General features: G+C 39.4%; 1 long non-coding RNA gene across 1 annotated transcript; it reads right to left on the minus strand.

Annotated features, from left to right (window-relative positions):
* Positions 1-8,060: 8,060 nt before the first annotated feature.
* LOC128643455 (uncharacterized) lies at positions 8,061-45,008 on the minus strand. Its single transcript, XR_008399821.1, has 2 exons — positions 44,973-45,008; positions 8,061-8,802 (listed from the first exon to the last, which is right to left on the minus strand). It is a non-coding gene; the product is annotated as an uncharacterized LOC128643455 (long non-coding RNA).
* Between the last annotated feature and the right edge of the window lie 27,081 nt (positions 45,009-72,089).

The following is a 72,089-nucleotide window of genomic DNA, read 5'->3' on the forward strand; positions in this document are numbered from 1 at the left end:
ACCCAATATTAAGCTTAAAATAGAGGACATTTTTTTTCTAGTGTCTGATAAAGATAGGACTAATAAACATTTAATAAACACTGCTATATTAGTTGCCAGACAGTTGATTTTATCTAATTGGAAAGGGAAAAGTGCGCCAAGCTTCACAATGTTCTCAGGTAACATGGTTACGCAACTTATAATAGACAGCAAAGATCGCACGATCCTGAAGGATAACCAAATTAAATTTTTTCTTGCAAAATGGAATCTGGTAATTGCCCATTTAGCTGAGAACATTAAAAAACAAGTGTTATTACACCTACAGGACTCAACTCTATTCCAGCAGCTACTTTTAACAGATAGTTACAGGCATTTGGGAAGTTTGACTAATAGTGGAAATTTCGGTTAGAACCCGGAAGGGAGATTAGACTGGAGGGGAGAGAGAGCCCTTTTTTTTTTTTTTTTTTTTTTTTTCTTTCTTTATCTTTCTTTTGTGTAGTTTTGTTTGAGTGTTTGCGTTGTTCTGTCTCGGTATAGCTTATATGTATAAAATACCTTCATTGAGCACATATTGTATCAATATGTTAACAAAGGACATGTACTATTGTTTTTCATATTATTCTAAGATTTGTTCTTTGTCCTATTTGTCATTTTCTTTAAATGTACCATGTGAATCAAGACATTATGCCCTGCGTGGCTCTCTCAATTATATTTTGAACTCAATGTTGGTTTACAAATAAATATTTAAAAAAAAAACAAAAAACAAAGTGACGGATGAGTTAATGAGCAGTGGTCTTACGCTGCTTCTTAACGCCTGATTCTTAACGCCTGATTCCGGCGAACCAAAAGGCTTGCATGGGATGAGCAGCATATGCTGCTTAATAAATCAGCCCCATTGTGTCTGTTGTCAGATAACAATTTCTATAGAATTCTAAGAACTGATCAAAACTCTGTTTAGTTGATAAGTAAACTTTTAAACTTTGTGGGGTTAGCATATTAGATGTTAAAAGTAAAATGTTTGTGCACGAGCGAAAGCCAATGCACGCTAACTTCAGGACCTCGTTAGACCTACAGTGCTCAACCCGAAGGTAGTTATGAATATTAGACTTATGCATTTGTTTCATCTCAAATATCTGAATGAATGCTCAAAGAAAATGAAAGAAAATCATCAGTATTAATTTGTTACCTTAACATTAGCACAGGTCCTGGGAACCCAGAGCGTTAAGCCCGCTGTTAGCGCGGCTGGGGCTCTGGCAAGACGAGGCTGGGGTTAGCATGCTCTCCAGAGTGCGTTAATGTAAGTTTTGTAGCTACAGGTAAACTTTTCACCTGTAGCTTTGAAACATTTATATTAATTTTAATGAATGTAAATGTTTAACAAATACAGGGAGTGCAGAATTATTAGGCAAGTTGTATTTTTGAGGATTAATTTTATTATTGAACAACAACCATGTTCTCAATGAACCCAAAAACTCATTAATATCAAAGCTGAATAGTTTTGGAAGTAGTTTTTAGTTTGTTTTTAGTTATAGCTATTTTAGGGGGATATCTGTGTGTGCAGGTGACTATTACTGTGCATAATTATTAGGCAACTTAACAAAAAACAAATATATACCCATTTCAATTATTTATTTTTACCAGTGAAACCAATATAACATCTCAACATTCACAAATATACATTTCTGACATTCAAAAACAAAACAAAAACAAATCAGTGACCAATATAGCCACCTTTCTTTGCAAGGACACTCAAAAGCCTGCCATCCATGGATTCTGTCAGTGTTTTGATCTGTTCACCATCAACATTGCGTGCAGCAGCAACCACAGCCTCCCAGACACTGTTCAGAGAGGTGTACTGTTTTCCCTTCTTGTAAATCTCACATTTGATGATGGACCACAGGTTCTCAATGGGGTTCAGATCAGGTGAACAAGGAGGCCATGTCATTAGATTTTTTTCTTTTATACCCTTTCTTGCCAGCCACGCTGTGGAGTACTTGGATGCGTGTGATGGAGCATTGTCCTGCATGAAAATCATGTTTTTCTTGAAGGATGCAGACTTCTTCCTGTACCACTGCTTGAAGAAGGTGTCTTCCAGAAACTGGCAGTCGGACTGGGAGTTGAGCTTGACTCCATCCTCAACCCGAAAAGGCCCCACAAGCTCATCTTTGATGATACCAGCCCAAACCAGTACTCCACCTCCACCTTGCTGGCGTCTGAGTCGGACTGGAGCTCTCTGCCCTTTACCAATCCAGCCACGGGCCCATCCATCTGGCCCATCAAGACTCACTCTCATTTCATCAGTCCATAAAACCTTAGAAAAATCAGTCTTGAGATATTTCTTGGCCCAGTCTTGACGTTTCAGCTTGTGTGTCTTGTTCAGTGGTGGTCGTCTTTCAGCCTTTCTTACCTTGGCCATGTCTCTGAGTATTGCACACCTTGTGCTTTTGGGCACTCCAGTGATGTTGCAGCTCTGAAATATGGCCAAACTGGTGGCAAGTGGCATCTTGGCAGCTGCACGCTTGACTTTTCTCAGTTCATGGGCAGTTATTTTGCGCCTTGGTTTTTCCACGCGCTTCTTGCGACCCTGTTGACTATTTTGAATAAAACGCTTGATTGTTCGATGATCACGCTTCAGAAGCTTGGCAATTTTAAGAGTGCTGCATCCCTCTGCAAGATATCTCACTATTTTTGACTTTTCTGAGCCTGTCAAGTCCTTCTTTTGACCAATTTTGCCAAAGGAAAGGAAGTTGCCTAATAATTATGCACACCTGATATAGGGTGTTGATGTCATTAGACCACACCCCTTCTCATTACAGACATGCACATCACCTAATATGCTTAATTGGTAGTAGGCTTTCGAGCCTATACAGCTTGGAGTAAGACAACATGCATAAAGAGGATGATGTGGTCAAAATACTCATTTGCCTAATAATTCTGCACTCCCTGGGGGGTAGTTATCAAGCCGTCAACCTCAAATACGCTGGAATTCCGCAGCGTATTTGTGGCGAGGCTGATTCGCCTTAGTTATCAAAGGCTCGAGACCGGCAAAAGTAGAATTTTGTGACGTAAGCTTCGATCCGCCGGACTCAGTCCGACACAGATCGATTCTTACGTCACTCCAGATGTTCCGCACACAAGTGCGGCACATTCTCACTACTTTTGCTATCTAACAAAAAACTAGCAGGTACGCTCGGCACTTTTCCGGCCCAGCGTACCTGGTTTTCAATCCGCCACCCCTGGAGGCGGCGGATCCCATAGGAATCAATGGGAGTCTGACCATAGCGAAAGTACAAGTTCGCTGCTGACAGACATCCCATTGATTCCTATGGGAGCTGTCTACACCTAACACCCTAACATGTACCCCGAGTCTAAACACCGCTAATCTGACCCCCCCTACACCGCCGCAACTAAATAAAGTTATTACCCCCTAAACCGCCGCTCCCGGAGCCCACCGCAAGCTACTCTATACATATTAACCCCTAAACCGCCGCTCCCGGAGCCCACCGCAACTATAATAAATGTATTAACCCCTAAACCGCCGCTCCCTGAACCCGCCGCAACCTATATTAAATGTATTAACCCCTAATCTGCCCCCCTACACCGTCGCCACCTATAATAAATTTATTAACCCCTATCCTGCCCCCCACTACGCCGCCGCCACTGTAATAAAATTATTAACCCCTAAACCTAAGTCTAACCCTAACCCTAACGCCCCCTAACTTAAATATTAATTAAATAAATCTAAATAAATTAACTCTTATTAACTAAATGAATCCTATTTAAAACTAAATACTTACCTTTAAAATAAACCCTAATATAGCTACAATATAAATAATAATTATATTATAGCTATCTTAGGATTTATATTTATTTTACAGGTACCTTTCAATTTATTTTAACCATGTACAATAACTATTAAATAGTTATTAACTATTTAATAGCTTACCTAGCTAAAATAAAGAGAAATGTACCTGTGAAATAAATCCTAACCTAAGTTACAATTACACCTAACACTACACTATACTTTAATAAATTATTCCTATTTAAAAATAAATACTTACCTGTAAAATAAACCCTAAGATAGCTACAATGTAATTAATACTTATATTATAGCTATCTTAGGATTTATATTTAGTTTACAGGTATCTTTGTATTTATTTTAGCTAGTTAGAATAGTTATTAAATTGTTATTAACTATTTAATAACTACCTAGCTAAAAGAAATTCAAAATTACCTGTAAAATAAATCCTAACTTAAGTTACAATTAAACCTAATACTACACTATCATTACATTAACTAAATAAACTACCTACAAATAACTACAATGAAATACAATTACATAAACTAACTAAAGTACAAAAAATAAAAAAAGCTAAGTTACAAAAAATAAAAAAATAAGTTACAAACATGTTAAAAATATTACAACAATTTTAAGCTACTTACACCTAATCTAAGCCCCCTAATAAAATAACAAACCCCCCCAAAATAAAAAAAATCCCTACCCTATTCTAAATTACATAAATTTCAAAGATCTTTTACCTTACCAGCCCTTAAAAGGGCCATTTGTGGGGGCATGCCCCAAAAAGTTCAGCTCTTTTGCCTGTAAAAGAAAAATACAACCCCCCCCCCAACATTAAAACCCACCACCCACATACCCCTAATCTAACCCAAACCCCCCTTACAAAAACCTAACACTAATCCCCTGAAGATCATCCTACCTTGAGTCGTCTTCACTCAGCCGAGCCACCGATGGAACTGAAGAGGACATCCGGAGCGGAAGAAGTTAATCCTCCAAGCGGCGCTGAAGAAATCTTCCATCCGATGAAGTCATCATCCAGGCGGCGCTGAAGAAGTCTTCGATCCGGCCGATGTCATCTTCAAAGAGGCGCTGAAGAGTTCTTCTATCCGGGCGAAGTCATCTTCCAAGCCGGGTCTTGAATCTTCCTTCCGCCGACGCGGAACCACCTTCTTCACCGACGGACTACGACGAATGACGGCTCCTTTAAGGGACGTCATCCAAGATGGCGTCCCCTCAATTCCGATTGGCTGATAGGATTCTATCAGCCAATCGGAATTAAGGTAGGAAAAATCTGATTGGCTGATGGAATCAGCCAATCAGATTGAGCTCGCATTCTATTGGCTGTTCCGATCAGCCAATAGAATGCGAGCTCAATCTGATTGGCTGATTGGATCAGCCAATCGGATTGAACTTGAATCTGATTGGCTGATTCCATCAGCCAATCAGATTTTCCTACCTTAATTCCGATTGGCTGATAGAATCCTATCAGCCAATCGGAATTGAGGGGACGCCATCTTGGATGACGTCCCTTAAAGGAGCCGTCATTCGTCGTAGTCCGTCGGTGAAGAAGGTGGTTCCGCGTCGGCGGAAGGAAGATTCAAGACCCGGCTTGGAAGATGACTTCGCCCGGATAGAAGACCTCTTCAGCGCCTCTTTGAAGATGACATCGGCCGGATCGAAGACTTCTTCAGCGCCGCCTGGATGATGACTTCATCGGATGGAAGATTTCTTCAGCGCCGCTTGGAGGATTAACTTCTTCCGCTCCGGATGTCCTCTTCAGTTCCATCGGTGGCTCGGCTGAGTGAAGACGACTCAAGGTAGGATGATCTTCAGGGGATTAGTGTTAGGTTTTTGTAAGGGGGGTTTGGGTTAGATTAGGGGTATGTGGGTGGTGGGTTTTAATGTTGGGGGGGGGGTTGTATTTTTCTTTTACAGGCAAAAGAGCTGAACTTTTTGGGGCATGCCCCCACAAATGGCCCTTTTAAGGGCTGGTAAGGTAAAAGAGCTTTGAAATTTATGTAATTTAGAATAGGGTAGGGATTTTTTTTATTTTGGGGGGGTTTGTTATTTTATTAGGGGGCTTAGATTAGGTGTAAGTAGCTTAAAATTGTTGTAATATTTTTAACATGTTTGTAACTTATTTTTTTATTTTTTGTAACTTAGCTTTTTTTATTTTTTGTACTTTAGTTAGTTTATGTAATTGTATTTCATTGTAGTTATTTGTAGTTAATTTATTTAGTTAATGTAATGATAGTGTAGTATTAGGTTTAATTGTAACTTAAGTTAGGATTTATTTTACAGGTAATTTTGTATTTCTTTTAGCTAGGTAGTTATTAAATAGTTAATAACTATTTAATAACTATTCTAACTAGCTAAAATAAATACAAAGTTACCTGTAAAATAAATATAAATCCTAAGATAGCTATAATATAATTATTAATTACATTGTAGCTATCTTAGGGTTTATTTTACAGGTAAGTATTTATTTTTAAATAGGAATAATTTATTAAAGTATAGTGTAGTGTTAGGTGTAATTGTAACTTAGGTTAGGATTTATTTCACAGGTACATTTCTCTTTATTTTAGCTAGGTAAGCTATTAAATAGTTAATAACTATTTAATAGCTATTGTACCTGGTTAAAATAAATTGAAAGGTACCTGTAAAATAAATATAAATCCTAAGATAGCTAGAATATAATTATTAGTTATATTGTAGCTATATTAGGGTTTATTTTATAAGTAAGTATTTAGTTTTAAATAGGATTCATTTAGTTAATAAGAGTTAATTTATTTAGATGTATTTAATTAATATTTAAGTTAGGGGGCGTTAGGGTTAGGGTTAGACTTAGGTTTAGGGGTTAATAATTTTATTACAGTGGCGGCGGCGTAGTGGGGGGCAGGATAGGGGTTAATAAATTTATTATAGGTTGCGGCGGGTTCATGGAGCGGCGGTTTAGGGGTTAAACTATTTATTTAGTTGCGGAGAGGTGCGGGATCAGCAGGATAGGGGTTAATAATTTTATAATAGAGGGCGACGGTATAGGGGGGGCAGGATAGGGGTTACTAGGTATACTGTAGGTGGCAGCGGTGTCCGGGAGCGGCGGTTTAGGGGTTAATACATTTATAAGACTTGCGGCGGGGTCTAGGAGCGGCGGTTTAGGGGTTAATACATTTATAAGACTTGCGGCGGGGTCTAGGAGCGGCGGTTTAGGGGTTAGTAACTTTATTTAGTTGCGGGGGGCTCCGGGGGCGCCGGTATAGGGGGTAGAACAGTGTAGTTTAGTGTGAGTGCTTAGTGACAGGCTAGCAATAAAGCTGGGAAAAAGCCGAAGGGCAGCGAGATCGGATGAGTGATAACTGTCACAGTCCGCTGCTCATCGCCCCGCGGCTTTTTGACAGCTTTATTTGATAACTTAGGCGAACGTATTCAAGGTCCGCGGCGGCGAAGGTAGGCGAGCTTAGGCGGACGTATTGGGCCGGCGAAGCCAGAAAAGTAGACGGCTTGATAACTACCCCCCCCTGTATTCAGTATTAATTTTGTTTTAAACTAACTGAATACCGGATAGTGCAGCCACCGAATATTCTGAACAACATTTAATCTGAAACGAAAATTTCTCGGCTTGACATCCCAAATTAATATTTTACCTTCCATTGTTCTTCACACATTAAAGAAAATGTTCTATATGAATATATACAGGTATAGATAAATACAGATATATTTAGGAATATATGTTTAAAAATTCTAAGGACATTTTCTACTATGTGAAGAACAATGGCATTTAAAATATTAGTAAATACACAGTAGAACAAATTATGAAATATTAAAATGAAATAAAAAAGATTTTTCATGTTTTCAGGTATTGATTAGAAGGGCTATTTGATTAGAAGTGTGTATAAATATATATATATATATATATATATATGTGTGTGTGTAAATATGTATATACATTTGTATATATGTGTTTATATGTATATTTGTGTACATACATTCACCTGCTGCAATTTCTAAGTTGTCCGGGACCACTGGAAATTTCAAGCCGTGTATTAATGTGTATATATATATATATATATATATATATATATACTGCAAAATTATCAGTTTCTCAGGTTTTATTATTTATAAGGTATGTGTTTAAGTAAAATTAACAGTTTTCTTTTATTCTATAAACTCTAAACAACATTTTTCCTAAATTCCAAATACAAATGTCATTTAGAGAATTTAATTGCATAAAATGACAACTGGTTAAAGTAACAAAAAAGATCCAGTTTTTTCAGACATCTAATAATGCAAAGAAAACAAGTTCATATTTATTTTTAAACAATACAATACTGTTTTAACTTAACAAATCAATATTTGGTGGAATAACAGCTTTCATGCATCTAAGCATGCTCTCCGCCAGTCTTTCACATTGTTGTTGGGTGACTTTATGCCAATCCTGGCTCAAATAATTAAGCAGCTTGGCTTTGCTTGATGGTTTGTGACCATCCATCTTTCTCTTGATCACATTACAGAGGTTACAGAGTTTGGGAACATTGTCAGAGCAGAAGGAAGCAACTTTTCTTCCAGGATAACCTTGTTCATGGCTTGATTCATGCATCCTTCACAAAGATAAATCTGCCCAATTCCAGGTGATCTTCTGTGATGAGTCCAATTTTCAGCTTTGGCCAACATCTGGTTGTTTAATGGTTAGACAAAGACATGCAGGCCCATTTATCAAGCTCCGTACGGAGCTTGAAGGGCCGTGTTTCTGGCGAGTCTTCAGACAGGGGGCGGCATTGCACCAGCAGCTCTTGTGAGCTGCTGGTGCAATGTTAAATGCGGAGAGCGTATTGCTCTCCGCATTTAGCGAGGTCTTGCGGACCTGATCCGCAGTGTCGGATCAGGTCCGCAAGCCCTTTGATAAATGGGCCCCATGGAGTGGCCTAAATGCCACAATGTCTCACACCCACTGTGAAATTTGGTTTGATTGGCGATGATCTGGGGGTGCTTCAGCAAGGCTGGAATCAGGCAGATTCAAACAGCACCTAGTTTAAAAAAAAAAAAAAAAAAGCCTAAATGTGTGATTAACAAAAATAGATCAATGAAATGCAATAAACACTTTAAACAGTGATTAATAGTTGTCAGAAAAGACATATGTGTGTTCATATTGGGTGACATGAGTTCTTAATGGATATTATTTAGAACCAGGCTTTAGAAAAAGGTCACCTGGAGATAATTTACATTCAGATTACCCCATTAGATCAGAGTATTGGAAGTCCAAAATAATTTCATGTGCGTTGTCCCTTAAATTCCATTTTCTCATACTACATTGTGTAAAAAAACTGTTGATTACAATCATGAAGAATTGAAAAAGTGTAATTGAAAAAAAAAGAGAGAAGTTCTTCATTGTAGCAGTCTGATTCTGTTTATCATTGGGTTATAGGGGGGATTAATTTATGCCAATTAAAAAAATGATCCAAAGTTTCAATAAAATACCAATTTCCTAGTAGGAACCTTGCGTTTCTTCACATGAATACTGTTTCACATAACACAGATCCCGATTAGCTCTTCAGTCTATGACAGCCAGATGTGATTGCTAAATTATCCACTGAGTTTAGCCACAACATTTCCAGGAAGGGGATAGAGCAGCCTGTGAATTTGACAAGAGCATCTGCTGGGGGCAGTAGAGCACAATATGAGCTCAATTGCCACTGGCTCTGCAATGAGTACAGGTGTATCCTCAAAGCACAGGACACTGGACTCGCCACTTGATCTTTTCAGATGATGTGTGTTTTAGATAGCAGAAGATTTCCAGTTATTTTTGCAAAATGCCCTGCTTCCCCTGGTTAACTGCAGGTTTTTTCTTCTTAAACGGGAAGAGTCCACAGCTACATTCATTACTTTTGGGAATTCAGAACCTGGCCAGCAGGAGGAGGCAAAGACACCCCAGCCAAAGGCTTCAAATACCTCCCCCACTACCATCATCCCCCAGTCATTCTGCCAAGGGAACAAGGAACAGTAGGAGAAATATGAGGGTTAAAAAGGTGCCAGAAAATCAAAAATGTACTGCCGCCTCATAGACAAAACGTGGGCGGGAGCTGTCTACTCTTCCAGTCAGAATAAAAGAAAATGATCAGGTAAGCATAATTTATGTTTTTCTTCTTGGGAAATAAGAACCTGGCCACCAGGAGGAGGCAAAGACACCCCAGCCAAAGGCTTAAATACTCCTTCCACTCCCCTCATCCCCCAGTCATTCTTTGCCTTTCGTCACAGGAGGTTGGCAGAGAAGTGTCAGAAGTTCGAGATAGTCTCTTATGGAGGGTAGTACTCTTTCCGGAGTTTAAAGTAATCCTGTCAGCCTCTCAATGAGAGCATGGATGAAGGTTAGAGTCCGGAGATGCAGGGAGAGTCTTTCTGCGAAACCACCCCGACTCAGATTAACAGCTCCTTGGCAATCAGCGTTGACGAGTTTCGCTGCCTGCCTTTATTCACTCAAGTCCATATCAGAAGCGAGGCTACTATCTGTCACACTTGAAGGGCCATGTTCCTGTTGCACGGCGTTGATTCCAGTAAGATCGTTTCATTTTATTTCATTATGTGATGTTAACGAAAGAAGGTAGGGTCCCAGTGGGACTCCTTTTATCTTAAAATAGGAATCATGGGTTAATATCTTCTGATAGGGGTTATTGAACAGGGGGGGCTTAAATCATATTTGTTATATGGTTCTATCTGCTGAGGTGTAGTAATACTTAGGCTGATAGCTGTCGGAGCATAACGGCCTTATCATCAATTGGCGCAATCTCTTGAGATGGTGTGCCCTTTTGTGACTGGCACGGTGCACTTCATGACTGGGTGCGGTTACGTTGTTTTCCACTTCCGTATGCTGGCTGTGTAGCGACAGAGAGAGTTTGCTCGTGGGTTGTCTGGTTCACAGGAGGTGGTGAATGCCCAGCCATTGGGGGGTGTAAAAAGGGTGCCAGTTAGTGTTTGTCATTTTTGTAATCCCAAGATTATGGAGGATTCTGATTTCTTAGACACGGATGTCTCCGATATGGAGAATGTGTCTTGTGATGAATCTGAAATGGCACGGGTTATCCATGCCCATCAGTTATGTTCTGATTGCCATTCTAGAGTATTCTCTTCTCCCAAATCAGGGACCTTAGAGTGCGTTGAACCATCCGCCTCCGAGGATTCCATGTCCCATGAGGCGCGTGTCCCAGAACCTTCCTTTGCTATGCAAGCAGGTGTCCCTATGGCCTTTACTCCTTCTCCGGAAGGTGGCTTGTTTCCTCCAGAGGTTACGGCACAGTTCTGCATGGCCATTTCTATGGCGCTGGCTCATTTATATCTCCCAAGTGAAATATTTTTAAGATACTGTCCGTGTTCTGTTAACCAGGGCCTGTCGGGCATGGGATCGCCTGATTCAGTTCGGCCTCCTGGGGAAGCGTTGCACGGCGTGTTCCTGTGGCACGGCGATGATTCTGGTAAGATTGTTTAATTTTATTTCATTATGTGAATGTGATGTTAACAAAAGAAGGTAGGGTCCCAGTGGGACTCCTTTTATCTTAAAATACGAATCATGGGTTAATATCTCCTGAGGGGTTTATTGAACAGGGGTGACTTAAATCATGTTTGTTATATGATTTTATCTGCTGAGGTATAGTAATACTTAGGCTCATGGATGTCTGAACATAACGGCCTTATCATCAATTGGCGCAATCTCTTGAGATTGCATGCCGTTTTGTGACTGGCACGGTGCACCTCGTGACTGGGTGCGGTTACGTTGTTTTCCACTTCCGTATGCTGACTGTGTGGCGGCAGAGAGAGTTTGCTCGTGGGTTGTCTGGTTCACAGGAGGTGGTAAATGCCCAGCCATTGGGGGGTGTAAAAAGGGTGCCGGTTAGTGTTTGTCATTTTTGTAATCCCAAGATTATGGAGGTTTAGACACGGATGTCTCCGATACGGAGAATGCATCTTGTGATGAATTTGAAATGGCCCGGGATATCCATGCCCATCAGTTATGTTCTGATTATTTTCTTGGACCTTAGACAATTCTGGCGTGTCCTTATACCAGGCAGGATACTGGTCAGGCGCTTTCTGCTGTTACTTGGGTTCATGTCACCCTCGTGGTGCTGATTGAATCATACAGATTCTGAATGTAAATTTGTCCTATTGATATGGACTCCGGGCTCGTATCCTACTTTGAAGTATGGGGCCTAGTGTGTAGATACAACGCTTCTGGAGTGGGTTGTAAGTTCCGATCTCAGCCTTTTTCTGGCTATTCACTTGGGATACGGGTATGACTTTTTTCAGACGTCATCATGGTTCTTAAAGGTCCCTGGGGACCTGGAACTGTGGTTTCCATTCCTTTGGAGTTGGAAGATGTGAATGACCTCCGTGGTCTGGATTGGATTGGCTTCCTCACTTGCGGCTCTTCCGGATGTTGACTCCTTAGCCTAATAGCATTACTTTTCGGTGGTGGAATCGTTTTCCTTCCGGTCTTGGGTTGGGTCATCTGTTTGGAAGTGCGGGCATGTCCTTCTTCCTTTACTCAGCGTTGCGTTTGCTCTAGTAAGTGGAGTACAGGGTTTATCCTACCTTCTCCGAGGAGCTGTGAGGCTCCCAGCCTTTGCCCTGTTAAAAGGGTTTTCGGGAGACCGATTCTACAAGGATCTCTATAGACTATCCTCTTTCCCATATAGGTTCTTCTCTTGATAATACCTTGGTCTTTCGACGCTAGGGTGTTGTCCTTCGACCTTGTTGCAAATCTAGCCTTCGGGCTTGAGAGTGGAGATCCGAAGTCGGTTACAGTCTTTCTGGGGTCAGGAAGATGACCATTTATCCTTACCAGCGTGTGGATTAGGTAGTTAAGCCTGTCTACAAGGATTACCTTGCGATCCAGGGGTACTGGGTGCCCAATTCTTAAATTGGTCAGCCTCTCAGTGAGAGCATGGATGAAGGTTAGAGTCCGGAGATGCAGGGAGAGTCTTTCTGCGAAACATCCCAACTCAGATTAACAGTTCCTTAGCAATCAGTGTTTACGAGTTTTGCTGCCTGCCTTTATTCACTCAAGTCCATGTCAGAAGCAAGGCTACTATCTGTCAAACTTTAAGGGCCATGCTCCTGTTGCACGTTGATTCTGGTAAGATCATTTCATTTTATTTCATTATGTTAATGTGGTGTTAACGAAAGAAGGTAGGGTCCCAGTGGGACTCCTTTTATCTTAAAATAGGAATCATTGGTTAATATCTCCTGACGGGGGGTTATTAAACAGGGGGGCCTTTAATCATGTTTGTTATATGGTTCTATCTGCTGATGTGTAGTAATACTTAGGCTCATGGCTTTCGGAACATAACGGCCTTATTATCAATTGGCGCAATCTCTTGAGATTGCGTGCCCTTTTGTGACTGGCATGGTGCACCTTGTGACTGGGTGCGGTTATGTTGTTTTCCACTTCCATATGCTGACTGTGTGGCGACAGAGAGAGTTTGCTTGCGGGTTGTCTAGTTCACAGGAGGTGGTGAATGCCCAGCCATTGTGGGGTGTAAAAAGGGTGCCAGTTAGTGTTTGTCATTTTTGTAATCCCAAGATTATGGAGGATTCTGATTTCTTAGACACGGATGTCTCCGATACGGAGAATGCTTCTTGTGATGAATCTGAAATGGCCCGGGATATCCATGCCCATCAGTTATGTTCCGATTGCCGTTCTAGAGTACTCTCTTCTCACGAATCAGGGACCTTAGAATGCATTGAGCCATCCGCCTCCGAGGATCCCATGTCCCATGAGACGCATGCCCCAGAACCTAGCTACGCAAGCAGGTGTCCCTATGGCCTTTACTCCTTCTCCGAAAGGTGGCTTGTTTCCTCCAGAGGTTACGGCACGGTTCCGCATGGCCATTTCTATAAAAGGGTTTTCGGGAGACTGATCCTACAAGGATCTCTGTAGACTATCCTCTTCCCCATATAAGATCTACTCTTGATCACACCTTGGTCTTTCAACGCTAGGGTGTTGTCCTTCGACCTTGTTGCAGATCTAGCCGTCGGGCTTGAGAGTGGAGTTCCCAGGTCGGTTACAGTCTTTATGGGGTCAGGAAGATGACCATTTATCCTCACCAGCGTGTGGATCAGGTAGTTAAGCCTGTCTACAAGGGTTACCTTGCGATCCAGGGGTACTGGGTGCCCAATTCTTAAACTGGTCAGGAGTTCTTTCAGACTCTTGGGTTTGAGGCTGTTGCTAGGTTCTTTAAGTCTACAGACTTTAGATGGTGCGCCCCTACTCATAGGAGGCAGCTTAGGGTTCCTCAGGAGGTTAGATCTTTCGATTGATTCCGTTTTTCGAGGACTCTGGCTTAGGGCCATGCTTCTTGCTTGGATCGGGCATGGGCAGGTTCTGCTTATCCTTAGGGTTTGGATCCCGTGTGTCCCTTTGAAGGGGGCGAGGTTTCTGTCTCTCATGGGAGATTCATATCTGCTTGAGGCTTAAGTTTAAGGTCTCTCTGATGGGTCCCTACTGGTCTTCTAGGGCATCTGATGCTTCCTTGTAGACTCCAGGTGTTGTTTCAACTGGGATGGCCATATTGGCTGAAGGGTCTTGCCTCTATTGGTAGGGTGATTTCCGTTGCTTAGTTCCCTCTTTCTCACCTAGAGTGGGGGATGGGTTCTTGTGTGTTCTCCTTGATTTGGAGATACCTCAGTATCTGTGACGACCTGTGGGTCCTTGTTTTTCTTGTCTTGTAGTTTTTTTTTCCCCTTACTTGCGTACTCAGAATCTTGGAATAGAGTAGTGGTTGGCTCCACCGTTCCTGCAGCAGGAGGTTGTGGGTTTGAATCCAGGTAAGGCTCCTGTTATCTGCTGGATTCTGGTATTTGGATACTGGGAGTCTGAGTACTCTCTTCCATTGGGAAGTGTTCCCCTTTATAGAAGACAGCAGTGTAGGGGTTCTCGGACCCGAGCACGAAGTTCCTGTCCTGACTCACGGTAGCATGCCGGGTTTAGTAGCAGTCAGAGTTCTACTTGGGGGTTTTGCTTCCTCGTAGATCCATCCTTTTTTCTTCCAGAGGTCTGGGACTCTTGTCCTCGATCTTTAAATAGCCTTTGGGCTGGGACCATTACCCTGGAGGGAAGGTCGGGGATTGGTTTGCTCTATGCAGTGTTTGGCCATTTTCTTCTTGAGTCTGTCCTCCCCTTCGGTGGAAGGACTTTTGATGTCCATCTCTCTTGGTGGCGTTTGCTGCTGGGAGGGGACACTCCTGGGAGCCCGGTATTTTTCTGATCGAGTGTTGTCGAGATTTTTTGGCGTTACTCGGTGGGTTAAGTCACACGATGGCTTAGGGTCAACTTTGCTGTCTGGAGGCTGGTCATCGCGAGTTCTTGTTTCAGGTGGCTTGATGCTCTCTTGGAGAGCTCTTTGTTAGCTGCTGGGATAGTTATCCTGTCTCTGCTGTCTCTGCTTGTCTAGCCTGTGGGTTTCGACTTGACTATTATACAACAGGGAACTCACAGTTTTCTGGAGCACCTTATGTGCTATGATGCTGTGTCAGGGATATGAGGGTGGCCCTCGGGTCATCTTAGTGACGTTTTTATCCTGAGTATGGACTTCCTTTCTGGTCCTTGCACTTCTAGGCAATTTATCTCCCTGGACGATGGTACTGTGGCAACCTTGGGTTGCTCTAAGTTTGTTTTGAGCCTGTGTTGGATGGTCCTTTAGATCTCGTAGGGGGCCACATGGTTATCTATCTATCTCTTAGGGGTAGATAGATGTTCTTGACCTTTATGTCGGGGGTACTTTTTGTGGGAGTCGAGAGCCGCTGGGCTGGCTCCTTGGAGGCTTTTGTGCACAGCAGAATCTGGGTCTGAGTGGTCTCTAGCACGGCTTTGCAGGTTATGTAACTGATGTGCAGTTACCTGGGCTTCCGTTTTTTTTATCTGTGCCAATTATAATTTTTTATAAGGTGTCGGGTAATTTCAGGCTGTGGTGCCTTTCAAAAGTGTCTTTTGTACCCACCCTTTGTTTGCATTCAGTGTCCTCTAGCTTAGGTATTATTTTCCCAAAAGTAATGAATGCAGCTGATAATTTTCTTTTCTTCTGACGAGAAGAGTCCACAGCTCCCGCCTGCGTTTTGTCTATGAGGCGGCAGTAAATTTTTGTTCTTCTGGCACCTTTTTCACCCTGATATTTCTCTTACTGTACCTTGTTCCCTTGGCAGAATGACTGGGGGATGAGGGAAGTGGGGGAAGTATTTGAAGCCTTTGGCTGGGGTGTCTTTGCCTCCTCCTGGTGGCCAGGTTATGAATTCCCAAAAGTAATAGATGCAGCTGTGGACTCTTCCCGTCAGAAGAAAAGAAAATTATCAGGTAAGCATAATTTATGTTTTTATAAATTTTTGCGTAAAATTTCAATAACATGCCTTAAGAATACTAAGGGGTCGATTTATCATAGTGCTAGCGGACATGATCCGCTGTTGCGGATCATGCCCACCGTACATCGATAAATGCTGACGGCATACGCAGTTGGCATTTATCATTGCACAAGCATTTCTAGTGAAATGCTTGTGCAATCCCAGGTGTTGTTTCAACTGGGATGGCCATATTGGCCGAAGGGTCTTGCCTCTATTGGTAGGGTGGTTTCCGTTGCTTAGTTCCCTCTTTCTGATCCCACCAAGTAACGCCGAAAAATCTCGACAACTCCCGTAAATGGCTGAAAATATTAACTAACACCTAACGCATGCGCAATATCTATCTACTTGTCAACCGCAAACCCCCACCACAATAACTAATAAAGTATATTAACCCCTAATCCGCCATTAACCCATATCGCAATAAACCTAATAAATGTATTAACCTCTAATCCGCCATTCACCCACATCACAATAAACCTAACAAACGCATCAACCCCTAATCCGCCATTCACCCACATCGCAATCTACTTAATAAAACTATTAACCCCTAATCCGCCATTAACCCATATCGGAATAAACCTAATAAAACTATTAACCCCTAATCCGCATTCACCCACATCACAATAAACCTAATTAATCTATTAACCCCTAAACCATCAAACCCCCACATTTCAATAAACCTAATTTAATTACAAAGCCCCCTAACCTAATACCCCTAAATGAATCCCAAATTACATAAAATAATAAAATACTAAATAACAATTAAAATAAAAAATCCTAACAGTATTTAAGATTAAATTAAAATAATCTAAATTTACAAAAAATAAAAAAGTCTAACCTTACAAAAATAAAAAAATTAAACCTAATCCTTATAAAAAATTAAACCTAATCCTTATAAAAATAAAAAAAGCCCCCCAAAATAAAAACACCCCCTAATCTAATACTAAACTACCAATAGCCTTTAAAAGATAAACAGCTCTTTTGCATTAAAAAAAATACTAAGTCCCCCCTCTAACAGTAAACCCCCCAGCCACGAAACCCCCAAAATAAAAAAAAACTAACACTAAAAAATCCTAAACTACCCATTGCCCCTAAAGAGGTATTTGTATGGGCATTGCCCTTAAAAGGGCATTCAGCTCTTTTACAAGTGTCCATTAAATTCCTAATTAAAAAAATAAAAAATATCCTAACTCTAAGTCCCAAATAGGTATTCACCTTCCTGAAGTCCGGCGGAGAAGAACATCTTCCATTTTCATCCAGGACCAAGCCGGCTCAGAGATTACCACGGAACTGAAGACTGGCGACCGCATAGCCATGGAGCATGGAGGATCCTCTTTGTACGATCACCGCCGTACACTGAATATTGAATGCAAGTTACGCATTTAAATATGGTTTCACTTGCATTCACTTGCATTTTCAAATTCAAATCAGCCAATAGGATGAGAGCTATTGGCTGTTCAAATGGTGTAAGTGTTGGAAAGAGAAGGAATATTTATCAATGCTAAGAGACTCTGCCAATCGTGTGCAAAATATGATTCATAAGTTGTATGTTTGTTTCTTTATATTATGTTTATTGGCTGGAGATTTTAACAATCTTTTAACAATTATATTCTTGTTAGACATCATAAGTAGTTTTCCCTTTGGGGAGGGGCTTTTACATTGAATGGTTACTATATAAAGAAGCTTGATACCACACATTATACGTTACCTGATGAAGATTATCCTTAAAATGTGTAGTGGAAAGGTGATCCTTGAAATGTGCAGTGGAACCTGTGGAACTGTCAACCTGTTGTTCTCTGTATCAGGGGTGGACTGAGACTAATCAGGGCCCTGTGCAAAAATTAGGGAATGTCTCACACTGACCCAAATTTATTAAAATGTATGTAAATGAACAAGGTAGCTTACCTGCCCTGCCCCCACTGAGCCCCAACCTCCAGGGCCCCCAACATCAAGGACCAGAGACAGGGCTCCCAACCTCCAGGGCCAGACCCCACACTCCATGGTCCTCAGAGCAACAGACCCCTGACAGTAAACCCCCACACTCTAGAGCCTCTCGAGCTACAAACCCCACATACAGGCACAAGGCTCCCACTCTGGGGCCAGGACCCCCCTAAACCCACACTTAAAGGGATATTCCAGTCAAAATGTAAATGCACATAGATGAATTACATATTTGAATAGAAACATATTTGCAATATACACATATTGGCAAAAAAATGCTTCTAGTAAAAGTTATCACTGTTTTAGTGTTAACCTTTTTCTCTGCACGTGCATGTGAAGCATTCTTAAATATTGCCAGTGCATCAGCATTTTAAATACTGCAGCTGCCTAGAGCACCAGTGGGGCTTGTATCATGTCAGCAATTAACAAACTGACGGCTAGATTACGAGTTTTTGTCGATAATGGTGTGCGTGACTAACGCACAGTTTTCCCTCACCGCTCACCTAAAGTAACGCTGGTATTACGGGGTTTTTTTAACCCGGCGTTAGCCGCAAAAAGGTGAGCGTAGAGCATAATTTAGCTCCACATCTCACCAGCGCTGCTTACGGTAGTGGTAAGCTGGCTAAGCATGCTCGTGCATGATTTCCCCATAGGAATCAATGGGGTAGAGCCGGATGGAAAAAACCTAACACCTGCAAAAAAGCAGCCTTTAGCTCCTAACGCAGTCCCATTGATTCCTATGGGGAAACACATTTTATGTCCACACCTAACACCCTAACATGAACCCCGAGTCTAAACACCCCTAATCTTACACTTATTAACCCCTAATCTTCCGCCCCCAACATCTCCGACTCCTGCATTTTATTATTAACCCCAAATCTGCCGCTCCGGACACCGCCGCCACCTACATTATCCCTATGAACCCCTAATCTGCTGCCCCCAACATCGCCGACACCTACTTTTTATTTATTAACCCCTACTCTGCCGCCCCCAATGTCGCCACCACCTAACTACACTTATTAACCCCTAATCTGCCGCCGCCAACGTCGCCGCCACTATAATAAAGTTATTAACCCCTAAATCTAAGTATAACCCTAACCCTAACACCCCCCTAACTTAAATATAATTTAAATACATCTAAATAAAATTACTATTATTAACTAAATTATTCCTATTTAAAACTAAATACTTACCTATAAAATAAACCCTAAAATAGCTACAATATAACTAATAGTTACATTGTAGCCATCTTAGGGTTTATTTTTATTTTACAGGCAAGTTCGTATTTATTTTAACTAGGTACAATAGTTATTAAATAGTTATTAACTATTTAATAACTTCCTAGTTAAAATAATTACAAATTTACCTGTAAAATAAACCCTAACCTAAGTTACAATTATACCTAACACTACACTATAATTAAATTAATTACCTAAACTAACTACAATTAATTACAATTAAATTAAATAAACTAAAGTACGGAAAAAAAAAACTAAATTACAGAAAATAATAAAATAATTACAATTTTTTTAAATTAATTACACCTACTCTAATCCCCCTAATAAAATAAAAAAAGACCCCCAAAATAATAAAAATCCCTACCCTATACTAAATTACAAATAGCCCTTTAAAGGGCCTTTTGGGGGGCATTGCCCCAAAGTAATCAGCTCTATTACCTGTAAAAAAAAAAGACAATACCCCCCAACATTACAACCCACCACCCACACACCCAACCCTACTCTAAAACCCACCCAATCCCCCCTTAATAAAACCTAACACTACCCCCTTGAAGATCACCCTACCTTGATTCGTCTTTACCCAACCGGGCAGAAGTGGTCCTCCAGACGGCCAGAAGTCTTCATCCGATCCGGGCAGAAGAGGACTTCCAGACGGGCAGAAGTCTTCATCCAGGCGGCATCTTCTATCTTCATCCATCTGGAGCGGGTCCATCTTCAAGCCATCCGACGCAGAGCATCCTCTTCCATCCGACGACTAACACTAAATGACGGTACCTTTAAGTGACGTCATCCAAGATGGCGTCCCTTCAATTCCGATTGGCTGATAGAATTCTATCAGCCAATCGGAATTAAGGTAGAAAAAATCCTATTGGCTGATCCAATTAGCCAATAGGATTGAGCTTGCATTCTATTGGCTGTTCCAATCAGCCAATAGAATGCAAGCTCAATCCTATTGGCTGATTGGATCAGCCAACAGGACTGAACTTCCATCCAATTGGCTGATTGCATCAGCCAATTGGATTTTTTTCTACCTTAATTCCGATTGGCTAATAGAATTCTAGAATTCAGCCAATCGGAATTGAAGGGACGCCATCTTGGATGACGTCACTTAAAGGTACCGTCATTTAGTGTTAGTCGTCGGATGGAAGAGGATGCTCCGCGTCAGGTGGCTTGAAGATGGACCCGCTCCGCTCCGGATGGATGAAGATGGAAGATGCCGTCTGGATGTAGACTTCTGCCCGTCTGGAGGTCCTCTTCTGCCCGGATCGGATGAAGACTTCTGGCCGTCTGGAGGACCACTTCTGCCCGGTTGGGTGAAGACGACTCAAGGTAGGGTGATCTTCAAGGGGGTAGTGTTAGGTTTTATTAAGGGGGGATTGGGTGGGTTTTAGAGTAGGGTTGGGTGTGTGGGTGGTGGGTTGTAATGTTGGGGGGTATTGTCTTTTTTTTTACAGGTAATAGAGCTGATTACTTTGGGGCAATGCCCCCCAAAAGGCCCTTTAAAGGGCTATTTGTAATTTAGTATAGGGTAGGGATTTTTATTATTTTGGGGGGCTTTTTTATTTTATTAGGGGGATTAGAGTAGGTGTAATTAGTTTAAAAAAATTGTAATTATTTTATTATTTTCTGTAATTTAGTGGGGGTTTTTCCGTACTTTAGTTTATTTAATTTAATTGTAATTAATTGTAGTTAGTTTAGGTAATTAATTTAATTATAGTGTAGTGTTAGGTGTAATTGTAACTTAGGTTAGGGTTTATTTTACAGGTAAATTTGTAATTATTTTAACTAGGAAGTTATTAAATAGTTAATAACTATTTAATAACTATTGTACCTAGTTAAAATAAATACGAACTTGCCTGTAAAATAAAAATAAACCCTAAGATAGCTACAATGTAACTATTAGTTATATTGTAGCTAGCTTAGGGTTTATTTTATTGGTAAGTATTTCGTTTTAAATAGGAATAATTTAGTTAATAATAGTAATTTTATTTAGATTTATTTAAATTATATTTAAGTTAGGGAGGTGTTAGGGTTAGGGTTAGCCTTAGATTTAGGGGTTAATAACTTTATTATAGTGGCGGCGACGTTGGGGGCGGCAGATTAGGGGTTAATAAATGTAGGTAGGTGTTGGCGATGTTAGGGACGGCAGATTAGGGGTTAATAAAATTTAACTAATGTTTGCGAGGCGGGAGTGCGGCGGTTTAGAGGTTAATATATTTATTGAAGTGGCGGCGATGTCCGGTCGGCAGATTAGGGGTTAAAACATTTATTTAAGTGTTTGCGATGTGGGGGGAGGCTCGGTTTAGGGGTTAATAGGTAGTTTATGGGTGTTAGTGTACTTTTTAGCACTTTAGTTAAGAGTTTTATGCTACGGCGTTAACCCATAAAACTCTTAACTACTGAGTTTTAAATGCGGTATCAGTCTTGACAGTAGAGGCTGTACCGCTCACTTTTTCCAAGACTCGGCGTTAGGCAAATCCCATTAAAAAGATAGGATACGCAATTGACGTAAGTGGATTTGCGGTATGCTTGAGTTGCGGAAAAAAGTGAGTGGTACACCTGTACCTGCAAGACTCGTAATACCAGCGGGCGTTAAAAAGCAGCATTCGGACCTCTCAACGCTGCTTTTTAAGGCTAACGCAAGACTCGTAATCTACGTGTGAGTCATTACCAGATGGTACAAGCACCTTGCAAGTGCTGTGTTTAATAAAATGCTGGTGCACGGTGCATACTTAAATACACATTTGAAATAGTTTTAGCTTTTATTAGAAACATTTTTGCTAATACATGTACTGTATATTACAAATTATATTTAAAGGGATATTTGTATCAATTAATAGAGCAAAAAGAGAGCACCCTACAAATAGATAGCTCTACTAAAATCTCTCTACTGGAGACACTCTTTAAAACAAAGATCAAATTTGATGCACAATCAAAAAGAACAGATACGGCAAATGTTCAATTGACTCCCAAATGCCTTTATATAAATAAAAATGCAATACACTAATGCAAATAAAACAGGTACAATAATAATTAATTTAAAAAGCACAAAAGGGACGATTTAGCAATGTCTGGCGGATATGATACACTGTAGCGTATCATGTCCACCAGACATCGCTGAATGCCGACAGCATATGCTGTCGGCATTTAACATAGCTGCGCAGTTCTGGTAAACTGCTTGTGCAATGCCGCCCCCTGCAGATTCGTGGCCAATCAGCCGCTAGCAGGGGGTGTCAATCAGTGATGTGCAGTCACTAGAGGCAGGTGAGGCAGTGCTTCACCTCTCATATGGGCAAAAATATATATATTTTTATTGGCTTTAAAAAAAAAATTGTAATTTTTTTTTTCCCAGCATTTTTTTTCTCACAGCTATATGTTGTGCAATGAAGAGGCACAAGCAGGTCTGCCCACCATTACACAACATGCTGCGCCATCTACTGGATGCAAGTGCCACTGTCACTTCCTGAATCCTTCCAGAGCAGGAGAGAGGCACAGAGAGCAGTGTTTCACCCACATCTTATTAAAGTAAGATTTTACTGATAGGGATTCTGTTAGTGAAAATGATAATTTAATGAATGTGGTTTAGTGTTTTTTTTACTCTTTTACAGCAAAGGATCGTTTTTGTATTTTGTTTACTCAAACTTTATACCCACTAACTTAGCAGCTTGCCTCTGTACTTCACACTAAATTATAGACAAATTTTCTGAACTCTCTGTAGCTGTGCTGTTTTATTACTTTAAAATGCTGTGGTCCCCCTCCCCCCCCACACACATTTTGTGCGTGTGTGTGTGTGTCTCTCTCTCTATCTATCCATCTCTCTCCTTATGTGTTGTTCTCCCCCATGGTCTCTTTCTCTCTCTGTCTCTCTTCCTCCCCCTCTGACTCTCATCCCTTATGTAATGAAAGAATCTATAAGCATAATTTGCAGCATTAAAGTAAAAAGTATGTTTTAAACATATTTTAATGGGCATGGATTTCTAGATCTCATAATCAGAGCAAGCATTGTGTTATCTGGCAAGAGTTTCTGTTACAATCCTTTTAGACTAAAATCAGATGTTTACTACTAAGTTGACCAGTTTTCCAAGACACCATTTAAAAGGGACATGAAACCCATATGAAACCCATATGCAAATTTAAATAACTTTCCAATTTACATCTAATATCTAATTTTCTTCATTATTTTGATGTCCTTTGTTGAAAATCATATCTAAATATGCTCAGTAGCTGCTGATTGGTGGCTGCACATAGATACCTCATGTGATTGGTTCACCCATGTGCATTGCTATTTCTTCAACAAAGGATATCTAAAGAATGAAGGCGTATCCTGCCACTGCCTCACCAGCCTCTGATGTCACTGCACGTCACTGGTGTCAATCAACCATATTGTATAGAATCGTGGGGATTGATGTCCGCAGCCTCAGAGGTGGCGGACCAGTTAAGGAGTAGTCTTAAAACTGTGATTGCAGTTTGTTTTTAAAGTGATAGTAAATCCTAGCGTTTGTGAAACCAGTGGAATAAATAAAGGGGACTTTCAGTCATGAAGTATAAAATACTTCATGCTGAAAGTTCCTTTATTTCTCTAAAGCATTCGCTGTGCTGAGCGCCTCAGGTTGCTCGCAGCAGAATGCTATTTTTCAGTGAGGTGATGTTTCCACCTCTTAGCCAATAACCATGCGGGCCAGCTGTCATCATGCCATATAGCTAGCACGCTATTGGCTAAAATCACCTCAGTAATAAATAAGCATTCCTCCGTGGGCTGTCTGTGACGCTCAGCACAGCAAAAGCTTTGGACAAATAAAGGAACTTTCAGCATGAAGTATTTTACACTTCATGACTGAAAGTCCCCTTTATTTGTTCCACTGGTAAATCCTAGCGTTTCACAAACGCTAGGATTTACTATCAATTTAAAGTATTATTTCCTGACATATACAAGTATATACATGTCTATCTGAGTAACACTACATTTATTTTTAACACATCCAAGCAATCATAAATTTAAATTCTGCAAGTCAGCTTTAAAGGGACATTGTACACTAGATTTTACTTTGCATAAATGTTTTGTAGATGATCCATTTATATAGCCCTTCTGGGAGTGTTTTTGTAACAATGTATAGTTTTGCTTATTTTTTAATAACATTGTGCTGATTTTCAGACTCCTAACCAAACCCCAAAGTATCAGTACTGAAGTCTACAGATTCCTGCTTGCTTCTGTTTGTGTAATGGATCTTCTCATATGCAGGGAAGGGGGGAGGGTCTGATTTTCCTGCTTTCCCAGCCCCTTTCAATGGGTGTCCCATCCTAACCTCATCAATAGTGCTAAACTGGGAGCTTTTAAGTAAGTTGAAGGTTTTATAGTGGATTTTTAGATCAGTATCTGTGCATATTCTTCTTTATAGTAGTGTCTATTACATGCAGTTATATAAAAATGTGTGTACACTGTCCCTTTAATTTAAGTTTCCTATATTAAAATGGTGATTTTAACAATATTTATTTTTATTTTTTTTATTTTATATTTTTATTGAGGAACAATGGCATACATAATAAGCATTACAGCATCATACAGTTGCATTCCAAGAATGCGTAGAATAAGGTATATGTTATAATTGGAACACAAATGCTAACCTTAAGTTGCATATTATAGGTACATACACAGTAACCAATATATTCTGGCTATATGGAATAAGGTTAGTACATTATGGGTTTGCTGTAGAAAATCAAACAATTTAAAAAGGACATGCCAATAAAAAGAACAAAGCCCTCTACTTCATTAAGGAGGCCTCTCCAGGACCCCACATCACGTAGTGAGATTTACAGAGGGCTATCTGAGTTAGAGGAGACCGCTTATGGATCTCAATGATGAAACCTCAAAATTTTTGTTATTTTGTCTGGCAGTTGGAATTGGGAAGGGGGAAATAAAGTCACTGGACTATTCTGCTATAAGGTATTCTCATAAAGAGGGTAGTTAGGGTGCGGTATAGGTAAGAGAAACAGCGTAGTTAACTCTCCCAAGTAGGGAGGTGTATTAAGAGGGGGGGGAGGAGGTGGTTAATTAAGTAGGATAAGCCAAATATGCCTAGAGGCCATATCTTCCAGGAGAGACAAGGGTAGCAGTAATATCAAAATGCAAGGAAAGCTTGCTTAAATGAAACAAGGCACCATATCTATGTAAGGAGTCATCTAAACACATGGGTCGCTATTGTATGGGTAAAGAGGACTAAGTGCCCATTGGATCAATATAGACCCCAACATATCAGAGCCCAGTAACTCTTAATGAGTGAGTTTGGTGAGAATTATGTAGTGTAGCTCTGAGACCAAGAGGAGGGCAACTATGCAGCATGCAGGACCAGCCTGCTTTAATGCACATATTAAATACTTAGATACGAGGTTACACATAGCGATGTATAGATTTTGAAGGTGAGCAAAAATCTGGGGCTAATTGTAAGGACTTTTGCATATAGCTGATGGTGAATAATAATATTTCCCCTCTAACTATTTGGTCTCTTATCTATATATGTGTGGTCAATCCCGGCTGTGAGGCTAAGAATGAGAAGGTTCAGGTGTCTCGGCCGCGGACACCCAAACCTTAGGAGCATTTAAGATGGTTGGGATCAACATATTTGACTATATATCAATTCAAACACCATGACACATATGTAGAATGTTCAAAAGAGAGGCAAGTGAGACAATCCCTGAGAGTCTAATCCGTGATGGTATGAGTGGACAAATAGAGAATGAGTCTACCTCAGGGCATGGGCCCTATGCCCTGCAGTATTAGTCATAGAAATCTAACATACAATTGAGCCCACACTGAATGACATAACTTTTTAAAGCCAGTATAGCACAGGGAGTGGTTCTGCGCTATGCTAATGCTAAATTATGATGTTTTGAGTACTGGAAACCTGAAGACCCTGCTAGTGTCTATATTTGTAGATTTATGCCCAGATACTGTAGGGGTATGCTAAAAGGACAAGTAGAGAACATCATGTATTTATGCTGCCGCGCCAGGCTTAATATACTAGAACAAAAGCAATGAACCATATGCAGTAATTAGTGATGCCAAGCTGAGAACATTTTTAAAAACAAATAGCAGACTCAACCAACATGCAAAATATGTAAGGTATAACAGGAAGGCCTAACATCTAGTGCCCAAAACAGGCTAACCACACAAACCGGAGAAAAACAGGTGTAGAGTTCTCTGCAAGTGAGAAGCCATAGTGAAAGACTATTAAGTCAGTTTTGTGTAGCTAAGGTACAGTGTCAGTTTTCACGTATGATCTCGCTAAGTAATTTGCAGTCCGGATGAGGGATACCGCCGTGGCGCAGCATACCAAGAAGCAGAATCTTTTACCCCACTCCGGACCGCAAGGCTGAGGGCTTTTCTTGTGCCAGCTGCAGGTTTATTACCAGCTTTGCAGGGTAGACGTCCCGACTGACCAGATGATGCGGAGCGCCCCTATTTTGTAAGTTACGTAGAGGCATCAATATAGGAATCAGCCGGGCTTGCTTGTGATCATCGGAGTTCAGTAAGGGTTCCCGCCATGCGCTGCTTAAGGGAGCGTCTCGTATCTCCTGTGACAGAACTACAGCCGTGACCTTCTCTGCAGCAATTTGTTCCTCCTCCAAGAAATCCTCCACCGGTAACAGTCGCTGCTCAAGGGAGGATAATAACAAGGTGAGGCTTCGATAAGCTGTTGAGCGCGGAGTTCCCACACCTCGACTGCCTCCATGTCGAAATTACTCCTCAGGAACTAACCGGCAGTATATAAGTATCTACTCCTTGCCGATATGGAAGTTAGGGCAGTCTGAGGGTCCATGAAAAAAGATATTACAGTTAGGCAGTTCCTCTATGCGAAAAGGTTACCAAACTAATAGGCCCAGTATACGGAGCAGCTGCTCATGTCGTGTGGCAACTTCACAGGGTTAAAGTTCTGTATGCGTCTTTTGAGTAGCGTTTTTACTCGCTTGGAAGGTTCAGCTTGACATATGAAAGGGATTAGGCAGATAACCATTCTCATAAATTTGCATTATATTCCATTATTGTGCTCGTAAGTCAGGAGCCCTGGTTGCACATGTCTGCCTTCCTCGGCTGTTGGCTCCGCCCCCCCCATTTTAACAATATTTTTAACATTTTTTAAACCAAAAAATATAGCTGTCACTACAAGTGTCACAGCTGTCACTACATGTTTTGTGCCTTGATATTGATTGCTCACAAGTCACACATTGTAGCAGGATTGTAACTGGAAGAAGCCTGATGCTACCACTACAATGCGCATCTGAATTGTAATTGCTCCTAATGTTTTATGAACAATGTAAAATGATACAGAGGATCAACTGAAAGAAATAGACTAAGAACACAAAACTTTAAAGACTTAAAGGAACACTGAACCCAATTTTTTTTTCTTTCATGATTCAGAAAGAGCATGCAATTTTAAGCAACTTTCTAATTTACTCCTATTATCAATTTTTCTTCATTCTCTTGCTATCTTTATTTGAAAAAGAAGGCATCTAAGCTATTTTTTGGGTTCAGAACCCTGGACAGAGCTTGTTTATTGGTGGGTGAATTTATCCACCAATTAGCAAGAACAACTCACGTTGTTCACCAAAAATGGGCCGGCATCTAAACTTAAATGCTTGCATTTCAAATAAAGATACCAAGAGAATGAAGAAAATTTGATAATAGGAGTAAATTAGAAAGTTGCTTAAAATTGCATGCTCTATCTGAATCACAAAAGAAAAAATTTGGGTTCAGTGTCCCTTTAAAGGAATATGTTTAAAGTAGCAAAATTATTTGAATAATCTTAATTATATTTATAAGATTTTTAAAAAAAAATTAATTTCCATTACAAATAATTTACTGAGTCAAACTGTTTTTCTCCAGGGTCAAGAGAATAATTTGTGGTATTATACTACTATGGGCTAGATTTCAAGTGGAACGCTAATGTAATGTGTGCCCGTACATTGGTAAATTCGCCTGTTTACGGACGCACGTGAAATAACCAGCCATTACAAGTGGCTGGTTATTGCTACTGCGAGCTTGTGGTAGCAATTAGCGCTACAAAAATTAACCAGAGGTCAGACCTCTGGTTCATTTTTAAAAATGTCCCCCAAGTGCTCCAAAATAAAGTGTTGTGCTGGTGTTTAAAATAAAAAATGGTAGTATTTTTTTTTAAAATAAGAACTGCACAAAGAAGATTTATGGGGTTAAAGTGTAGGGATGTGGGGTGTTAGAAAAAAAAAACAGCACTAAAAAGTGCCTTTACATTGCAGTCTATAGGGACAGTATTATTCCTATAAATATATATGTATATGCTTATATATTTATGTGTTTATATGTGTATATACACATATATACACATATTAACACATAAATATATATGTATGTATGTATTCATTTACATATACACATATATACACATATTAACACATAAATATATATGTATGTATGTATTCATTTACATATACACACATATACACATATTAACACATAAATATATATGTATGTATGTATTCATTTACATATACACACATATACACATATTAACACATAAATATATATGTATGTATGTATTCATTTACATATATACACATATTAACACATAAATATATATGTATGTATGTATTCATTTACACATATACACATATTAACACATAAATATATATGTATGTATGTATTCATTTACACATATACACATATTAACACATAAATATATATGTATGTATGTATGTATTCATTTACACATATACACATATTAACACATAAATATATATGTATGTATGTATGTATTCATTTACACATATACACATATTAACACATAAATATATATGTATGTATGTATTCATTTACACATATACACATATTAACACATAAATATATATGTATGTATGTATTCATTTACACATATACACATATTAACACATAAATATATATGTATGTATGTATGTATTCATTTACACATATACACATATTAACACATAAATATATATGTATGTATGTATGTATTCATTTACACATATACACATATTAACACATAAATATATATGTATGTATTCATTTACACATATACACATATTAACACATAAATATATATGTATGTATGTATTCATTTACACATATACACATATTAACACATAAATATATATGTATGTATGTATTCATTTACACATATACACATATTAACACATAAATATATATGTATGTATGTATGTATTCATTTACACATATACACATATTAACACATAAATATATATGTATGTATGTATGTATTCATTTACACATATACACATATTAACACATAAATATATATGTATGTATTCATTTACACATATACACATATTAACACATAAATATATATGTATGTATTCATTTACACATATACACATATTAACACATAAATATATATGTATGTATTCATTTACACATATACACATATTAACACATAAATATATATGTATGTATGTATTCATTTACACATATACACATATTAACACATAAATATATATGTATGTATGTATTCATTTACACATATACACATATTAACACATAAATATATATGTATGTATGTATGTATTCATTTACACATATACACATATTAACACATAAATATATATGTATGTATGTATTCATTTACACATATACACATATTAACACATAAATATATATGTATGTATGTATTCATTTACACATATACACATATTAACACATAAATATATATGTATGTATGTATTCATTTACACATATACACATATTAACACATAAATATATATGTATGTATGTATGTATTCATTTACACATATACACATATTAACACATAAATATATATGTATGTATGTATGTATTCATTTACACATATACACATATTAACACATAAATATATATGTATGTATTCATTTACACATATACACATATTAACACATAAATATATATGTATGTATTCATTTACACATATACACATATTAACACATAAATATATATGTATGTATGTATTCATTTACACATATACACATATTAACACATAAATATATATGTATGTATGTATTCATTTACACATATACACATATTAACACATAAATATATATGTATGTATGTATGTATTCATTTACACATATACACATATTAACACATAAATATATATGTATGTATGTATTCATTTACACATATACACATATTAACACATAAATATATATGTATGTATGTATTCATTTACACATATACACATATTAACACATAAATATATATGTATGTATGTATTCATTTACACATATACACATATTAACACATAAATATATATGTATGTATGTATTCATTTACACATATACACATATTAACACATAAATATATATGTATGTATGTATTCATTTACACATATACACATATTAACACATAAATATATATGTATGTATGTATTCATTTACACATATACACATATTAACACATAAATATATATGTATGTATGTATGTATTCATTTACACATATACACATATTAACACATAAATATATATGTATGTATGTATTCATTTACACATATACACATATTAACACATAAATATATATGTATGTATGTATTCATTTACACATATACACATATTAACACATAAATATATATGTATGTATGTATTCATTTACACATATACACATATTAACACATAAATATATATGTATGTATTCATTTACATATATATTTGCTGCCCATCGCTGCGCAACTTCCCCCCTTCGCTGCTCTAGGTTCTGTGCCGTGTATGACGGCATCAGAACGAGGCTCCCATTGGAGCCCATGGAAGCGCTCTCTAGTGAGAACAAAGGTTCAATGCGAACGTGAGGTTGTGTTTGAATTGTGCTTCACCTACCATACCAGCGCACATTTGGAGTGGAGCGCAAATATCGTGCTTGCGAAAGAGCAATTTTGCGCTCTGCACGTAATCTGGCCCTATATATATAGCACAATGTTATCACTTCTGAACAAGGTAACGTGTTTCCTTTTCTTTTGATACGTTTTTTTTTTTAAATAGTAGCAAACAAGCAAATATAGAGGAAAGATGAGGGCCAGGTATCAAAAAGGAATAATATAGACTGAGAAAGAAAAGTAACTGTGCTGACAACAAGGTCAAAGCTATTGTTTTTCCCCCCTCTGGGTATGAAGCTATTTACTGTTAAACTGTACAATACAGTGAATAGCTATGAGCAGTAATGTATGTAAAACATGTGGCAGAAACAGAATCTGAGCTAATTAAAGAAACCAGGAGACCAACTGTGAATCAAGTTGAGTGTAAAAAGAGTTCATTTACCAGCTTAGTGAAACACTACCCTGTGCAAATGAGTTGTAGTTTTAGAAAGAGGGTTTTTAAAAAAACCTTAAATGGAATAGGGAATGGGGGCAGCCTGGGAGAACTATTTTGTCATGAATGAACAGTAGTGACAAGGAGTTGGAGATCAATTTTGAAAGAGCTCTGAGAATGAATAGGTATTTAACTGTAAATTAAATTAGTTACATAATAAGGGACAAGGAACTAAAGGACTTAGAAGAAGAATAGTTGGATAATTTTGCAGTGAATTTGAAATTTAATTGGTAACAGCAAAAGGCTTCCTTTTTAGGTGGAATGTAATGATAAATGGAAACAAATTTTGCTAAAACTGAAATTCTATTAAAAGTATTTAACATTCATTGGACAGGAGCAAACTATCAAATGCAATGACACAAGAAGGACAGTGTGGAATAATGAAGTTTAGCCGATAACAAAAAGGTCTGTACTGAAATGAAATCCTAGTTAAAATTAAAACGGGGACCACATAGCTATAGAGGAACTTACGTTTCTATAAATAGGTCTAGAGATTAAGTAGGAAGACAAAAACATTCTTATGTTTCGAACATATCTCTTTGAACAAAAGTTGAAAAACCTGAAATAGGAAAAGGAGCTAATCTTTTTACTCTAATGCTGGGTACTCTTGACTGGAAGACTTAGCCCAACTGCTTCTGCCTTGTACCTAGACAAATACACACACAGAGTTATGCACATATAAATATAAATATGCACACGCATACACACATCACAGACAAATACACACGCTGAGTTATATACATACATACCCGCGCGTGCACACGCACGCACACACACACTCAGTCACAGACAAATACAAACACTGAGTTATTCACATACATACCTGCGCATGCACATGCACACACACACACAGTCACAGACAAATACAAACACTGAGTTATACACATACATACCTGCGCGTGCACACGCACACACACACAGTCACAGACAAATACACACACTGAGTTATACACATACATACCTGCGCATGAACACGCACGCACACACACAGTCACATACACACACTGAGTTATACACATACATACCCGCGCGTGCACACACACACACAGTCACAGACAAATACACACACTGAGTTATACACATACATACCTGCGTGAGCACATGCACACACACACAATCATACACAAATACACACACTGAGTTATACACATACATACCTGCGTGAGCACATGCACACACACACACAGTCACAGACAAATACACACACTGAGATATACACATACATACCTGCGCGTGCACATGCACACACACACAGTCACATACACACACTGAGTTATACACATACATACCCACGCATGCACACGCACACAAAACGCACGCACACACACAGTTACAGACAAATACACACACTGAGTTATACACATACATACCTGCGTGTGCACATGCACACACACACAGTCACAGACAAATACACACACTGAGATATACACATACATACCTGCGCGTGCACATGCACACACACAGTCACAGACAAATACACACACTGAGTTATACACATACATACCCGCGCGTGCACACTCACGCACACACACAGTCACATACACACACTGAGTTATACACATACATACCCACGCATGCACACGCACACACGCACACACACAGTTACAGACAAATACACACACTGAGTTATACACATACATACCTGTGCGTGCACACACACACAGTCACAGACAAATACACACACTGAGTTATACACATACATACCCGCATGTGCACACACACACGCACACACACACAGTCACAGACACACAGAGTTATGCACATACAAACCTGCGCGTGTACATGCATACACTCACAGTCACAGACACATACACACACTGAGTTATGCACTTACAAACCTGCGCGTGCACACACACACAGAGGCCTACTTATCAAAGTGTCAACTGTGCTGGATTCGCTGGCACCAATACGCTCGCCTGACATCGCCTAGCATCGCTGCCACGGACCTGAATACGTTCTCCATAGTTAACAAAAAAGCTGTCAAAAAGCTGCGCACCAAGTACGGGGCGATGAGCAGCGGACTGTTGTTAACTAACAGTCATCGATCTTGCTGCTCTTCGGCTTTTTCACAGCTTTATTTGTATACTGTCACTAAACACCCACACTATACTAAACTGATTAACCCCTATACCGCCGCTCCCGGACCCCACCGCACTAAATAAAGTTATTAACCCCTATTCCTCCTCTCCTGGAGCCCACCGCCACCTACAGTATACTTATTAACCCCTAATCTGCCACCCCCTATACCACCGCCACCTACATAAAGTCATTAACCCCTATCCTGCCGCTCCCGGAGCACACCGCAACTAAATAAATGTATTAACCCCTAAACTGATCCAATCAGCCAATAGGATTGAGCTTGCATTCTATTGGCTGATTGGATCAGCCAATATAATGAAAGCTCAATCCTATTGGCTGATTGCAACAGCCAATAGGATTTTTCAACCTCAATTCCGATTGACTGATAGAATTCTATCAGCAAATCGGAATCTAAGGGACGCCATCTTGGATGACGTCATTTAAAGGAACCTTCATTCGTCCGGTAGTCGTCGGAAAGAAGAGGATGCTCCGCGTCAGATGTCTTCAAGATGGAGCCGCTCCGCGCCAGATGGATGAAGATAAAAGATGCCGTCTCGATAAAGACTTCTACGGGCTTGGATGAAAACTTCGGCCGCTTCGTTGAGGACTTCTCCCGGCTTCTTGGAGGATGGATGTCGGATCTTCAAAGCTGTAAGTAAATCTTCTGGGGTTAGTTAGGATTTTTTAAGGGTTTATTGGGTGGGTTTTAGTTTTAGATTAGGACTTGGGCTGCAATAGAGCTAAATGCCCTTGGGGGGGTATTGTCTTTTTTTTTTTTTACAGGTAAAAGAGCTGATTTCTTTGGGGCAATGCCCCACAAAAGGCGCTTTTAAGGGCTATTTGTAGTTTATTGTAGGTTGGGGGGGTATTTTGGGAGGGCTTTTTTATTTTCATAGGGACCTTAGATTAGGTGTAATTAGTTTAAATCTTTGATAATTTCTTTTTTATTTTTTGTAACAGTGTTTATTTTTTTGTGTAACTTAGTGTTTGTTATTTTTTGTAACTTAGTTGTTAGTTTTTGGTAACTTAGTAATTTTTTAGTGTAGATTTAAATTATTTGAGTAGGGTTAGGTGTTTAAATATAAAATATAGTTCATTTAACTTGTAGTTTAATGTAATTTTAGTATAAAAGTTAGGTTAGATTAATTTTTATTTTAATATAGTTTAATGTAATTTTAGTTTAAAAGTTAGGTTAGATTATTTATTAATTTTATATAGTTTAATGTAATTTTATTATAATAGTTAGGATAGGTTAATTATTAATTTAATATAGTTTAATGTAATTTTATTATAATAGTAAGGGTAGGTTAATTATTAGTTTAATATAGTTTAATGTAATTTTAAAGGTAAGTTTAAATTTATTATAAGATAGGGATGAGTTAATATTTAATATAAAGTTAGCGGGTTGTTAGGTTTAGGGGTTAATAGGTTAATTTAGTTTATGCTAATGTGGGCGGCTGGCGGTTTAGGGGCTAATAACTTTATGTAGGTGGCGGCGCTGTAGGGGCGGTAGAATAGGGGTTAATAAGTATAATGTAGGTGGCGGCAGATTAGGGGTGTTTAGACTCGGGGGTTATGTTAGGGTGTTAGGTGTAAACATAAATTTTATTCTCCCATAGGAATCAATGGGATATCGGGCAGCAGCGAACATATGCTTTCAGACTCCCATTGATTCCTATGGCATCCGCCGCCACCAGGTACGCTGGGCCAAAGTAGTGGCGAGCGTACCTGGTAGTTATTTGTTAACTAGCAAAAGTAGTCAGATAGTGCCGAATTTGCATTCGGAACATCTGTAGTGACGTAAGCATCGATCTGTGTCGGACTGAGACCGGCGGATCGTATGTTACGTCACAGATTTCTACTTTTGCCGATCTGTAGGGTTTGATAAATAAGGGGAATCAAGCTCTCCACAATTATGCTGCGGAATTCCAGCGTATATAAACCTGTGTGTGCACACGCATACACACAGACAAATACACACACTAAGTTATACACATACATATCCGCACGTGCACACGCACACATGCGCACAAGCACGCACGCACACAGTCACAGACAAATACACACACTGAGTTATACACATACATACCCGCGCGTGCACACGTACATACACAGTCACAGACAAATACACACACTGAGTTATGCACATACAAACCTGCACACGCACAAACACACAGTCATAGACACATACACACACTGAGTTATACACATACATACCCGCATGTGCACACACATGCAAACACACACACATTTACAGACACATACACACACAGAGTTATGCACATACAAACCTGCGCGTGCACACGCATACACACAGACACACACACACACACGCACACACTGAGTTATACACATACAAACCTGCACACGCATACACCCACAGTCCCAGACACATACACACACTGAGTTATACACATACATGCAACAATGTATCATGAAACACAGCACTCACTGCACAGCCAGGAACAGGTTTACCAAACCCAGTATTGATATATAGAGACAGAAATCGTTCCAGCTGGTGCAATAAAAGACTTTTATTTGTGCAAACAGGGATAAAGAAGCGACGTTTCAGGCCCACACTTGGGCCAAGTGTGGGCCTGAAACGTCGCTTCTTTATCCCTGTTTGCACAAATAAAAGTCTTTTATTGCACCAGCTGGAACGATTTCTGTCTCTATTATACACATACATACCCGCGCGTGCACACACACCCACACACGGTCACAGACACATACACACAAATAGTTATGCACATACAAACCTGCGCGTACACACGCATACACACAGACACATACACACACTGAGTTATACACATACAAACCTGCACACGCATACACACACAGTCACAGACACATACACACACTGAGTTATACACATACATACCCGCACGTACACACACAGTCACAGACACATACACACACAGAGTTATTCACATACAAACCTGTGCGTGCACATGCATACATACACAGACACAGACACACACTGAGTTATACACATACATACCCGCATGTGCACGCACGCACGCACACACACAGTCACAGACACATACACACACAGAGTTATGCACATACAAACCTGCGCGTGCACACGCATACACACAGACACATACACACACTGACTTATACACATACAAACATACAGACACTGAGTTATACACATACATGCACACACACGCAAACACACAGTCACAGACACATACAGACACAGAGTTATGCACATACAAACCTGCGAGTGCACACGCATACACACACAGTCACAGACACATACACACACTGAGTTATATAACATACATACCCATGCGTGCACACACACACACACTGAGTTATACACATACATACCCGCACGTGCACACACACAGTACAGACACATACACATACAGAGTTATGCGCATACACACACAGACACATACACACACTGAGTTATACACATACCTACCCGTGCGTGCACACACGCACACTGAGTTATACACATACATACCCGCACGTGCACACACACGCACACACAAAGTCACAGACACATACACACACAGAGTTATGCACATACAAACCTGCGTATGCACACGCATACACACACAGACACATACACACACAGAGTTGTGCACATACACATACTTACACACACACATCTATCTATTGCTGCAATATACATAAAATTACACACACATCTATCTATTGCTGCAATATACATAAAATTACACACACATCTATCTATTGCTGCAATATACATAAAATCACACACACATCTATCTATTGCTGCAATATACATAAAATCACACACACATCTATCTATTGCTGCAATATACATAAAATCACACACACATCTATCTATTGCTGCAATATACATAAAATCACACACACATCTATCTATTGCTGCAATATACATAAAATTACACACACACCTCTATCTATTGCTGCAATATACATAAAATTACACACACACCTCTATCTATTGCTGCAATATACATAAAATCACACACACATCTATCTATTGCTGCAATATACATAAAATCACACACACATCTATCTATTGCTGCAATATACATAAAATCACACACACATCTATCTATTGCTGCAATATACATAAAATCACACACACATCTATCTATTGCTGCAATATACATAAAATCACACACACATCTATCTATTGCTGCAATATACATAAAATCCCCCAAACACATATTTCTTGAAACATTACTTTTGCAAACACAAGTACAACACTAAGTCCTGAAAGCCAACAGAACTAGGTTAGCTTGCCGAATAACAAAAAGGTTCAGAGATACCTCTAAACTGTAAACACCATGGGCAGTATCTTATGATACCCCTTAGAATGTAAGCTCTTTGGGCAAAATCTCCCAATATATACCTGTATAATACGTACATAATATAAAAGTGCTGCTCCCTCCCAATCCGCTGCCCTAGGCAAGTGCCTTGTTTAAAGGGACAGTCTAGTATAAATTAAACTTTCATTATTTCATTTATTTTAATTTTAATCAACTTTCCAATTTCCTTTCATCATCAAATTAGCTTTTTTCTCTTGGTATTCTTAGTTTAAACTAAACATAGGTAGGCTCATATGCTAATATGCTAATATTATGCTCATATGCTAATTTCAAAGCGTCTGATGGCTGCCTCTTATCACATGCTTTTTAAATCTATTTTCAACACAAAGGCCTCTAGTTATCAATGTCTGTTGGACCTGATCCGACAATGCGGATCAGGTCCGACAGACATCACTGAATACGGCGAGCAATACGCTCGCCGTATTTAGCATTGCACTAGAAGCTCACAAGAGCTGCTGGTACAACGCCGCCCCCTGCAGACTCGCGACCAATAGGCCGCCAGCAGGGGGGTGTCAATCAACCCGATCGTACACGATCGGGTTGAATTGCGGCAATGTCTGTCCGCCTGCTCAGAGCAGGCGGACAGGTTATGGAGCAGCGGTCTTTGTGACCGCTGCTTCATAACTGCTGTTTCTGGCGAGCCTGCAGGCTCGCCAGAAACACAGGGCATCAAGCTCCATACTGAGCTTCATACATATGCCCCAAAGAGACAGAAAGTACACGTGGGCTATATAGATAACACTGTGTTCAGGCACAAGGGGTTATTTAAGATTTAGCACAAAACAATGCTAAATGCAAGACAATAGATAATAAACAGTTACAGTCATGTGATCAGGGGGCTGGAAGAAGGTTCCTAGATACAAGGTAATCACAGAGCTAAAAAGTACATTAATATAACAGTGTTGGTTATGCAAAACTGGGGAATGGGTAATAAAGGGATCATCTATCTTTTAAAACAATAACAATTCTATGGTAGACTGTCCCTTTAACTAGGTGAAAATATGCCCCTGCTAACAATAGCACTCATTTAAGCCCATTATAATTTCCCTGTGAAAATTTTGAATGCAGGCTCTGATGATTTTTGGCTTTGTTTTTGCGCCATTTAAATCTAGACAAATCATTGTTTAAATGTATAGTGTAGTCAAAAACAAAAGTGTCCTTTTTAAATAAAGTATAACGTAGGTAAACTTTGCAATATACATCTATTATACATTTTACAGTTAAAGTTCCTAAAAATAAGAAAAACCTTGCTGTGCTTTCACTGCTTATGCATATATACGTAATGCACACTGATCAAGTAACTAGGAGACTTCCCTTACTCCCTAAATAGCCTTTTTAGAGCCAGGGAGTCACTAGTTGACCTGTCTGCTGGCTCTGTACTATGCAGAGAGGAGAATCTCACACCTAGATTACAAGTTTTGTGTTAGAGGCTATGCGGTGCTAACGAGCAGTTTATGCTCACCGCTCACTTACAGACAGGGCTGGTATTACGGGTTTTTACAAACCAGACAAGAAGTGAGCGTTGAGAAAAATTTTGCTCATTACCGCACTCCAATACCAGCGCTGCTGACGTTAGCAGTGAGCTGGTGTAACATTCTCGTGCACGATTTCCCCATAGGAATCAACGGGGAGAGCTGGCTGAAAAAAAGTCTAACACCTGCAAAAAAGCAGCGTAAAACTCCTTAACGGAGCCCCATTGATTCCTATGGGGAAATACATTTTATGTCTACACCTAACACCCTAACATGAACCCCGAGTCTAAACACCCCTAATCTTACACTTATTAACCCCTAATCTGCTGCCCCAGACATCGCCAACACCTACATTATAATTATTAACCCCTAATCTACCACTCTGGACACCGCCGCCACCTACATTATACTTATGAACCCCTAATATGCTGCCCCCAACATCGCCGACAACTACATTATATTTATTAACCCCTACTCTGCTGCCCCCAATGTCGCCTCCACCTACCAACACTTATTAACCCCTAATCTGCCGCCCCCAATGTCTCCGCCACTATAATAAACATATCGACCCCTAAACCGCTGTATTCCGGCCTCGCAAACATTAGTTAAATGTTATTAACCCCTATCTGCCGGCCCTAACATCGCCGCCACCTACCTACATTTATTAACCCCTAATCTGCCGCCCCCAACGTCGCTGCCACTATATTAAAGTGATTAACCCCTAAATCTTAGTCTTACCCTAAATCTAACACCCCCTAACTTAAATATAATTAAAAGAAATCAAAATAAAAATTCCTATCATTAACTAAATTATTCCTATTTAAAACTAAATACGTACCTATAAAATAAACCCTAAGCTAGCTACAATATAACTAATAGTTACATTGTAGCTAGTTTAGGATTTATTTTTATTTTACAGGCAAGTTTGTATTTATTTTAACTAGGTACAATAGTTATTAAATAGTTATTAGCTATTTAATAACTACCTAGATAAAATAAATACAAAAGTACCTGTAAAATAAAACCTAACCTAAGTTACAATTACACCTAACACTACACTATAATTAAATTATTTCCATAAATTAAATACAATTAAATACAATTAAATTAAATTATCTAAAGTACACCCCCCCCACTAAATTACAGAAAATAATAAACAAATTACAAGATTTTTAAACTAATTACACCTAATCTAATCCCCCTAACAAAATAAAAAAGCCCCCCCAAAATAAAAAAATGCCCTACCCTACACAAATTACAAATAGCCCTTAAAAGGGCCTTTTGCGGGGCATTGCCCCAAAGTAATCAGCTCTTTTACCTGTAAAAAAATTACAAATCCCCCCCAACATTAAAACCCACCACCCACACAGCCAACCCTACTCTAAAACCCGCCCAATACCCCCTTAAAAAAATCTAACACTAACCCCTTGACGATCACCTTACCGGGAGAAGTCTTCATCCAACCGGGCCGAAGTCCTCAACGAAACCGGCAGAAGTCTTCATCCAAGCTGGGCGAAGTGGTCCTCCAGACGGGCAGAAGTCTTCATCCAGACGGCAATAGGATTTAAATTCAATCCTATTGGCTGATGCAATCAGTTTTAGAGTAGGGTTGGTTGTGTGGGTGGTGGGTTTTAATGTTGGGGGGATTTGTAATTTTTTTTACAGGTAAAAGAGCTGATTACTTTGGGGCAATGCCCTGCAAAAGGATCTTTTAAAGGCTATTTGTAATTTAGTGTAGGGTAGGGTTTTTTTTTATTTTGGGGGGCTTTTTTATTTTGTTAGGGGGATTAGATTAGGTGTAATTAGTTTAAAAATCTTGTAATTTGTTTATTATTTTCTGTAATTTAGTGTTTTTTTTTTTTGTACTTTGGCTAATTTTATTTAATTGTATTTAATTTAGGGAATTAATTTAATTATAGTGTAGTGTAAGGTTTTAGTTTTATTTTACAGGTACTTTTGTATTTATTTTAGCTAGGTAGCTAATAAATAGTTAATAACTATTTAGTAACTATTCTTCCTAGTTAAAATAAATACAAACTTGCCTGTAAAATAAAAATAAACCCTAAGCTAGCTACAATGTAACTATTAGTTATATTGTAGCTATCTTAGGGTTTATTTTATAGGTAAGTATTTAGTTTTAAATAGGAATAATTTAGTTAATTATAGTAATTTTTATTTAGATTTATTTAAATTATATTTACGTTAGGGGGGTTAGGGTTAGACTCAGATTTAGGGGTTAATAACTTTATTATAGTGGCGGCGATGTTGGGGTGGCAGATTAGGGGTTAATAAATGTAGGTAGGTGTCAGCGATGTTAGGGACGGCAGATTAGGGGTTAATATTTGACTAATGTTTGCGAGGCGGGAGTGCAGCGGTTTAGGGGTAATTTATATTTATTATAGTGGCGGCTATGTCCGGTTCGGCAGATTAGGGTTTAAAAAAATGTTTTAGTGTTTGCGATGCGGGAAGGCCTTGGTTTAGGGGTAAATAGGTAGTTTATGGGTGTACTTTTTAGCACTTTAGTTAAGAGTTTTATGCTACAGCGTTGTAGTGTAAAACTCTTAACTACTGACTTTAAAATACGTTACCAGTCTTGACAGGAGAGGGTCTACTGCTCACTTTTTGGCAGACTCGTAATACCGGCGCTATGCAAGTCCCATTGAAAAAAAGAGGATACGCAATTTATGTAAGTGGATTTGCGGTATTTCCAAGTCTGGCCAAAAAAGTGAGCGGTACACCTGTACCTGCAAGACTCGTAATACCAGCGGGCGTTAAAAAGCAGCGTTAGGACCTCTTAACGCTGCTTTTTTAACCTAACACACAACTCGTAATCTAGCCGTTAGTTTTTTGTGAAGAACTCTAAAGAACAGAACGGGGTTTTTTTGCAGCTTTTCATAAAAGGAAAAGATTTCCAGCCAAACTAAAAGTAAAACAGGGTAGCTGGTTGATTCTCTATTGATAATGACATTATGGTATAATTTTAGGCTGGACTGATGTATGGCTAAAAAGACTGCCGATATAGGCTGAGTTTCTGTTGTCAATCACCTTTGGCCAGCCAATATTTGTTAAAATATTTGTAAATATACAACAATATGGTAATTTACTAATACATTTTCGATTTTCATACTACACAAATTACAAAAGCAGAAGGCTGTTTTTGGTTTGCAAACAATGGGAGACAAAAAACAATAATTTGCAAACAGGTTCTATTTAGCTCTTTAGTGGCTTACAGCTTTTCGCTTGCAGCTACTAACAGACTAAACATTTTACAGACTTTCCTAAGTGTTAAAGGGACATAAAACAGTTTGAGATATGTGCATATCCTAAAAAGGCTAATTAATTAAAAATAGTTTGCATAAAAAAAATGTTTAAAAATTGCTGGCTAATATTTTAAAATAATTAAAAAAATAAACAAAATTAATTACATAGCTTAGCTGCCTGAAGCAGCCAACTCCACCCCCTTATCAGTGTTTAGACACCTGCATTGTATTTCAACTGAGTTCACAGCTTCTAGACATGCTCCAGCAGATAATCCCTATTCACTTTTGTATTCTACCAAAACAACAATAGATATAGATACAGCCATAGAAGGAAATATATGGGAGGAGTTAGAGCTTTACAATTCAGAAACTAAAAAGAAAGGGTTAATTGTGAGGCACTGCAGTATAAATTTGCAGGTAAAGTAATTTAAGTACATATTATTATATTTTGTCTCTATCCCAACTTGTTTTATGTCCCTTTAATTGTTAAAATGCCCTTTATGACTCTTATTTCAAAATGTGAAACACATTTAAAGGTCTATACTAAAATTGTTATTGTTTAAAAAGATAGACATCGCCTTTACTACCCATTCCCCAGCTTTGCACAACCAACATTGTTATATTAATATAGTTTATAACATTTAAACTTTAAATTTGCTTTTTTTATTTGCTTTTCACAACAGGAGACTGCTAGTTAATGTGGGCCATATAGATAACATGGTGTTCATGCCTGTGGAGTTTATGGGGCATATTTATCAAGGTCTGGCGGACCTGATCTGACACATATATGTGTATTTGTGTATATATATATGTATGGATGTGTATTTGTGTATATATATATGTATGGATGTGTATTTGTGTATATATATATATATATGTATGGATGTGTATTTGTGTATATATATATATATGTATGGATGTGTATTTGTGTATATATATATATGTATGGATGTGTATTTGTGTATATATATATATATATATATGTATGGATGTGTATTTGTGTATATGTATATATATATATATATATATGTATGGATGTGTATTTGTGTGTATATATATATATATATATATATATATATATATATATAGATGTGTATTTGTGTATATATATATATATATATATATATATATATATATATATGTGTGTATGGATCTGTATTTGTGTGTATATATACCCGTATGTATATATATATATATATATATATATACAGTATATATATATATATATATATATATATATATATATATATATATATGTGTGTATGTATATATGTGTTTGGGTGTGTACCTATGAAAGGTATGTATGTTTACATATATAGGTGTATACATGTATTTCTGACCTCCACTATTTGACCTTCGGCTTAGCACACCTATGACTTGGGGCACCTTTGTCTTGTGCTTGAACGATAGCCAACATGATTTTTTCAGCATGCCCCCTCATAGAAGTCTATTACATGAGGGATTTAGCAAAACTGTGCTATCAAACATCCAGATGTTAGTGTGCTTTTGATTTTCTCTCAAAATCTAATGTATTACTTTCAAAAATAAAATAGCTGTTAGTTTAACTTCGTGCTCCACTTGTAATATATCCAAATATGTTTCAAAATTGCTAAATAAGAAATTAGCCAAAATGATGATGCTAATATTTTTGCACTCCATGTAATCTATTCTAGCCCAGTATGCTTAAAAAATGCTAATGATGAAATTAAAGGGACACTCAAGTCAAAATTAAAGTTTCATGATTCAGATAGAGCACACCATTTTAAACAACTTTACAATTTACTTCCATTAAATAAATATGCAGTCCTTTTATATATACACTTTTTGAATCACCAGCTCCTACTGAGCATGTGCAATTATTCACAGAATATACGTATATGCATTTGTGATTGGCTGATGGCTGTCACTGGATACAGGGGGCGTTGAAATGAACTTAACTTTGAAATTTGTCAGCATAAAATCTGCTACTCATTTGAAGTTTAGACTAAGTGCTATTGCATTGTCTTTTTATCGTGCATGTGTTGATTATGTAAATCTCCTGTATTTACAGTTCCTTTAAAAAACTTATCATTTCACATGACATGAATTAATGTTATTAGTAACATGAAAAAAATGCATTAGGCTGTCATCATCAATAATGAATCAATTAACTGACCTGTTTTACTAGTATTCGCTAAGTCGTATATATTATGCTTTCATGCAGGTGTGCAGAAAAACCTGACAAAAGTCTGCTTTTTATACTTGTTGACATGTTTCTACAACCAAAATGTAAGAGAACCAGTAATTCCTGTTATATAAAACCATAGTATTTTAATCTACAACAGCTTAAAGGGACATTTGAATGGCATGCGAGAATGCCATACTCTAATTCTCTAGAGCTTGTCAATTTTGCTTTATTCACCATAGAAGATCATTATTTTTTAACCCATGCAAATGTGTTAAACACATCGGTAAAATCCTTCAACATAAATTTACAATAAACTTCACTAATAACACCAGGCCAGGAAAGTTATTTAATGCAGAACACTGGTTGTGAGGGCGCTAAAAGTGCTGTTCCTCAATGGGAAATGACCGTCATATAAACAGATGCATTATATAATTTTATACAATTTATATGCACTAGATATACAGATTTTATGTGTTTGCATTAGTTATTAAATTTGAAGTTTTTTTAGACCACGAGTTTGAATTATTTTAATATACAGCTAATTGGTAACGGATGTGTCTATATGCAACTGTTTATATGACTGTGATTTCCCATTGAGGAACAGCACTTTTAGGTTTTTAAGAGCCTGTCTAGGAAGGAGACAGACTACCGTGAGTGGATATAAAAGTGCATTTGACTTTTTGCGCTACCTAATTCTCCTAAACTCAGGAAAGTGTTTCAACCATGAAGAATTTTCTAAAGTACAGCAATCAGGCACTTATTTTGGGGCAGAGCTGTGACTTTGAGTATTATAAAGGCAAGCTGCTTCCACCAAGAAATTACATTTCACTCTATTAAGCGCTAGCCAGAGCAAGGAAAGCTGGACTGTACTAGGAGCTGAATGAATGAGCCATCTCAAGTAGATTGAAAAACCAAGCTTTACCCAGATGGAATTTCTGTAGCTGTGACATATGAGAAAGACATGGGGGGGTCACCACAAGACATATTTTGGTTCACGTACCAGTCAACAAAGCAGGAATAAGTCATATGGATTTAGCCCCTTCTGTACCAGGAATTTCAGAGACAAACCTGCCCAAAATACTGGAGTATTTTAGCATATTTGCTATCACTTAATTTAAACAGAAATAGATCCTTGTTTTTTTTTTATTTGCCTATCAAAACTATATATATATTTTTAAGTAGACAACCAATCTAGACCCATTTTGGTTTATTCCATGTCACCATTTCGCCACCAAATGCATATATATATATATATATATATATATATATATCACACAGAGAAAGTCCAGCACTCACTTACAAGCTCTCAGCTAAGATTTAAAAGCAAAAATGGAAAGGTTAGTTACCGCATCTGGCCAAATGGGAAAAGCCCAGGTACCACGTCAAGGTCCTTTCCAATACCTGGGACCCTAAAACAGCTACACAATGCAAGCTTTCAAATCCAAACAAACTGGGAACAAGGGAAGGGTGCACAGGCTTATGTAATCACCCTAGACATATACAAAACATGGAAGGGGACTGCACTCTCATACCGTACCGGGTACACATCCCATGACCCTGCAACATGCTCAGCAATGGGTGCTCACTGGCACTCACAGGAAGCTGTGCTGTCCCAGAGTCACAAGCAGTTAACCCCAGACAGGTCTGGGTGCAAGAAACATAGGGAAAATTGCAAAACAAATTAACACAACACACAGAGAAAGTCCTGCACTCACTTACAAGCTCTCAGCTAAGATTTAAAAGCAAAAATGGAAAGGTTAGTTACCGCATCTGGCCAAATGGGACAAGCCCAGGTACCACGTCAAGGTCCTTTCCAATACATAGGACCCTAAAACAGCCACACAATGCAAGCTCTCAAATCCAAACAAACTGGGAACAAGGGAAGAGTGCACAGGCTTATGTAATCACCCTAGACATATACAAAACACGGAAGGGGACTACACTCTCATACCGGACCGGATACACATCCCATGACCCTGCAACATGCTCAGCCCTGGGTGCTCACTGGCACTCACAGGAAGCTGTGCTATCCCCAGAGTCACAGGCAGTTAACCCCAGACAGGTCTGGGTGCAAGAACCATAGGGAAAATTACAAAACAAATTAATACAACAGACAGAGAAAGTCCAGCACTCACTTACAAGCTCTCAGCTAAGATTGAAAAGCAAAAATGGAAAGGTTAGTTACCGCGTCTGGCCAAATGGGACAAGCCCAGGTACCACGTCAAGGTCCTTTCCAATACCTGGGACCCTAAAACTGCCACACATTGCAAGCTCTCAAATCCAAACAAACTGGGAACAAGGGAAGGGTGCACAGGCTTATGTAATCACCCTAGACATATACAAAACACGGAAGGGGACTGCACTCTCATACCGGGCCGGGTACACATCCCATGACCCTGCAACATGCTCAGCCCTGGGTGCTCACCGGCACTTACAAGAAGCTGTGCTGTCCCCAGAGTCACAGGCAGTTAACCCCAGACAGGGCTGGGTGCAAGAACCATAGGGAAAATTACAAAACAAATTAATACAACACACAGAGAAAGTCCAGCACTCACTTACAAGCTCTCAGCTAAGATTTAAAAGCAAAAATGGAAAGGTTAGTTACCGCGTCTGGCCAAATGGGACAAGCCCAGGTACCACATCAAGGTCCTTTCCAATACCTGGGACCCTAAAACTGCCACACAATGCAAGCTCTCAAATCCAAACAAACTGGGAACAAGGGAAGGGTGCACAGGCTTATGTAATCACCCTAGACATATACAAAACACGGAAGGGGACTGCACTCTCATACCGGACCGGGTACACATCCTATGACCCTGCAACATGCTCAGTCCTGGGTGCTCACCGGCACTCACAGGAAGCTGTGCTGTCCCCAGAGTCACAGGCAGTTAACCCCAGACAGGGCTGGGTGCAAGAACCATAGGGAAAATTACAAAACAAATTAATACAACACAGAGAAAGTCCAGAACTCACTTACAAGCTCTCAGCTAAGATTTAAAAGCAAAAATGGAAAGGTTAGTTACCGCATCTGGCCAAATGGGACAAGCCCAGGTAAACTAACCTTTCCATTTTTGCTAAATATAAATATAAAAGATTGTGCACATTTTTTTAATGGAAGTAAATTGGAAAGTTGTTTAAAATTACATGCTGTATCAGAATCATGACACTTGAATTTGACCTGAGTGTCCCTTTAAGAAGAATGCAGGATAGTATAGGTTTAACTGTATGTATGACGGTAAATTACATTACTTTCATAAGATGGTGAGAGTCCCTCCCACTCCCCTATACAACAAGTCATTTTTTGGCTTCCAGCAAAGAGTGAGGTGTAATCAGAAGTGCTGATCTACACAACAATGAGAGGGGTTCTTGATCTGAGACCCATTTTTAGCCGACAGTGCCTATGATGGACAGGTATTCAGCCAGGCAGTCATTATCTTCTCCCAGTATTGAGATGTCACCAGCCTCCCGGTGAAATGTGGACTTTTCCACCAATCCCCTGGTCTACAGTGTGCAGCAGGGGTTAACATTTTAGCATCAGGTTTGCTTCCTGCTTCTTTTCCTCCATCCAGATACAGGTGGCAATCTTTACAGCAGCCTTGCAGTCTCCTCAAGCTTTGCACTGTGATAAATTCATTCAAACAAATCAGAGCTTTACCCAATCTAGGGCTAGATTATGAGTTAAGCGCCAACTGTAGTGCTCAAGTGATATGGCTCTTGCATGCAACAGAAATAGCATAATCGCAATAGAATTTAACGTGCATTTGGTTACTCCCATAAACTAACATAGAACTGGCGTCGCCAGTCCGTATCACAAATGCAGCGTAAGGACGTAAGCATGCAGAATGGGGATATTTTACTCCATTTTCAACTCATCACACATAGGCAGGCACAGCAACCCTTGCGCACAGTAAAAAAGCACTGTAACTCCCTGGAAGCCTTAACAAACACCTAACGCATGCGCAATATCAACCCCTAATCCGCCATCCCCCCACACCGCAATCACAAATAAAAGTTATTATGCCCTAAACCACCATTCCCCCACATTGCAACTATTAAATAAACATGTTAACCCCTAAAACACCATCCCCCCACAACACAAACACCTAATTAAACTATTAACCCCTAATCCGCCACCCCACCCACAACGCAAAGTACCTAATTAAACTGAGAAAGGGTAGGGAAAGGGAGGCTAGTAGAGCCAGATTAATAATTCTTTACCTAGGACTGTATGGCAACGCCCAGGTGCAAACAAAACCTTATATGAAGGAAAAAATAATAACCAATGTGCAGGGATTACAGCACATATTTTTTTATATAATTTTTAATTAGCTTTGTAAAATTCTAAAGCTCCGCTAAAATAGCGGTGTGTGTAGATATATACTCATTCCCCACATTCACATATGCTACCCAGCGTTAAAGTTGAATAGAAGGTTACCACTAAATTAAAGAACACATGAATCGATGAGTCAAGAAGCGTGATTGGACCAATGCACAAGCACAGATTTGGCTGTGCAGTTTTATTGTAGTTCACACAGAATGAAACCAGAAGAGCAAACAGGTATCGACTGTTTAAATTGACAACACCTCCACTAGAGGGTGGTTACGTGTAAGCGTAAAATCCGCCACCATAGTGATCATTGAGGATCTATGTCAAAACAACACATGTATATAGATAAACAAATAGAGAATTTATACAACCAATATTGTAAGATGAAAAATGTAATGCTTAAGTCATGTGCACTATACCTAAATTTGGCCAAATTGTGCAGGAAACATCCTCAAAATTATTTCTGATAGAGGACAGTATAGTCTGTAGGGGGCTAGAAAAAACAACACCTGTAACAGCGGGCACCACCAACTGAATGAGAGGTATCAGGTGTCGTGTTATCACATATCAGGATCTATGTTTCTTAACCCCAGTGTATACAGACTAACTGTTGAAAACTTAATAGCATTAAGCAGTATACAATATACATGTACTAGTTGAACAGTATTTCCAAAGACCAATAGAGGTTATGGGGATAGTATATAGCAACTCCAGTATTCAGCGGGCACCACCAAATATAAAGGTATCCGGTGTCATGAATAATATTGATTCTGGATCTATGTTAAAACTATCCCAAAATAACTCTTTTTCGGTCTGTTGCAGTTGTATAGAAAATGGAAATGAATTACAGCGCATTACAACTCATTTAATACATGAGAGTATCTGAATAGCATAAACAAACGTGTACACAGGTAGTGGTCACCCTTTTCAGGGCTTAGGCATGTCCCATAACTAGGAACTGTGTATACAGATGGTGCATTTAAAACACCTTCGGATGTCCAGGTAAATGAGCTGAAAAATCAGATGGTAAACGCTCAGTTAATTATACAACCGTGTCTTTGCTTTCTGTAAAAGAACTTCCAAATGGTTTCCGTGTGTAGATAGATTTCAATTCAAACATGATACATTCTAGCACAGCGTAGACGCCACAGCGATCTGTCCTTCGTGCATGTCCGTCTCCACTTCTTACGTCACTGCCGACGTACATTTCACCCCCCACGTGACAACCAGAGAGCACAGGGGTTTCCTCAGGGCAAAAGCGGATGCTGGTTTCCATTGCAGCCGCAATATATACCTCCTTCTTTAAGCTTATAGGAGGATACCTGTAGCAGTAGTAGCCAATAATAAGCATTTTCTGAGCCGCAGCCCATTTATATAGATAAAAGCGGATACGGTGAATATATATACACAGTGAAAAATAATAAGTTATGTAAAGCAACTCCAAAGAACCAACATTTAAGGAAAAAAGGATTATGTATAGATGTATGCGGAAAGGAAAAATAAGAATAAATATAAGAATAGAAGAGATAGGCCTACTTTTCCATGGTTCTTAAGAGGATTATTGCAGTGTATGCTAAAATAAAACCTTTTTCGTCCATGTTTTTAAGCTACATCAAATTAAAGGCTTTACATGCATACTGTTGATCCCTCGATTCATGTGTTTAAGGAATTTCTACATAATATAAAAGTAAAGATAAATATGTTTGTTGATTCCTAAATACAGGGTGAAAATATATTGAATTCAGTTGGTGGTGCCCGCTGTTACAGGTGTTGTTTTTTCTAGCCCCCTACAGACTATACTGTCCTCTATCAGAAATAATTTTGAGGATGTTTCCTGCACAATTTGGCCAAATTTAGGTATAGTGCACATGACTTAAGCATTACATTTTTCATCTTACAATATTGGTTGTATAAATTCTCTATTTGTTTATCTATATACATGTGTTGTTTTGACATAGATCCTCAATGATCACTATGGTGGCGGATTTTACGCTTACACGTAACCACCCTCTAGTGGAGGTGTTGTCAATTTAAACAGTCGATACCTGTTTGCTCTTCTGGTTTCATTCTGTGTGAACTACAATAAAACTGCACAGCCAAATCTGTGCTTGTGCATTGGTCCAATCACGCTTCTTGACTCATCGATTCATGTGTTCTTTAATTTAGTGGTAACCTTCTATTCAACTTTAACGCTGGGTAGCATATGTGAATGTGGGGAATGAGTATATATCTACACACACCGCTATTTTAGCGGAGCTTTAGAATTTTACAAAGCTAATTAAAAATTATATAAAAAAATATGTGCTGTAATCCCTGTCTATGCATTATAACAATCTAATTGCGGTTGTTGTAGTATCTCCCTTTTTTATAATGATTATCTACCTAATTAAACTATTAACACTTAATCCACCATCCCCCACATCACAAACACCTAATTAAACTATTAACCCCTAATCCGCCATCCCCCACAACGCAAAGTACCTAATGAAACTATTAACCCCTAAACCGGCATCCCCCCATAACGCAAAGTATTCAACTAATAACTAAACCCCTAACCTAACACCCCCTAACTTAACCCCAATCAAAATACACTTAAATCAAATTAAAAATATGCTAACTACCTTAAAAATAAAGAAAATTACAAAAAATAAAAAACCTAAATTACAAAAAAAAACTAACATTACAGAAAATAAAAAATCTAACATTACTAAAAATAATAAATCCTAACATTACAAATAAAATTAAAAAACTACCATTACAAAAATAAAAAACGCTAACATTACAAAAAATAACAAATGAAATTATCCAAAATAAAAAAATTATTCCTATTCTAATACCCCCGTTAAAAAAACCCACCCCAAAATAAAAAGAAACCTAATCTAGAAATAAACTACCAATTGCCATTAAAAGGGCCTTTTGTAGGGCATTGCCCTAAAGTTAACAGCTCTTTTGCAAAAAAAAGTAAAGAAATTACCCCCTAACATTACAACTCCCCACCCCCTCAAAATAAAAAAACCATAGTAAAAAAATAATAATCTACCCATTGTCCGAAAAAGGGCATTTGTATGGGCATTACCCTTAAAAGGACATTGAGCTCTTTTTCTGCCCATTAAAAATAAAAAAAGCCCTAATCTTAAAACCCCTTCATCCCGGCAGCGAAACATCTTCATCCATCGCGGGACCATCTTATATCTTCATCCCGGTTGGTGGAGTTGCGGAAGTATCTGCTACGTCGGTCCTCATCTTCATCCAGGCGATACGGAGCTCCTCTTCATGCGGTCTCTACCCGCACACTAAAGACTGAATGCAAGTTACCCCTTTTTTATGGGGGTACCCTTGCAATCTTATTAGCTGACAAATTCAAATCAGCCAATAGGATGAAAGCTGCTTACATCCTATTGGCTGATTTGACTTGGAAGAATCATATTTAAAATTTAGATGTAAACAGGATAAATGTTTTTGTTTTATTTTGTATATCAACAGATTTGTCCGAAATATGTTCTCTGCATTTAACCCTTTAAGGTTCTACTATATTCTCCCACCCTAGCAGTATTGTGTTTCTATGCTCCTTGCAGCATGATCCTTTCAAGGAGAAAAAGTAAATCAGGAAATATGTGTTATGAGTATTTCTAGAAAATTCTGTCAAGCATGTTTTAGGCTCCTGGAAAAGTTGCAGTCCATTTGCACAGATTAAAACAGACTGATGTTCCTATAAAGTGCCCTTGATTTTGCCTGATTGCCACAAGTGCAGTTTGAGGCTTTTTTTCGTGCATAAAAGCCTCTCTTTAAAGTGCTGTGTCCCTCGATGATTGAAATAACAAAAGAAAAAAAACCTTTGGCACCCTCAGTGTTACCAGGAAACATCCCAAAACAAGTTGCCTAAGTCATTCTGATGGCTAGTGCTTCTGCCCGAGGCTAGAAAACATATACAAGTCAACACCCTTGTCAACCCAACTGTAGATAACTCCTGTTATCCTTAAATTGTGACTCCAAGCCATACTTGAATAAGGAGGTTTAAACTTATCAACCTATATAGTTTCATACGTTATACCCTGAAGAAGAAGCCTTTGAAACAGTATTTAATGAGATCTGGGCCATATGGGTCTAGCACTAGCATGATATAGTTCTACTCCAGTATGGGTTCCTATTTGTGGCTGATCACCTTTTCTGACTTCTGTGCAATTGAACAAACCATTTTCCAAAGTGGCACCCTCTTATGCATCTCTCTACTGGCTGCCCCCTTCTCCTCTTAAAGGCTGTTTCCCTTTTTAACTGGGATTATGCTTTTCAATACACTTATTTGACCTTATCCAAACCCATTCACATGCTGTTCAAAAAGACAGATAATCCCTGTATTACCCATTCCCCAGTTTTGCATAACCAACACTGTTATATTAATACACTTTTGAACTCTGTGATTACCTTGTAATTAATCCTCTGCAGACTGCCCCCTTATCTCAGGGTTGTTTACAACTATCACTGTCACTGTCCCTTTAAGACTGCCTTCCCTGCTTCTGTCAATCATGCTGTTTGGGGAGTAGTCTACATTCATTCTACTGCTGGAACTTACCTGCCTAATTAATTATTCATGCACCTGATTCCCTCAGCCTCCCTTTAGTCATGGCAGACCTATTGGGCTTTGCACTAGCTTTGAAGTTTGTTCCAGAATTACAGATCCCTATTACCAAGATTATAAGTTGTGCACTAAACCGGGTTAATAAATAACGCAAAAAAGGAGCGGTATCGCACTTTCCATAGCGCTGCCATTGTGCGCTCCATACCGCACAAAACCCAAGGCCTGATTTTACGTGCTCGTGCACGCTTTCCCCCATATACATCAATGGGGAGAAAGTGTCCGAAAAAACGCAACCCCATTAATGTCTAGACACCCCTAATCTGCTGCCCCTGGCATTGCCGACACTAAATAAAGTTGATAACCCCTAATCCGCCGCCACCCTGATATCGGCAACAGTAATTAAAGTTATTAACCCATAAACTGCTGCCCCCCACATAGCTACTAATAAACTTAACCTATTAACCCCTAAACCGCCGGACCCCCACATCGCTACTAATAAACTAAACCTATTAACCCCTAAACCGCCGCCGCCCACATCACAAATCACTACATTAAACTACTAACGCCTAATTTACAATATAACTATCTTAAAATAAATAAAAACTTACCTGTGAAATAAAACAAAAACTAAGATTAAACTATAAATAAACCTAACATAACTATTTTAAGAAAATAAAATAAACTACAAATAAAAAACCTAAATTACAAGATTAAAAAAAACAATGGAAAAAGAATACAAATTTAAAAATACCTATCACTAGGAAAAAATAAATAAAATCTAACATTACCAAAAAATAAAAACACTAAAATTATGGAAAATAAAAAAACACTAAGATTACAAAAAATAATAAACAAAATTATCCAAAATAATAAAAATTACACCTAATCTAATAGCCCTATAAAAACAAAAAAGTCACCCCAAAATAAAAGCACCCCTTAACCTAACAATAAACTACCAATAGCCCTTAAAAGGGCCTTTTGTATGGCATTGCCCTAAGTTAAACAGCTCTTTTACATTAAAAAATGCTAAGCCCCCCTAAAAGTAAACCCCCCCACCCAACCAACCCCCCAAAATAAAAAACCTAACTCTAAAAAACCCTAAGATACCCATTGCCCCTAAAGGGGCATTTGTATGGGCATTGCCCTTAAAAGGACATTCAGCTCTTTTACTGCCCATTAAAATAAAAAAGCCCTATTAACACTAACCCCAGGTAATCTACTCACAGTTCCTGAAGTCCGGACATCCATCTTGACCCTGGCGGCGAGAAGTCTTCATCCATTTGGCGACATCTTCCTCCATCGCGGAGGCATCTTCTATCTTCATCCCGGTGGCGCTGAGCTGTGGCGCAGAGCAGAGCTGTCCAGGACCAGCAGCGACATCCAAAACGGAATGTCCTCTTCATGCGATCGACCGCCACACACTGAAGGTTGAATGCAAGGTACCGTTGCATTCCTATTGGCTGAAAAATTCAAATCAACCAATAGGATGAGAGCTGCTTAAATCCTATTGGCTGATCAAAACAGAATTAAATTTTTCAGCCATGTTCAGGATACTGTTCCCCGGGTCAAGGGTCGGTGTCTCCAATTCCCTACCACTGCCCCGAGGGTCTGTCTCCTGAGCGGTTATACACCTGAACATGACAAAAGCTTCGCTGCAATGTGAACGCGAGGTCATGTTCGCATTGTGCCTCAATTATAAGTCCAGCGCACTATTGGATGCGCTGGTATTAGGAGTGGAGCACAAATATTGTGCTTGCGTAAGTGCAATTTCCGCTCAATTCATAATCTAGCCCTTAGAGTTTTAGATGTTATAAAGTATATTAATATAACAATATTGGTTATGCAAAGCTGGGAATGGGTAGTAAAGGCGTTATCTATCTTTTTAAACAATAACAATTTTGGTGTAGACTGTCCCTTTAAGTATAGCAGGATCCATCTTAGAAAAAACTGAGTTGTCCAAGTATTTATTTCTTTATAGTATCTATAGGATCCATTTAAAGGGACACTCAATCAATATTAACCTTTCATTATTCAGATAGAGCATGCAATTTTAAACAACTTTCCAATTTACTTCCATTAACAAAATGTGCACAGTCTTTTTATATTTAAACTTTTTGAGTCACCAGCTCCTACTGAGCATGTGCAAGAATAAGTGTGTATGCATTTGTGAATGGCTGATTGTTGTCACATGGTACGTGTATGCATTTATGATTGGCTGATGGCTGTCACATGGTACAGGGGGAGTGGAAAAAGACATAACTTTTAAAATTGTCAGAAAGAAAATCTACTACTCATTTGAAGTTCTGACTAAGTGTTATTGCATTGTCTTGTTATCTTGCATTTGTTGATTATGCAAATCTACTGTGTTGACTGGTCCTTTAAGCAGCGGATGCTGTTCGGCGAGCCTGAAAAGTAAGTTAATAAGCAGTGTTCATAAGATCGCTGCTCCTTAACCTGTCTGCCACCTTTTAGGTGGTGGATTGAAATCATCCCGATCCAATCCGGATGATTGACAGCCCCTGCTAGCGGCCGATTGGCTGCCAGTGAGCAAGGGGCGGTATTGCACAAGCATTTCACCAGAAATGCTTGTGCAATGATAAATGTGGGCAGCAGATATGATTTGCTGCAACGAATCATGTCTGCGCGACAGTTAATAAATCTACCCCTAAGTATGAACATTAGTGACAGATGTGCAATGAACCCATTGATTATGATAATGTAGCATTATTGGGTGAAACATGTTTTCTAAACATCTATATAACAAATTTACTAAATGTAGCAATTATTTTGTTATGTTTGTCTGTTATGCTTATAAGGACAGTCTACACCAAAATTGTTATTGTTTAAATATGTAGATAACACCTTTACTACCCATTACCCAGCTTTGCACAACCAACATTGTTATATTAATATACTTTATAACATTTAAACCTCTAAATTTCTGCCTGTTTCTATGCCACTACAGACAGCCTCTTATAACATTCTTTTGTATTAGCTTTTCACAACAGGACATTGCAAATTTGTGTCTGCCATATAGATAACTTTGTGCTCACACCCGTGGAGTTGTGCAGGACACGGTAATAATTGGCTAAAATGCAAGTCAATAGATAATAAATAAATAACCCTGAGATAAGGGGGATGTCTGCAGAGGCTTTGATACAAGGTAATCACAGAGGTAAAAAGTGTATTAAAGGAACATGATACCCAAATGTTGAAGCATTTGAAAGTGATGCAGCAAAGCATGCATGGCCTCAGCACTGCTGATGCTGATTGGCTATTGTTTTGTTTTTTTTCTCTTTCAACTTGCAGCTTTACAGCAGCTGAAGTATAACTGTTTACACAGCACTTACTCTGGTGAGCTGAACACATTTTGAGGTAAAATATCTTCCCTTTTTACATAGAGATGTTCAGTTGATATTTTCATGTCAGCTTTTCACAGTTATGCTGCATCCCTTTTAAGTGATTTAGCAAATGAGTATTATGTCCCTTTAATATAACCATGTTGGCTGTGCAAATCTAGGTAATGTGTAATAAAGGGATTATCTATCTATTTAAATAATATACATTTTTGAGTAGACTGTCCCTTTAAATTGTACTTTAATGCATATTTTATTATAAGCTATTTTTTTTAAAGATTATAAGAATATTAGAGTAAAAACCAGACATACTTACCTTTCCTATAAAAAATATATATATGTTATAGGAATATTTAAACTCAGTTACCTCATGACCGCTTGGCTGCCAAATGTTTTGATCTTCCAGAAGCAGAGTAACAGCCAATTAGAACCAGTAACATTTGCTCCTATTGACACTGAAAGGGCATGGCCATGATGTCTTCTGTCAAGAGGGCTGCCACCTTTTCTGGGGAAAAAATACTGCCTGTACTCATTTAATTTGCATATATTTGCATACAAAATTATACAGCATAAATTAGGAACTAAAGCTTCTAGGACTGATTGTAAATCATCATTTGTTTCTAATTGTATTGCAACACACCTACAATAAGTCTCAAAATGATAGCATCTTTATTTCTAGAAATAAATCTTTATTTTCAACTTGAACCTAAACCTTAAAAATAACAGCCATGGCCCAGATTACAAGTGGCACACCAATGATAGCAAAGATCCAGCAATACTGCTTATTGTGATCCATGCTAACATAAGTGCAACTTGATATTACAAATTCAAGGTAAATCCCAATTACCAGAGATGTGTTAGCGTGCCCAACATTGTTCTAGCGCCGCATATACTTTCAATGGATATAGCGACCACGCTAAATAGCACTGGAATTAAAAGTTGAAACTTATAATTTGCGCTCAGGCAAAAGCCGAAACTGTGCAAGAATATTTAGTGTAAGGGTTAAAAAAAATATGTAAGGGTTTAAATATTTTTTTATAAAACACAACAAAAACATATTAAAATAAACTATTTCACTCATATAACCACTTTGTATTTTTTTAAATAAATATTTCTATATTTATTTGTATATACTCTCTCTTTATATATGTATATATATATATATATATATGTATACATATGTATATATTCAAATAGATATAAATGTATAGACAAATATAGATATATATTTTACAAAAAAAATATAGAAATATATATTTCAAAATAAAAAACATTTTCTTCTATGTGAAGAACATAGGAATTTGAAGTATTCAAAACACACCTTCGTGTTTAGTGCAATTGATCTAGTGTAGTGTTGGATTAGCTTGCAAGTGCAATCTAATAGTTTTTTGTAGCGCGCCCCATAGAAGTCTATAAATAGGAGTTAGCATGGTTGTGATATCTGAATTCTTGAAGTTAGCTCTAGCTTTTTACTTTCAAAATTGTAATACGCACGCAAATCCTACTGCATTAATTTTTTATTTTGAGCGCAATTTGTGTGCGAGCGAAAATAGAATTTTGTGCCTCTTGTGATCTGGCCCTATGTTGGTAAAGTACCAGCTGGGTGACAATACCTATCTGTCAGTCTCTGCACAATGTCAGGTCCCTTGTGCAGATGTTAAGAGAAGGAAGCATGAGCATGCAACTTTATTCTTAACCAGCAGAATGGTATATTGATTGGCTGATTGGCTGTAGCTCTTTGTTTCTGGAGGAGAAAAAAAATGCCTGCCGAGTGGGTAACAGCAAATGCAATGTAAGTGAAGGTAAAGGGGGGGTATTTTAGAGAATATTAAACTAACATAACTTTTATTTTTTTACGGGAAATAAAAAAGGTAAATATGAACTTTTAAAAACACTTTTTTTGTCCCTTATTAACGAAGAAGTGTTTGTAATGATTTTTACTTTTACAGTATACAATGTCATTCTGAAGAATACAAATGTGCAACAAAAAAAGAAACAGTTTGTTTTACTAAAAGATTTAAGCATATGTGAAAAGATAAGCATAGAGAAAAAAACAGAAGATAACTTTTTTATATTGTTGAAGAACTTAAACATTACAACAAAAAAAAGTGAAAAATTAAAAGCCACTAGAAAGGTAAAAACGTGTTCTTTGTATTCTTCTGTTCCTGTTGTTGTGGTGGGTGCTGAAGAGTTTGGGGCCAACTTCTCAAGCTCCGAATGGATCTTGATGCCCCTGTTTCTGTGCAAGCCTTTAGGCTCGCTGGAAACAGCAGTTATGAAGCAGTGGTCTAAAGACCGCTGCTTCATAACTGGTCCGCTGCCTCTGAGGCTGCGGTTTGCAATTTGCCCGATCCTAAACAATCGGGCTGATTGACACCCCCTGCTAGCGGCCGATTTCTGGTGAACTGCTTGTGCAATGTTAAATGCTGACAGCGTATGCTGTCGGCATTCAGCGTTATCTGTCGGATATGATATACGCTACAGCGTATCATGTCAGACAGACATTGATAAATCGGCCCCATAGTGTTGAAGTCCATCCTTTCTTCCCATTTTCAATATCTCCTCAGGCTCATCCTGGAATCTGGATTCACTTAGGCTTTAAAGGAATTATGTCATGGCATCTTAGGAGACACCATTCCTACCAGCATCCTCCTCTATTCCTGAGAAACCAATCTTATATATCTTCGATGCTTGATCCTACTTTAATTTTGACAGCGAACTTGTTAGCTCACTACCCAGTGGTGCAGCATTTCCCTGCCCGACATATACACTGCCACACATCACACAAAAAGTTTGTATGTGCCAGAGTGGTATTTAACGCTCCCGCTCAAGGGTTAACTCCTCTAGAAGTAAGCTTTTTGCACATGTCGGGGAGCACTCGTATTACAAGTTGAAAATAAACCCGAAAGAAGTAAAAAGATGAACTTGTAAAATTGAAAATTGTGCGCACGATAATCTTTTCCCCTATAGAAGTCAATGGAGCAAAAAAAGTGGGGGGGAAAAACCCTACTCGTGCAAACCCGATCACATATTCCCAAGTGCGATAAACCAACATGAAAATGATAATATTTCACATTCCAATGTTCTTCACATAGCAGAATATGTTCTATTTAATTCATAATAACATATATATATATATATATATATATATATGTTTATTTGGTAAAATATATATTTATACTTATATATGTAGATGATTATATATAGCTATAGATATACAGATATTTATATAGGAATCTCAATTTAAAAATACATAGAACATATTCTGCTATGTACAGAACATTGGAATGTGAAATATTTACAGTAAATACACAGTATAAAACTTTACTAAAAATGAAATTTAGATATATATGTGTTTACATATTTTAATCTACTTAACTGCAAAGAGCTCCAATGCACTTATATATGTCTTATGTCTGTACATATGTATTTATGTGTCTATATGTGTATATATGTCTGTAAATACATATATACATATATAAATACATATGTACACACACATATATACAGTGTGTGTATAGATATATATGTGTATATATTTATATATATATATATATAAATATATATATATACATCTTTAGACATGTATATATATTTATCTCTAAATTAAAGCCCTTTGCCTGCCTTTTTTTTTCTTCTAACACCTGAGACCTCATATTTTTGAACCCTTATAACTTTTTTGTGGAATATTTTTTTGCGATAATTTTTATTAGATGGCATTTTTTGAGTGTAACTGTACTTTGTAATGTATTTTTGATGTGTTTTGTGCCACTTTTTTCTTCTTAAAAGGGAAGAGTCCACAGCTGCATTCATTACTTTTGGGAAATACAGAACCTGGCCACCAGGAGGAGGCAAAGACACCCCAGCCAAAGGCCCTCACTTCCCTCATCCCCCAGTCATTCTTTGCCTTTCGTCACAGGAGGTTGGCAGAGAAGTGTCAGAAGTTTGAGATAGTCTCTTATGGAGGGCAGTACTCTTCGCAATGGGACTGGAGTTTTAAGTAATCCTGTCAGCCTCTCAGTGAGAGCATGGATGAAAGTTAGAGTCCGGAGATGCAGGGAGAGTTTTCCTGCGAACCCATCCCGACTCAGATTAACAGCTCCTTGGTAATCAGCATTGACGAGTTTTGCTGCCTACCTTTCTTCACTCAAGTCCATGTCAGAAGCTAGGCTACTATCTATCACACTTGAAGGGCCGTGTTCCTGTTCCATGGCGTAGATTCCGGTAAGATCATTTCATTTTATTTCAATATGAGAATGTGTTGTTAACGAAACAAGGTAAGGTCCCAGTGGGACTCCTTTTATCTTAATATGGAATCATGGCTTAAAATCTCCTGAGGGGGGTTATTGAACAGGGGGGACTTTAATCATGTTTGTTATATGGTGCTATCTGCCTTTACGGAACATTATGGCCTACTTTTAATGACGCAATCTCTCTAGATTGCGCACCCTTTTTGTGACCCTTTTTGTGACTGGCACGGTGCACCTTGTGACTGGTGCGGTTACGTTGTTTGTTGTTTTTTCACTTCCGTATGCTGACTGTTTGCGACCGAGAGAGTCTAGCTCGTTGGTTGTCTGATTCACAGGAGGTGGTGAGTGCCTCAGCCATTGGGGGTTTTAAAGGGTGCCAATTAGTTTCTGTCATTTTTGTAATCCCAAGATTATGGAGGATTCTGATATGCGAGACACGGATGTCTCCGATACGGAGAATGCATCTTGTGATGAATATGAAATGGCCCGGGTAATCAATGCCCATCAGTTATGTTCCGATTGCGGTTCTAGAGCACTCTCTTCTCCCGAGTCAGGGAGCTTAGAGTGCATTGAGCCATCCGCCTCCGAGGTTTCCATGACCCGTGAGGTGTGTGCCCCAGACCCTTTCCCGGCTACGTACGCAGGTGACCCTATGGCCTTTACTCCTTCTCCGGAGGGTGGCTTGTTTCCTCCAGAGGTTACGGCACGGTTCAGCATGGCCATTTTTATGGTGCTGAGGCATTTATATCTCCCAAGTGAAGTATTTCTAAGATACTGTCCGTGTTCTGTTAACCAAGGCCTGTCGAGCGTGGGATCGCCCGATTCATTTCGGCCTTCTGGGGAAGCATTGGCCCCTGAGGCTTCAGGGGCCCCAATTTTGGAGCCAGGGTCTTCGGTTGATCCAGCAAGGGATGATTTTGCCTTCTGTTACAGGCTGGCTCGACTTCGTGTTCTTTTAAGACATGTTTTGGCAATGTTGGAGGATCCTAGTCCTAGTGGGCCGAGGGATCCGAGGCTTTAGAAGCTGGATGGCAAAATAGATATGACATTTTGGGATGAAGCCAATCTCCTTAACGTCTCCGTCTTATTTTTTCTTTATGTTTTTGATTCCAGTTCTGAGCTTGGGTGAATGGGGCTTCTAATCGGCTGGTCCCGTTGTCGTTTTCATTCACCTTGGGCGTTCACCCGATTGGTGCTGCCTTCATTTTATTTTCTGATCTGGATGGATGTGTTTAATTTGTTTTCCTTAAGCTCATGTCTGTTAGATTTTCGTTTTGTTTAACGTTCTTCTCTGGAACCGATACTTGCTATAGTGGTCGCGTGGGCACTCCGTCGGAAGTTGTGCACTTGTTGAATATTAGAATTATGTTTTTCTAGTTCATTTATCGATCCTTCAGGAAAATTATCTTGGACCTTAAACAGTTCTGGAGTGTCTTTATACCAGGCTGTTACTGATCGGATGCTTTTTAGGCTGTTACCAAGTTCATGTCACCTTTGTGGTGCTGATTAAATCCGGTTGGATTCTGAATGTCACTTTTTAGCCTATTAAGCTTTTACTTGCGGTGGCGGAGTTTCATTCATTCCCGCCTTGGGTGGATCATCTGGTCTGGATGCGCGGGCATTTTTTTCTTCCTCTACCCGAGTTGTGTTACTCTAGGAGGTGGTGTGCAGGGGTTCCCTGCCTGCTGTGGGGGGCTACGGCTCCAGTGTTGCCTGCTTAACTCCCTTTGTTAACTTTCTTCCTACAGCCACTGCCCTGCCCCCTGCCTCCCAGCCCTCCCACCTCCCAGCACCTATTTAATGGAAGTTGCTGCGCGACCGCGCAGCGGCTGCACCCAGCGGGTGCGGTGCTGGCGTGCCAAAGGCAAGCCTGTCTGTGCCCATCCACGCCTGGACCGCGTCCATCGCCACTAACCCTGGCTCCCACAACCACCGCCACTACGATGCCAGCACCCTCCTCCATCTCAACACCGGTAGATCATCTGCCTGCCACCACGCATCCCCGACGAACACCATAGGACCCTTCACCTGCCGCAACTGCGCTTTCTCCTCCCTCCAAACCACTAACCTGCCAGTCACCTCTCACGCCTTCTCCTCCCTCCAAACCACTAACCTGCCAGTCACCTCACGCAAAAACAACCGCAACCTCCTCAACACCCGCTCCATCCGCAAGCACGCCGTCGAAATCTGGAACCTGCTCAACTCCACCTCCCCGGAAGTTGCCTTCTTTACTGAAACCTGGCTGAACCCCACATCAATGCCGGACATCACCATCGCCATCCGCGACTGATAAAAGATCTCCCACAAGGACCGCAGAAACTGACCGGGCGGAGGCATTGCCATCGTCCACAAACACTCCCTCCACGTCACAACCAGCTCCAACTACCACTCACTAGGCTTGGAACACCTACACTTCAAGATCCAGGACAGTCCCAACACTACCCTCCGTGGCACCCTCATCTACTGTCTCCCACCTCACCCTCCGCAACCGACTACACGATGCCGGCATACGTGACAAAGCCCTGGAATGGATCACCTCCTTCCTCACCGGCAGAACCCAGAAAGTTAGACTCCCACCCTTCACCTCCAAACCCACAGAAATCAGCTGCGGTATACCCCAAGGCTCTTCTCTGAGCCCCACTCTATTCAACATCTACATGGCCCGTCTCTCCGCCATCGCCCGACGACACGACCTCAACATCGTCTCCTACGCCGACGACACCCAACTAATTATCTCACTCACCAGTGACCCCACCACCACCAAGAGAAACGTCCACGAATGGCTGACAGCAGTCGCCACCTGGATGAACTACAACTGCCTAAAGCTGAACGCAGACAAGACTGATGTCCTCCTCCTCGGTCCCACCACATCCACTTGGAATAACTCCTGGTGGCCCACAGCCCTCGGACACCCTCCAACCCCACCAACCATGCACGAAATCTAGGTGTCATCCTGGACTCATCGCTCTCCATGGACCGGCAAATCAACGCCGTCTCTTCTGCATGCTTCCACACACTTCACCTGCTGCGAAAGATCTTCAAATGGATCCCAACCGAGACCAGATAGACTGTCACTCACACCCTCGTCAGCAGCTGACTGGACTATGGTAACGCACTCTACGCCGGCACCACCATCAAGCTCCAAAAGAGACTACAGCGCATCCAGAACTCCTCGGCCAGACTAATCCTTGACATCCCTCGTCAATGCCACATCACCAAATACCTGTGGGACCTGCACTGGCTCCCCATCAACAAAAGAATAACCTTCAAGCTTCTCACCCACGCAATCAAGGCCCTCCACAACATCGATCCCGAATACTTGAACCACCGGGTTACCTTCTACACCCCTGCCAGACAACTTCGATCGGCCGACCAAGCCATCGCTGTCATCCCCCGCATCAGGAAAACCACAGCGGGAGGCAGATCCTTCTCTCACCTGGATGCCAAGACTTGGAACACTACCGCCCTAAGTTCAGAAAGGACCTCAAGACCTGGCTCTTCGACTGAACTGCAACCCTCAGCGCCTTGAGACCCTTACGGGTGAATAGCCGCGCTTTACAAGAACCCAATAGATAGATAGATAGATAGATAGATAGATAGATAGAGTAGTTTATTGGAAGATAGATCCTTTAAGGATCTCTGGCTGTTGTCCCTTCCATTTTATACCCTTGGTCTGACCATGGTCTTCGACGTTCGGGTGTCTTGCGTCCTCGTCACAACTCTAGCCTGGAGGCTTGTTAGTGAAGAGTTGAAGTTGGGTACGAATGGTCGCCCTTCTGGGGTCAGTTAGTTGACCATTTATCATCAATGCTTCATTACTGGTTTCGTGGGTGGTGCCTTACGTTTAACTCTCTGGGATGGCGAACAAGGTCCAGGGTTATCATTCACCTTCAGGTGTTGGTTGCTACTCTGCCTGTGTGCGTAACACGTGTTATCGCTTGCCTACAAGATTTCCTTGTGATCCTTATGCACTGGGTGCTGAATCTCAGACCGTTCTGGAGTTCTTCATGACTCCTGGGTTTGGGGCTATTGCTAGATCGCCAAGTCTATGGACTTTAGAGGTGCACTCCTCCTTGTAGGAGGCAGTTTAGGGTTCCTCTGAAAGTTGGCTCTTTCGATTGACTCCTTTTCAAGGACCCTGGCCTAGGTCCATGTCTCTCCTTGGATAGGTGTGGATGGTTCGGCTGACACTAGATGTTTGTTGTCCCGTGGGCCTCCCTCATAAGGGCTGGGGATCTGTGAGAGATGCCTATCTGACTGTGGCTAAGGCTTTAGGTCCTTCTGACGGGTCCCTACTGTTTTCCTGGTGCATTAAAGATGTTCCTGTAGACTCCAGATGTCTTTCAACTAGGTTTGTGATATGGCCGAGGGGTCTCGACTCTATGGTAGGGTGTTTTTCCATTGTTATCATTCCCTTCTCTTCAGGAGTGGGGGTTGGGTTCTCCGGGTTCGGAGTTACCTTAGTATCTGTGGTGTCCTGTCGGTCCTTGGTCTTGCCTTGCAGGGATTTTTTTCCCTTCTTGCGTTTCAGGATCTTTGAAGGGGAGCTGCGATGTAGTGTCTGGTTCCACCGTTCATGCAGCGGGAGGCTGAGGGTTTGCACCCTTTGGGGCTTCTGCTATATGTTGGATTCAATATATGAACGCTGAGGGTCTGTGGGCCTTCTTCCCTTGGGATGTGTTCCTTTTTTTGGACGAAGACAGTGTATAGGGGATTTCATACCTGAGGACAATGTCTATCCTGAATCACGTTAGCATGCCGTTGGTAGTAGTGGTCTAACCGGGGACTTTGTTCCTCATTGATCCTTCCTTTCTCTTCCAGAAGTCTGGGACTCCTGTCTTGGTCTTTGACTAGCATTGGGGCTGGGGCCTGAAGGGAAGGTTGGAGATCGGTTACTCTATGCAGTGTTAACTGTTTTCTTACTGTTGGTCCTCTCTTTTCTGCTGGCATTTGGTCTTCCGCCACACTACTCTGAATGCAACCATCTGATCTGGGAAGTTAAGCAGGGTCAGGCCGGTCAGTACCTGGATGGGAGTTCATCTGGGAACTCTGGGTGCAGTAGTGCTGGGAGGCAGAGCTCCTTGGAGCCCGCTTTTCGGAGGGCTGTAAGCCCTTGGAAGGTTTGCAGTTGGAACCATCTAAAGCTATTTGCACTGTGATTGTGTATCCAGCTACAGCTAATTGCTCTTGACTGTATGCTAACTAGCTTTGAAGTGCCTTTTGGTGGTTTGGGTTAGCAATGGTGAGTCAGCTTTCCTCCTCGAAGCTGGTCATTGAGATTTCATGTTTAGGCAGTTTGGGGTTCTTTTTGGAGAGCTCTTTTCTAGCTGCTGGGATAGTTATCCTGTTTATGCTGCCTCTCCCTGTCTAGCCTGCGGTTTCCTGGAGTACCTTATGGTATGGTACACGATCAGGGCTATAAGGATATTCCTTGAGTCCTTTTTGGGACATGTTTCTAGGGAGCTTGTTTCCCTGGGCGTTGTTATTATAAGACAACCATGGGTTGTTTTATATGTGTTGAGTGGGAAAGGTTCCTTTGGATTTTTCCTGGTCTCTAGTTTCCCTTTTGGGGCAGATGCGGTCTTTGTCTTTAGCCGGGTACCTTCTTGGGAGTCATGTTCCGTGGGCGGACGTGTCAGAGGTTAGTTCTGCTTTGCCGGAGGTGTAACTAATGTGCAGTTACCTGGGCTCGGGTTTTTCTCCCATGTCATTTGTACTTAAATTTTAGGGTGTTGAGTAATTCAGGCTGTGGTGCCTTTCGAAGGGGCCGCCTTTTGTACCCACCCGTTGTTTGCATTCGGTGTTTGGGTATTGTTTTCCCAAAAGTAATGAATGCAGCTGTGGACTCTTCCCTTTTAAGAATAAAAACATAAATTATGCTTACCTGATCATTTAATTTTCTTCTGAAGGGAAGAGTCCACAACTCCGTCTGCGTTTCTTCCCAATGAGGCGGCTGTACTTTTTTTGTTCTTCTGGCACCTTTTTTTCCCCTGATATTTCTCCTACTGTTCCTTGTTCCCTTGGCAAAATGACTGGGGAATGAGGGAAGTGGGGGAGGTATTTAAGCATTTGGCTGGGGTGTCTTTGCCTCCTCATGGTGGACAGGTTCTGTATTTCCCAAAAGTAATGAATGCAGCTGTGGACTCTTCCCTTCAGAAGAAAATGAAATTATCAGGTAAGCATAATTTATGTTTTTGTTTAGCAAAACAGTTAACCAGAGCTCTGAGGTTGCACTATACCGATGCACGTTAACTTCAATTGCGCTCAAGCAAACACGTTTACTTTCAACTTGTAATACGAGTAAAAAACCCAACACAGGCGGAGCTAGCCTTAGAAGAGAGTAGACGTGTTTTCCTGAAGCTTCCACTCGCATCCCAAATATATCTATTTTCCATGAGAATCTGGCAAAAGTAACACTTACTACTTTTATACCATTACATTTCCAAAAGCTGGCTCAGGGATATCAAAATTGGGCGAATTAGCCGAGTGGAAGCTGCAACACAACACTCCTACATGAAGCGGCCTTGACCTCTGAAAGCACTGTGGTGTTTGCACTGACTCATTACTATTGAAGTGGAACTAAACACTGGGACACCCCCTCATACCTATACACCGGGACGCTCTTAGAGTCTCTCCCTAAGTTGGCTCACAGCTCCATTTTTAGCTCTGAAGAGTTGTGATCCACCCTGAACTCCTCTATATATTGGGATGTAGCACAATCCATAGTGTGTGTATATATATATATATATATATATATATATATATACTGTATACACTATCATATGTGGAAATACTTTATACGTAGGTGTGCATATTCCCAATTGAATTGATTTAAATGTTTGGCTCTTCATAAGCGATAGTATAATCCAGAGATCATGCAATAGTATAGCAGCTTCAGAGTTCATTATGCTTGTCATTTGAGTATATTGAGGTACTGGCTCCTTACAGTCCCTCTAGATCTATAACCTAATCCCAAGTCTCTAATCATTACTCTGACCAACCCTATTTACCAGGGGTTCATACTGGATGCGGCTCTTGCCCGCTGTTCCTTTACACTCAAAGCCTTATTCAGAAATCTAGTTCAATACTCATTTGCTAATTGTATCTTGTGACAATTAACTGGCCCAAAATGGGCCTTCTTCGTAACTACCATTAAATATAGGTTTCCTAACCCAGATGGTCCAGAAGCGACCTGCTTACTGGTTACCCCAATGCATTGGATTTGAACAGCCAATAGAATTTTAGTAGCTCTCATTCTATTGGCTGATTTGAACAGCCAATAGGATTTCAGTAGCTCTCATCCTATTGGCTGATTTGAATTTCTAAAATCAAATCAGCCAATAGGAATGCAATTTGAAAAGGCTCCCTTGCATTGAAGATTCAGTGTACAGCGGCCACCGTATGAAGAGGACGCTCCGCGCCGGATGTCTTGAAGGAAAGAAGATGCCGTCTGGATGAAGATAGAAGACGCTTCCTGGATGAAGACCTCGACGCCTGGATGAAGACTTCTCGCTGCCTGGATGTCCGGACTTCAAAAACTGCAAGTGGATCGTCGGGGGTTAGTGTTAGGTTTTTTTAAACTTTTTTTGGGTGTTTTTTTTTTTTAGATTAGGGTTTGGGCTATTTTAAAAGAGCTAAATGCCCTTTTCAGGGCAATGAAAAAGAGCTGAATGCCCTTTTAAGGGCAATGCCCACACAAATGCCCTTTTCAGGGCGATGGGTAGCTTAGGTTTTTGTTAGAGTTAGGTTTTTTATTTTGGGGGGTTGGTTGGGTGGTGGGTTTTACTGTTGGGGGTACTTTGTATTTTTTTTACAGGGAAAAAAAACTGATTTCTTTAGGGCATTGCCCTACAAAAGCCATTTTAAGGGCTATTGGTAGTTTATTGTAGGCTAGGTTTTTTTTTGGGGGGGGGGGGTTTATAGGGCTATTAGAGTAAGTGTAATTGTTTTTATTTTGGATAATTTAGTTTGTTATTTTTTGTAATTCAGTGTTTGTTATTTTTTGTAATTTAGTGTTTTTTATTTTTTGTAATTTAGTATTTTTTTTTTGGAATTGTTAGGTTTTTTTAATGTGTAATTTAGTTTACTTAATTTGTAGTTATTTTAATTTTAGTATAATAGTAATGTTAGTTTAATATATAGTTTAAACTTAGTTTTTTTTTATTTCACAGGTAAATTTTTATTTACTTTAAGCTAGGGATATTGTAATTTTAATTTAAAGTTAGGGGTTGTTAGGTTTAGGGGTTAATAGTTTAATTTAGTGTTTGTGATGTGGGAGGGCCTGGGTTTAGGGGTTAATAGGTAGTTCATAGGTGTTAGTGTACTTTGTAACAGTTTAGTTATGAGTTTCGTGTAACAGTTTTGTTGTTCAAAACTCATAACTACTGGTCTCAGATTGCGAAGCGGATCTTGTCGGTATAGGCTGGAACACAAGCATTTTAGCCTCACTGCACAACTTGTAATACCAGCACTATGGAAATCCCACGCAAAAAAGTCATTTTTTTTAGTGCAGAACTGACGTTGCATTGCAGGCTAAAATGCTTGCTGTACAGCTATCCCGACAAGACTCGTAATGGCTGCGTTCCGTTTTTTACGCTGAAATGGCCATTTTTTCAACGTTAAAACCGGAATGCAAAACTCGTAATCTAGGTGTATGTTAGTAATTGTTTGCTGCTATTTGGACGAGAGCAAATAAGTGCGTTTGACAAACGTCCAGCTCATACTCTATGTTGTACTCAACATACTTTTAACTGCGTACCTCACTGTCCTTGCCTGAATGTAACATGTTTACCTACTCCTACAGAAAAAGGTTGTATACTTTTTGTTGTAATCTATAAAAAAAAAAGAAAAAAAATAAGAAAAAAACCCAACACTCGCAAACACTCGCAATAACCCACTTTTCACTTGCACGTAACTGTAAGCGCTCCACTTGTAATCTAGCCCATACTCTTATATGACAGTGTTTGAAGTGTGCAAGTGTCATAGAGCTACTTTTAGATCACAGATATATGTATGTAATAATTTGGCATATTAACACCATTATCACTGTTTAAATTTAAAATTTATACTGTTTTTTTTTTTTTTTGTTTTTTTTTATTTCTATTTTTATTGAGGAAGCATAACACAATATTACATACAAGGCAAATGTAGGTACAGAGGGTATCTCAAAATTTGACAACAAGGTAAACGCATCACCATGACAATACATTACACAGTTGTCTTAGTGGCCAATCTTTTCTGTTCCTCATTTAAGCTTTTAAAAGTTTGTTGTGTCATCAAAGACAGCTAGCTCCACTGGTGGGAACATACTCGATAAGATCACGGATGACACCAAGGTCCGTCTTTGGTGGTGACAAATAGTAGCGCATAAAATCAAGTGCTATGTCCAGACAGTCTTCAGAAAACAATGAAAATACAATAGGATAATAACTCCAAACATTCTATAGTGAAAATTACTCTAATAAAACTCTCAAAACTGGTCAGACATCAGGAATCCGGATAAGCTTAATAAAATTAGTTAGACATCTTGACTATAGTTAATAAGGAACATAAGTATAGTCACCACACTTCTTCTGTTATATTTAGGCCCCTAAGAGTCTGTCATTACATGTAAGGAAAAAAGCTATAAACAGGCTCTTCGGATAGGGCAGAGACTACGAAACTCTGCCAGAATATTAATGCGGAGGAAGGGGGGGGGCGTGAGCACCAGACTAATAATATTGTTCTCCCCTACTGCTGACCTACGCCATAGACAAAAACTATTATAATTATGGTGGACATTAGGCAATAACAAACGCAAATAATTTCTGCCCAGTGGAGTCCATATTAACATAAGTACACAAGTTAGTGGTTGCTTCAAAAAAAATTTAGAGCTAAGCCTATGAGCGGGCAGGATCAATTAGCATTATGATTCAAAGTACTGGGGAGCAGGTTGAGGGTATTCCCCTCAATTAATTATCTAAACATGGAACCAACAGGCCTCTACTCATAAATCCCCTTTAGGTCTTACAATTGCAGAACAGTCACGTTAGTAATAAACAGAGTGTATACAACTACTAGAAATTATCTTGACTAAATAATACACTTATAACACAGGTTAGCAAATGGCACACAGTGAATATATACAACCAATTGAACTCTGGATCCTTATCCCTATACTAAAGTGGAAAGTAATCTGTGTATCTTATTTGTTATTTCACATGCAATAGGAGAGAACTTTAAACTATTTATACCATATAGTTATGAATTAAGGTGATGTCGCACACGGGTGCAAGGCTGCTCAATAAAAAAAAATCGCAAGTACACCATAGGCAGGGGGTGTGGACTATTAGGAGTCTATCTGCATAAACATATAAGCCATGGGGCCGGCCTCAATTAAAGCTACACTCTCAGCTAGATGGGGATTCATAGGCCAGTGTGAGCAACCACATGGAGAGAGACCCAAAATCAGCAAGACACATATTATAGCTTCTGAAAGTATTCTCATAGGAAGTTACCTATTTATCAGTGAGGCTACATGTTATGAGCTTACAACTAGAGAGTGATAGACATCCCCCCATAATCCCCAATGAACACATAGTAAACTGCCATGCTGAA

The sequence above is a fragment of the Bombina bombina genome, chromosome 1, assembly GCF_027579735.1.
Source record: "Bombina bombina isolate aBomBom1 chromosome 1, aBomBom1.pri, whole genome shotgun sequence".
Lineage (NCBI taxonomy): Eukaryota > Metazoa > Chordata > Amphibia > Anura > Bombinatoridae > Bombina > Bombina bombina.